The 72089-nt window shown below is 41.5% G+C and overlaps 1 protein-coding gene across 1 annotated transcript; it reads left to right on the plus strand.

Annotated features, from left to right (window-relative positions):
* The first annotated feature begins 1400 nt into the window (after positions 1-1400).
* Positions 1401-53492, plus strand: SNX16 (sorting nexin 16). Its single transcript, XM_089660982.1, has 8 exons — positions 1401-1537; positions 12811-13249; positions 23789-23875; positions 25182-25330; positions 33135-33204; positions 33474-33610; positions 39075-39191; positions 46963-53492. Exons 2-8 carry the CDS (start codon positions 12896-12898, stop codon positions 47066-47068), a joined length of 1020 nt encoding a protein of 339 aa, XP_089517108.1. The 5' UTR covers positions 1401-1537; positions 12811-12895; the 3' UTR covers positions 47069-53492.
* Positions 53493-72089: the final 18597 nt, after the last annotated feature.

Consider the following 72089-nt stretch of genomic DNA (forward strand, 5'->3'; position numbering starts at 1 on the left):
ATGTAAAACGCAATGCAGAAATGGATCAAACGCAAACTGCATAGGTGTGAACCTAGCCTTATTGGGATTTTTTTTTATACCAAAGTCATGAAGCAGAATACATTTTAAACCTAAATTTATGGAGAAATTTGATTTGTAAAATTTTCATATTGACTATGTTTTATAGCAGAGAGTAAAAAATATTGTTTAGGGTTTTTTTTTTCAAAATGTCAGTATTTTTTCATTTATATAATATAAAATTTAAAAAAATACAGTGTTGATCAAATACCACCAAAAGAAAGCTCTATTTGTGTGAAAAAAAATTATCAGTTAAAGTGTTACTAAACCCCGGACTCTGCATTCGCTATATCCGGTCTCCCACAGTACACAGAACATGGAAGTGCAATTATTTTAGAAAATATACACCGCTAAATACCTTTTCTCATCAGCAGTAAACAGCAGTCTTGTGACTTCAGCAGAGCACTGGTTAAAGCTTGTAGGAGGAGTTTTCTTTCTGCTCTAGGACACGGGTGTCAAACTGGTGGCCCTCCAGCTGTTGCCAAACTACAATTCCCATGAGGCATTGCAAGATTGACAGTTACAAGCATGACTCCCAAAGGCAGAGGTATGATGGAACTTGTAGTTTTGCAACAGTTTGAGGGTTGCAAGTTTAACACCCCTGTTCTAGGAGGATGCAGAACCCCTGACCTCTGTCTGGACAGTGCTGATTGGCCCTGTGCTGATCACATGCACTCTCCTAAAAAAACCTGAAAACCTCTCTAGCAATACACACCAAACTGAGCATGTGTATGTGACTACGGATTCAGTCTGTATCAGGTGGTAATTTCAACAAGAGGAGCAGAGAATTCAGGATCAAACAGCCTTTTTACACAATGCAGAGGATTAACCCCTTAGGCTCCACAGTGAGTATAACAAGCATGCTTTACTGCATATACAGACTGATTTTACTGTTGTGGGTTTAGTAACACTCAGGGGCGGACTTATCATTTGAGCACTCGGCACTGCTCGAGGGCCCGGAATCAGTAGGGGGCCCCATGAAATGCCCCTGGTACCTTTTATAGTCTTTTTTGAGTGTGGGCGAGGACACAGGGGCCCCATGATCCCCTATTGCCCTGGGGCCCCATGAGTTGTCAGTCCGCCCCTGGTAACACTTTAAAGTAGCGTAGTGCTGTCCAGCGAAAAAAAAAGGCCTAGTCACGAGGGGGTAAAATCTTCCAGAGGGCAAGTGATTAAACTATGCAGAGGTTTTTACATTTGCGACATCAGAAGAAGCTCTCCTTTTGTAGCAAGAGTCATTCTACACGTGATTCCTTGTTTGGAGTGTTCTATGAGAGCGGGAACGAGGCTTGGTAACACTTCCTGGTTCCAGAGTGAGGCTTGGCTCCGCTCCCAGATGGAGGCTTGGTTGTGATCCGGATGGAGGTTTGGTTGTGGAGGAATAGATCGTGCAGTAGGCTGAGTGTGATCTGGGAGGGCGATGAAGCTGAATGTTTTCCTTCCTATCATTGAGGAGCGGAGGGAGCTGAGACCAGGACAGGTACGGTGCTGCCTATACAGAGCCATGCCCCATGTGTTCCCTGCACTGGGGGAGGGGGGACCTCCTATGATTACATAGTATGCAGTGTAGTTGTGGGGGCATCATCCCTGACTTCACAGCACCTGGGGAATCTCACTTTACAGTGTACTTCCACTTTGCTGCCAGATTGGGATAACGCCTCCCTTATGTGTTTCCTTGCAGAACTCGCTGCTTAACTTCTTTACTTGCCAGAAACTCCTGCCTTCCAGGTAATGCTGGCGTATAATTACAGACTGCTTTCCTAGTTTTGGGTAGTGTGGGGATGGATTTGAACCCATGTCAGGTTTGTATTGCTGTCTGGGTCCCCATTACAGAGATTCTCCGTCTCTATCATGTCTACCGTTTTCACCGAAAGTGGAAAAAACATCCCACATTTTGAGTTGTCACCAGAACAGGAATAGAGGAGAAATCTTCCAATGGGGACAACCAGGGATTCCCTCTCACTTCCTGTTTTGACTGTGGGACAGGAAGTGAAATGAAATGCCACAGGTGGCAAAAATACCCAGGGGTTATAAAATTCAGCGATCTGCGGTCATGTGATCGCTGAGTTCTTACACTTAGAGCTGGTGGGGGACAGATGCAACAGCAGACCAATGCTGCATCCACTAAGTATAATTTGGGGAAAGAAAAACCCCAAACTGATCTTTTAAATAAAAAAAACTGCTGAGGGTTTAATGCTGCTTTGCAGGGAAAACTGTCATCTATCCACTAGTCCTTAAAGTCCACTTTAAGGTGAATGAGCAACTTAAAGTGCATTTCTACTTTTCAGACAAATTACTCACACACACTATATTTGTGTTATGTCCTCATTCACACAGAATACCTAATATTTATTTACAAAATATATTTCTTGCTGTTTAGATCATTTTATGAAGTAGGGGTACACATAGGACTCCATAGGCAGGTTCCAATTGTTCAGGATAGCTTCCAAGGTGCAGTTAGAGGAACAGATTTAGGGACTTTTTTTCTTAAAGCGCAATAACATACAATGTGTCACTCAAGCATGATCTTTAACCCTTTGTTAGGACAGATCTAACAGATCTTTACACAAACTATTGAGATCTGCCAGCACAGTACAGAGGTAAAGCCGATTGTCACAATAAAGGTGATGTTATGCCGCCCGGTCTCTTACCAATGAACATACATTTTTGTAAAGTACTTTATTTGTTCTGCAAATCAACACTTCCCCCTTTCTTGCCTAGGTGAGAAGTCCCCCTTCAGGCTCTCTTGGCCCCTCCTTTCTGTCGGGTGCCCCCCCCCCCCAGCTGACTGGCTATGAGTGGCAGCAGCCAATGGCTCCCACTTGCTGTCTCAGCCAATATGGAAGTAGAGACCCGAGACAGCCCAGGCTGTCATGCCCATCACTGGATCTTGATGAGGCTCAGGTAAGTATTGAGGGGGGCTGGGGGCATGGCTGCACACAGAAGATTTTTTACCCTGCATAGAATGCATGAAGGTAAAAAACCTTTACAACCGCTTTAACAGTGGACAGTGAAACTCTTAGTGTGAAGAAGGGAGCGATTGTAGGTGGGATGAGCTGGGGAGTGCCTTGTCATCCTCAGACTACAGGGCTGTGTGTTTCTATTGATGCACACAATGTAGGAAGCCACAACTTCAGTGCCTGCATTCAAGGGTGGCACCATAGTTTGCTGCAAGATAAAGGAGCCACCCTGAAAAAGGAAACCTGGTGCAATGATCATGGCAGCAGCTTAAAGGATAGGTTCACCTTTGGGAACATGTTACATATTCCACCCATTTTTAGGGTGGGATATGTAACATGATCCCACCGCTGCAGCTGCTGCCCGATTCCACCCCTTTCCCCCTTGTGACAGCAGTATGGGGAGAAGTTCCCTGTACAGGGCTGTCAGTTTTTGAAAACAGCTTGGCCATTCTGAGCTCTGCCCACACACAGGGTTCTATGAATAAATGAACAACAAGTCCCGACATCCTTTGTGGCTGTTGGTTTGTAGTTCTCAATGAAATACCACAGTGTTGTTGAGCGCTTTGGTAGTTCATGTCAGACTTTATCTGCTTGTCTGTACAGGATATATGAGCAAGCAGATACACTGACATTCTGCAGGAGTCCTGCATGGTACAATCTGCTGATTGCTGGTGTAATGCTTTCCAGGCTCAAAAAAAAAAAAACATTTGCATTTATAATTTAAATAAAAAATGAACTTATCCTTTAAAGCATTAATTCACCTTTACAGAAAAAAATGAAATAGTGAACTAACACTGAATTCCCCACCCCCTCTTCTTTGTGCAGCCCTTCTGGGATGGATAAGATTGATTCTGATTGGTCAGGGCTGGCACAGAGCATGTGTTTCAATGGAAGCATGCAGCTTTGGCCAGGGGTGCTCATGCATAGATGTCTCCTTTAGGGGCGCTAGCTAAAGGAGACACTCGCATGCAGGAGAGTTGAGGGGGCAGCAGCTCTGGGACCAGCCAGGAAAACAAAAATACGAACTTTCTATGAAGCAGACTATAAACAATTGGTACGCTTAGACTTTTGTTTCATTTTAACCACTTGCCTACCAGGGCACATTATAAATATAAACAGCAGGGTAAACAAGTGGTTAAATCAAGCTCACAGCTGTAAGTTTGATAGCGGCTTTAAGAGCTGGCGCAGAGTTTTCTGATAAAAGTGACGCGAACAGCTCTCACTTTGATGGCGCTAACAAGATGCTTGCTAGCCCCCTTGTCAGAGCAATAAAGTTTAAAAAAATACATAAAAAAATGTAAAAACAAATTATATGAAAATGAAAAAAAAAATCAGCCTCTTGCATATCTCATTAAAAAGCACAATGTACGCACATGCATGTAACATCTATTGCGTCACACATGCGAGGTATCGTCACAAATGTCAGAGTGAGAGCTATAATTCTAGGGTCACATGTAAAGGCTTTTAAAGAGTCGCCTATGAAGAATTTGGTGTTCTGTAGGTTTCTGTGATTTCACGGGTGTGTACAATTTTAGGGCTTAACATTTGTAGTATCTATTTACAACCCCCATCTTTTTACTGTCCAGTAGACAAGTGGTTAAAGGGTCTATCTTTGGGGGCTGGTTCACACCAGATGCAGTCCAGGGAGTTATTAACCACTTGAGCTCTGGAAGATTTTACCCCTTCCATGACCATGGCATTTTTTGCTATTCAGCACTATGCTATTTTAACTGGCAATTGTGCGATCATGCAACGCTGTATACAAATGAAATTTTTATAATTTTCTTTTTCACACAAATAGTTTTCTTTTGGTGGTTTTTAATCACAACTGGGTTTTTTAATTTTTTTTACAATATAAATGAAAAAAACCCCACAATTTTGGAAAATATTTTCTACCTTCTGTTATAAAACATATCCAATAAAATCTAATTTCATCATAAAACTAAGATTGTACGCCCCTTGAGGGTTAGCGACTGCTGTGAATGTACAATATATATGTAAAGCGCTGCGTAAATTGACAGCACTATATAAGTACCTGAAATAAATAAAAATAATAAAATTAGGCCAAAATGTATTCTACTACTTGTCTTTGGGGAAAAATCCCAATAAGTGTATATTAATTGTTTTTTGTGAAAGTTATAGTGTCTACAAACTATATATAACTGAAAATCGACCAGTCCTGATATACTAACGGGCTATCTCATTTCTTGAGGCCCTAAAACGCAAGGACAGTACAAATACACCCCAAATAACCCCTTGTTTGGAAAGTAGACAGTCGGAGACATTTAGTAATAGGTGAGTTTTATTGAAGTTATTTTTTGTCACAATTTTTTTTTTTTTTAAATGAAGAAATCAAATACATTATTTTTTCACTTTTTTTGTTTAATACAAAATGCCACCAGTGCAGTACAGCATACCACCATGTGACTGATGTGGCAGTAATCAGGGATACTGACTTGTGACGTGTTTAACAAAAAAAAAAAAGTAAATTTTCTTACTCAATCTTTTAACTATATATATATATATATATATATATATATATATATATATAAAATCTTTTTTTTTTTCCATGTACAGTGAAGATCATTGTAACAGCAAAGTATTCAACTGTAATGTCTGGGTTATATTCCTGACAATCTGATCTGTGATTGGCTACTGTGATTGGTGAAGGGTGCTGTGATTGGTCCAGGTACCATGTGACAGCTGTAAGACAATGACAGCCTAGGAAACACAGCTGTTATGAATGAATTCATAACAGCTTTGTAGACCTTAAGCACAGGGCTCCCAAGTACCGGGGGGTTATGGGAGGCTCACAACGCATCCCTGAACTGGAGCGGGCAAAATCACGTACATGTACATCAGTATGTGTACTGCAGCTGGTTGGCAAGTGGTTAATCTGCAGCACAAAGGCATGCACAGTGTTTTCCATGAATTCGAATGGCCTGTTTCACATCAGTGCAGATAACAGAAGTAGAACATGCTGCATTTGTTCTGTATGGAATGCATTAAAAATGCACTGGAATGCACTTGTCCTAAACTGAGATAAAGATAAAAAAAGGAGAAAAAAAACATGTTTGCAGAAACACATCCAGAACACAGAGATTGTATGAACCGGTCTTCAACATTTTCACCAAAAATTTGCACATTTTTCACATAAGATTTATTTAGAAAAATGTGTGGATCTTGGGCAAAAGTTGTGTGAACGATGAGTGAAAGTACATGTAAAAAGACCCAAAAATGATTTGTTATATGGTACTGTGTTGTACTATATAACACTAAAGAACCCTGAATATTTGATTCAATCAAGACGGAGGCATGTCAGCCAGGCAACTAGCATTTTTCAGGAGTGAATAATGACAGCATTCTTCGTTTATCTCAGATGTTAGTTTAACTAAAGCACATCATTACTTTGAGTTCATTTTTAAATTAAAAAGTCCCTTTTCTTGCCTTGGTCTCTGGTGGTTTATGGTTAGGACACTGTCTGCATGGAGTTTGTATGTTCTCCCTGTACTTGAGTGGGTTTCCTCCTGGTACTCTAGTTTTTTTTCTCTCACATATGCTGGTAGATTAATTAGCTGCTGTCTGAGTTGGTCCTTAGTAGGACCTAAGGTTGTATGTATGAGAGTTGGGGACTTTAGGTTGTAAGTTCCTTGGGGCAGTGAGTGATGTGAAAGTACAGTATGTAGTATTTACTGCGTAAATTGTAGGAATGATATAAATACCTGTAATAAGAGACTACAATGTTGTCCAGCAGACCCTTCCCAAAGGACCTACAATGAGATAACAGGATTGAGGATGCCCATATGTAATATGCCATTACATGAAGACATCTGATTTTGAAAGGGAGTGGACTCTTCTTGGTAGTTAGGAACTGTCTTGACAGAACTTAGCAGCAGCTTTTCACAATGGTTATGTATTCATCGGTGTTATGATTTATGGAGCAAGTTAATTGTTGACTTGTCTCTTAGATCAGTTTTGGTTATCTTTTCTTTGTTTAGTCATGTGTGAGAAGTTCAGCCTAAGCTCTTTTGGCTGTTTTTCTCCTGTGGATTGCAGGAGAGCAGTTCCTTCTGCACTTCTGTTACCCATTTTCAGCTGACAACGGGCTGACATCACTCAGACGGTCCAGGCTGGGGAAAGATCCCAACTTTGAAGTCGGGATCCACCCCAGAGTCCAGAGTAGCACCTGACTCAGCTTCTCAGAGATCTGCTGACTCAATCGCTCCCTCCAGTGAGCGCGGGGGGGGGAGCAGACAGCTGTGACTGACAGTGCAATCAGACAGATGCTGCATCCACCTAGGTAAGTAGAATTTATTGCTCTGGCAGGCTCCAGCATTCTTCTTTGCTCCAGCTTGGGGCAAGTTCTTTGCTGTCCTCCTTTACAGTATATGGCTGTTGACCCTGCATTGCACTTGATGTATGTCGTGTGACTGCCAGCAGGAAAACCATATAGAAGAGGCTTCGGGGGGACTGGTTGCACAGGTCTGGGGGGCCTACCAGCACAATGAATAAGGTAATACACTGTATTCCTCACCCCCCTAGGGTTAAAAGACATTTACCCCTTGCAGTGTGTGTGTGTGTGGGGGGGTCAGCGTCAGCAGCACTGTAAATGTAGTTTTTTTCCCCTTGGAGCTGGGCTTCAAATATGTTCCCCGCTCGCTCTGCACAGAGAACTGACCAATCAAACACCATGATTACTCGGTTCTGCTCTCCACTCTGGGTAGAGAGCTGAGACTATCAGTCACCGCTGTCTGCTTTGCCCCTCCAGCACTCACTGGAGTGCTGGGCTATGGAGGGGATCAGAGCGGTTGGCTCAGGCTTTCTGTGGATTACAAAGAGGTTGAGCCAGCCGTCGGTCAAGGGATCTGGGTGGATCCCAACCATATGGTCGGGATCTTTTCAGAGCCTGGACAAGCTCTATGACATCAGCCGACAGCAGGCTTCAGCCCGCTGTCAGCTGAAAACGATTCACATGAGTGCAGAACTAACTTTAAATTTAAAGTATAACTAAATGTATTTTGTTTTCCTTTAGTTGTGGATAGAGTGGAGAAGGATTAGGACACCTGTCATGTTTTTTGTTGCTGTCTGTCCCCATTTGGGAGATTCATCTTCTCCTTTTTGTCATGTTTACCATTATCACTGAAAATGATAGTGAAGGAAAACCCCAAATATTGGGTCGCCTCCAAAATAGTAATAGAGGGGAAAGCTTTTAATGGGGACACTCGTTCTGGTGACAACCAGGGGATCCCTCACTTTGGAGGGATTTCCTCCCACTTCTGTTTTGGCTTTGGGACAGGAAGTGAAGGGAAATCTCCCCAATGAAACACAGATGGCAAAAAATTGACGGGTTATAACCCTCCCCAACTCTATCCAAAATAGGGGAACAAAGTTTTGCCTTTATTTCTACTTTAAAGCCCAACTCCAGACTTGATAACCTTATCAGATTTACAACAGCAGAACTTTTCTTTGCCTCTGAAGCAATGCCCCATCATGTCTTGTGAATTAGTTTGTTTACATGCCAAGATTAATGCGGCTCCCACTGTACTTAATGTAAGTGCGGCAGATCCATAAACCTCAGTGCTGTGGTCGTGTCTCCACTCTCCTCTCTACCGGACCATTAAAAAAAAAAAAAAAAAAAAAAATCATAGTGCAAGGCTTTATTTTGTGAATGGTCAGTAGGAGCGGGGGCAGAGACATGACCACAGAGCTGGGGTCTACGAGACCTGCAGCTCTTACAGGAAGTACAGCGGGAGCCATACTAATCCCAGCATGTAAACAAACTGTTCATAAGCAATACCCTGTCATGCAGGTTTGCTTCTATGTCAAAGGAATGTTTTGGTGCTGTGAAGTAATCATGCCTGGAGTTGGACTTCTTTTCTGAGATGCTCAGTATACAATCTAGCTTTGTGTTTAGTTTTGGATAGTCCCTAATTATACGTTGGTAGCCGGAGCAGTGTGTTTGTTGGCATACAGCATGACAGGTCACAGGTTCTTATAATGGATAGAAAGAAAGGGTAAATATGCTGGGAATATTAAAGTTAGCTGCAGATCAAATGATATTATTAATCCCTGTGTATTACGAGAGCAAACTGATAGGTGACATCTAGAATTCACAGTACAATGGACCAAGCACGTTTTTTCTTTATTTCTAGTAATCTAGGTGGAATTTATGGGTGGGATCATTCTCTTCATAATGGAGTATCGCCTGTCAGAAAGTATTAAAAAACAAATTGTTTGTTTATGAACACCTAGGTGACACGCTATAGTATTTCCCTTCACTCCTCCCCTGACTACTGCTTAAAAGGTTATAGAAGGAGGTATTGGGCCAGCATAGACTGTAAGGAGACATATCCAGTGGAGGAGAGGGCTGTGAGGTGCAAGGGAGAGGGCTGTGCTTGGTAGTTGACTCTTCCTAAAGTAGTCAAATCTTCTCTTAAGTTTAACTACTTTCTAGCCAGTGTATTTACAGTATATAATAGGGGTATGCCAATATATTGGCCGCCAAAAATTATCAGCTGAAAATAGGGTTAAGAAGCACAGAAAAGAAAAAGATCGAGTGGTCCATCGAGTCTGCCCATTTTTGTGAGTGTTTTTTTTTTTGGGGGGGGTTGTTTGGTATTTTTTTGTTAACGTTTTTGTCTGAATATAGATCTATGCTTGTCCCATGCATGTTTGGAGCTATTTACTGTTAACTGTCTCACTACCTCTGCTGGAAGTTGACTCCAAGCATCAACTACTCTTTCAGTAAAATAGTACTTTCTGAGATTAGTTTGAACTTTCCTCCAGTTAGTTTAAGGTCATATCCCCACGTTCTTGATTTTGGTTTCATGTTGAAAATATTGCCCTCCTGAACCTTATAAAGGTTTCAATCATGTCTCCCCTTTCCCTTCTGTCCTCCAGACTGTATATGTTAAGTTCCTAAAGTCACTCTTGATATGTTTGATCCCCCAGACCTTCCACCATTTTTGTTATCTGTCTCTGGACTTGTTCTATCTTATCAATATCTTCTTGTAAGTGAGGTCTCCAGAACTGGACACAGTATTCTAAATGAGGTCTAACTAAAGATCTATATAGGGGAAGCAGGACCTCCTTCCTGCTGGTGACCCCGCTAGTGATGCGTCCTAGAATTCTATTTGCTTTCCCCATTGCTGGCAACACTGCTCATTTTTCAGTCTTCTGAAATAAGTACCCCCAAGTCCTTTTCCTCTGTAGTGGTGGCCAACACTGTACCCCCAATGTTGTACTCTCTCAGGGGATTATTTTTCACTACGTGCATTATTTTACATTTAGAAATATTGAACTGCAGTTTCCACTGTTTTGACCAATCTTCCAGCAATGCCAAATCATATTCCATGTTTCAGACAACTCCAGCGTTATCAACCCTATTGCACACCTTTGTGTCATCCGCAAAAAGACAAACTCTACCCGATAAACCTTTAGTTATATCACTTACATATAGATTAAATAGAACAGGACCTAGTACAGAGCCTTGGGGTACACCACTAGTGACTGGTCTCTGTTCTGAGTGAACCCCATTTACAACCACACTCTGGTATCTATCCTTTAGCCAGCTGCATATCCACTGAACCACCCAAGGGCTAAGTCCTAGCTTGTACAACTTTTGTAGTAGACCATTAATGTGGAATTGTATCAAATGCCTTGCTGAAATCAAGATATGCTATGTCCACAGCACCACCCTGGTCCAAACACATTGTAAGAGAATGAAAAAATAATTTAAAGAGAAGTTTGGGTTTATTTTCTATTTTCTTTTACTGTGAGCAGAGCTAGCTATCAGTCACTGCTGTCTGCTCTGACCTAAAGGCCCCTGCCCCTGCGCACGCTCATTGAAGTGCTGGGCTGTGGTGGGGGAGGCAGCAGCTGGCTCAGGCTCTCAGCAGAAAACAGGTCACAGGAGTGCAGAACGAACTGTACTCCTGTAACCTCAAGAGAGGTACAGCCAGGGGAGCTCCTTTAACCACTTGCTGACCGCAGATAGCTGAATGATGGCTTCACTGCGGCCGGCCTATCCTGGGAGGGCATCATATGACATCCTCCCAGAACATGCTTTCCTGCATGCCCCCGGGGGCGCTCACCCAGCTATCTCCGCGATCGCTGTGTCCTACGGACACAGCTGATCACATGATGTGGTGAAAGGCCAGTCACAGTGGCCTTTTACCACGTTATCAGCCGTGTCCAATGACACACTTATCACCGGGAAATGCAATTGCCGGTTATCAGCTGCACTTCAGTGCCCTGATGATCGGTGTCGATCCCTCCTCTGACAACTGCTGGTTCTCGGCATTACGTTCCTCATGCTGTGACCGCGATCGGTGCCCAGCATTGCTGCCCATCAGTGTCACCCACCAGTGCTGCCAGTCAGTGCCCAGCAATGCTGCCTTATCAGTGCTACCTATCAGTGCCAAGTCATCTGTGCCCATCAGTGCTGTCTATCAGTGCAGCCTCATCAACGCACATCAGTGAAGGAGAAAAATTAACCGTTTGCAAAATTTTATATAAGAAACAAAGAACTTTTTTTTTTCCAAATTTTGTGCTCTTTTTTTTGTTTATAGCGCAAAAGATAAAACACCCAGCGGTGAGTAAATACCACCAAAAGAAAGCTCTATTTGTGTGAAAAAAATTCATATGGGACAATGTTGCATGACCGCGCAATTGTCATTCAAAGTGCGACAGTGCTTAAAGCTGAAAATTGGCCTGGTCGGGAAGGGGGTATAAGTGCCCGGTAGGCACGTGGCTAAGGAAAGGAAAATGGTAAGCATTTAAAATACTTGATTTTTCTGTGCTTTCACCTGCAACTTTGTGTTGGTGACAGGATCTCTTTAAGGTTTACCTAATTTATTATCGTTCCTAAACCCCTTCCCACAGAGGATTTGCAGATATGCGGCCTCACTGAAGTGGGTCTTTATCCATGGGCCTACATATCTGCGTACCTGTCTTTGTGCTCCCAGCACAGAGAGCTTGTTCTCACCAAGAGCCCTGGCACTCGAACTAACGATTGGGACCCGAGACTCCCAGTTCCTGGTCACCTGATCGCTGTGATAGCTTCTGATTAGCTATCATAGTGATCAGTCACTGTGCAGCCTGCCCGTGTTTTCTCTCTCTTCTGAATTAAGAGAAAGATAAATTGTATCTTTCCGTACTGCAGGAGAGAGTAAATAAGCAAAAGTTTGTAAAAGAAAAGAAAAATAAATATCTAGATCATGGTTTGATCTAGGTTTGTGTTAGGGTCAAGGTAGTGGTCAAAGGTCAAGTCAGTATATTTTGGGTAATTTTGTTTTTTTTTTTGTTTTTTTTAAGCATTTTTAAAAACAATTGTGTCAGTATGTTTTAGGAAGAAGAAAAAAAAAAAGCAAAATGTGCACTTTTGTTTCTGGGCCATACTACGGGTACAAACAACATACACATATGTGGTATCCCTGTGATCCCCAGGAGCAGGAGAACTTCTTTTGCATTGTTTCTTGATGGTTAATCTTTAGGCCAGTTTTCTTTTGATAATAAAAAAAAAAATCGGGAGATATCCATTACCATTTACCAGCAAAAGAAAACCAAATATGTCCTGAAAAAACAAGGTATAATCTACCTGGACACACAAAGTAGTGGTGGTATGTACAGCTTTACTAACTCCTGTCAAAGTTGCAAAATTGTGTTCAGGTATTTACATTTGTTTTACCCTCCGTCACTAAGAGGTTAATAAAAAATCTTGAATCAAAGAAGTAGTAGTTTTGCATACTTTCACAACCCATTTCAGTCTTTTCTGTATCGTTTTTTCTCCCAGATTCTGCATTTTTGTGCGGCCAGAATGCTTTGTTAGATGGGTGGTGTCATTTGGCACAGTCATACAGCTGAAAAGTGCAACAAGCATGGCAACTCCTTTTGTACCTGTACCTATGCCAATAGGAAATTCTTCTGCAGGCAGCATTACAACTAGAAGCCAAAGGAGCTCCTCGCTTGGAAGCAGCTCAGCTAGTTCAAACTCGTCAAAGGAGCCACATGAAGATCCCAGAGGGCGCAAGAAACTCAGTGCACCCGATCAAGTGAGCTGCACTTCATCTGTATGCGGCAGCCCTCTCATCAGGACTAAGTTTGACTCATCAGTAGAGTACAGTTCCCGACCAGTGGAACATGAACACATACAAAACTCGGATTTGGAGGAAAGGCCTTCAACTCCAACCATTTTAGGATATGAAGTAATGGAAGAACGAGCCAAGTTTACGGTGAGTTTTGTCGGTTCACAGTTGCAAATTAATTTTTGACTCCAAGAACCCAGAGTAGTGTTTTCACTGCTGAAAGTGGAAAAGACAGACACAAATACACACATCCTGATCTTCAAAGTACAAATACACATTTAAAGCACCCAACCTCTCTTCCTAGTTTTCTCAATACCTGAATCTGAGACCTCCTTCCAGTAAATCTGTACTTACCTCTTACATTAGCTACGGCTTCAGACAATGTTTGCAGCCCATCTGGTAAAAATGCTGCCCACCTGTACTCTGTCACTCTTATGGTCTTTAAATCGCCTTAAAGTGTTACTAAACCCATGACCCTGCATTCACTATAACTGGTCTCCACAGTGCACAGAACATGGAAATGCAATTGGTTTAGTAAATATAAACTGATAAATACCTTTTCTCATCTGCAGTATATAGCAATCTTGTGACTTCTATCAGTGTCTGGCCGAACACTGGTTAAAGCTTGAAGGAGGAGTTGTCCTTCTCCTCTGACTGTCCTACAGTGCCTTGAAAAAGTACTCACACCCCTTGAAATTTTCCAAATTTTGTAATGTTACAACCACAAACGTAAATGTATTTTATTGAGACTTTGTGTGATAGACCAACACAAAGTAGCAAATAATTGTGAAGTGGAAGGAAAATGATAAATGGTTTTCAACATTTTTAACAAATATCTTAAAAGTGTGCATTTGTATTCAGCCCCCTTTACTCTGATACCCCTAACTAAAATCTAGTGGAACCAATTGCCTTCAGAAGTCACCTAATTAGTAAATAGAGTCTACCTGTGTGTAGTTTAATCTCAGTATAAATACAGCTGTTCTGTGAAGCCCTCAGAGGTTTGTTAGAGAACATTAGTGAACAAACAGCATCCTGAAGGCCAAGGAACACACCAGACAGGGACAAGGTTGTGGAGAAGTTTAACGCAGGGTTAGATTATAAAAAAATATCCCAAGCTTTGTACATCTCATGGAGCACTGTTTCCAATTGCGGATGATGGATTGAAGAGTATGGCACAACTGCAAACCTACCAAGGCATGGCCAATCACCTAAACTGACAGCCCGGGCAAGGAGAGTATTAATCAGAGAAGTAGCCAAGAGGCCAATGGTAACTCTGGAGGAGCTGCAGAAATCCACAGCTCAAGAGGAAGAATCTGTCCACAGGACAACTATTAGTTGTGCACTCCACAAATCTGGCCTTTATGGAAGAATGGCAAGAAGCCATTGTTGAAAGAAAGCCATAAGAAGTCCTGTTTGCAAGAAGCCATGTGGGCGACACAGCAAACATGTGGAAGAAGGTGTTCTGCTCAGATGAGACCAAAATTTAACTTTTTGGCCTAAAAGTAAAATACTGTGTGGTGCACATCACCCTGAACACACCATCCCCGCTGTGAAACATGGTGCTGCCAGCATCATGTGGGGATGCTTTTCTTCAGCAGGGACAGGGAAGCTGGTCAGAGTTGATGGGAAGATGGATGGAGCCAAATACAGGGCAATCTTAGAAGAAAACCTGTTACAGTCTGCAAAAGACTTGAGACTGGGGTGGAGGTTCACCTTCCAGCAGGACAACGACCCTAAACATACAGCCAGAGCTACAATGGAATGATTTAGATCAAAGCATATTCCTGTGTTAGAATGGCCCAGTCAAAGTCCGGACCTAAATCCAATTGAGAATCTGTGGCAAGACTTGAAAATTGCTGTTCACAGACGCTCTCCATCCAATCTGACAGAGCTTGAGCTATTTTGCAAAGAAGAATGGGCAAAAATTTCACTCTCTAGATGTGCAAAGCTGGTAGAGACATTCCCAAAAAGACTTGCAGCTGTAATTGCAGCGAAAGGTGGTTCTACAAAGTATTGACTCAGGGAGGCTGGATCCAAATGCACGCCACACTTTTCAGATATTTATTTGTAAAAAATTTTGAAAACCATTTATCATTTTCCTTCCACTTCACAATTATGTGCCACTTTGTGTTGGTCTATCACATAAAATACATTTGTTTTTGGTTGTAACATGTAAAAATGTGGAACATTTCAAGGGGTATGAATACTTTTTTCAAGGCACTGTATGAGGCTGCCTCACTCCTGACCCTCTGGCCCTGTACTGATCACATGCACCCTCCCAAAAAAAAAAAAATAAAACCTTCTAGCAATACATACCAAACTGAGCATGTGCACAGTGTCTCCTAGAGCTCTGTACTATCAGTAGATGGATTTGGGACAGTAAAAGGGGAGGATCAGACAAGACAGGATCAGCCTTTTTACACAATGCAGAGGATTAACCCCTTTAGGTTCCACAATGAGTATAACAAGCTTGCTTTATACTGCATATACAGACTGATTTTACTGTTGTGGGTCTGGTAACACTTTAACTGGAAAAGTACCAAGCCAATACTAATCCATTAAAAAGACACCCACGTGTGTTAAATACATCTCTACTTTATCTTTGGATGTATTCAATCAAAATTTGGCCAGTTCAGCAGGGACACTGGGCACCTTGGTTGTACACAAGTCAATCTATCAACCTATTTTTTATTGATCTATTTTTCCCAAACAATTAGTGCCTCCAGCTCTAGCTGGCAGAACACAATAACACTGCAGGAGGGAGTCCTCCATCAACACTGACTGTGTAGATGGGGGAATTGAGCAATTTTCTTTCCTTCCACCCATTGTGTAAAGGAATGTGCATAATCTATGGCCTGCCTTAGTCCAGTTTTCTCATATTTCCTGTATTTTGTTTTTGGCGGGGGGGGCGTGCAGTAGCTTAACGTGGAGCTCCACCCAAAAGGGGAAGTTCCACTTTAAGCCTTTGTCCCACGTTCCCCATTAAGGAATGGCACCTTTGGGGAGCGGATACCTGAATTTGACAGGTACCCGCTCCCACTTCTGCTGCGATCGCCTGTAGCCTCTGCCCAATTTTTAATCACGTCCCTGTACAGAATTTATGCCTTTTTTAAAGTGCACTTTTATAAAGGGTTTTGAACAGATAAAATACTTTTTTTTTTTTTTTTTTTTTTTTTAACTTTTTTCTGACCTCTGGAACGGATTAATTGGTTTTCAATGCATTCCTATGGGAAACCGCATTACAGTTTATGAATTTTTCGCAGTACAAAAAGTCCCGCAGAACGCATTAAATTCATACATTCACATCAGTCCCTAACCCTCAAGGGGCGTACAGTCTAAGGTCACTAACTCACATTCATTCATACACATACTAGGGACAAGTTAGACAGGAGCCAATTAACCTACCATCATGTCGTTGGAGTGTGGGAGGATACCGGAATACCCGGAGGAAACCCACACAGACACAGGGAGAACATGCAAACTTCAGGCAAGTGGTGCCGTGGCTGGGATTCCAACCAACAACCCTAGTACTGCCTGGTGGAAGTGCTAACCATTTAGCCACATTGAATCTTCCTGTCAGTATATCTGGTTGCTCGTACATCCTTTAAATGGCAAGCAGACATACTGACAGATCTTCAGGAGACCTGCATGGCACCAGCGTTTTGCTGATCGCTGGTGCAACGCTCTACAGGGTCCTGCAGACAAAAATGATAAATGCACATTTTTTTTACCTGCAAACAAATGTGCACTTATTATTTTTGTGCATAAGGTGAACTTATCTTCTAGACTTCATGCACACTAGGTTTTTTTTTTTTTTTTTTTTTTTTTCAAACTCCTAGAAGCTGCTATTAGTATTTTTCTTTCTGCTCCTAGAAGCTAAATAGCGTTCTCCTATGTGTTCATGCACACTACTTTAGGCTATTAGCATTTTTTGAGCTTCAGCGTCTAGGAGCAGAAAACAAAACCTTTTTGTTTTTTGGAGCGTTGTTCCAGCAGAAAAAAAACACTAAATGCTCCAAAATGCTCCTAACTGTATTTACAGTACATGTTGAAGAAAAAAACTAGAAAAAAGCTAATAAAACACTAATGCTCCTAGACTATACTAAGAACCGCTATTACCAGTGTTTTCTATCCAGCGATTTTGAGCTTAAAAAAAACGCTTGTGTGCATGGAGCCTAAAGGGAGAGTTTGATTAAATGCTGCAGTTAGCAATAACAATGGAAATGTTGACACTTAGGGGTTTATTTACTAAAGCTGGAGAGTCCAAAATCAGACTCCCTTCTGCCTAGAAACCAATCAGCTTCTAACATCAGCTTGTTCAATGAAGCTTTGGCAATGAAACCTGGAAGCTGATTGGTTTCTATGCAGAAGGGAGTCTGATTTTGGACTCTCCAGCTTTAGTAAATAAACCCCATATTGTCTTTTATCTCCTTACATTGTCATTCTCTGAAATCTGTAGTCGTGGCACATTTCCTGCACACGAGATTGAGTTTAATCTATACACTGTTCATCCTGATATTTTCTAAAAATATGTTATGACTAACAATTGTCTTCAAAGAATGCCGGTCATTAGAAAGCCAATCTAATAGCATAATCTCATCTAATGCAGCTAGTAGCGTATGCTTTTATTGTCTTTGTATTTAGAGAGCGAAATCTTCATAACAAGTACTAAGGGTTATCAGATATCTATCTTCCCTTCAGTAATGTTGCCGTATTGATTAGAGGCTGTGCAATCATTAGCTAGATCCATACAAATGTCTGGCTATTAGGGACTTTGCCGTATACTTCTGTATATACTTGCTCTTTTCATTTTGTTTAAATTAGAGATCATTTTTATTCAGATGTTTATTTGTATTGATTTTTTTATTGCATTTTCTGTTTCTTCTAAGGACTTCCTAATGAGTCTTGTCTGATTCTGTGTTTTGGGAACACATATTTTAGGCTGCTCAGACTTTAAAACTTGCCAAGTTAATGGTGCAAAATCTCTACCTTGTTCATTTATATTCTTTCTGAGGAACAGAAAGAGTCAGCTAATTCGCTAGTAGGCCTCAAAGGAGTGATGCCCTACACCAACATCCCATGAAGCAAATAAGTAGAATATGACTTGACAACGTTCTGAAAATGCTGTTTGTCTGTTCATCATGCTGATCCTTTGGCTTCAGTTCTTTGTGAATCTCAGCCTGGAACAATCATGCAGCAAGTATAGTCAGATTTCTGATCTGCATGTTTGTTCCTCCTGGTTGGGAAATTATTCAGAAAGTCTGATGATTAGCCACAACAGACGGTGCCAACAATGGCAGGCTAAAGTGATGGTAAAGGATAACATTTTATTTTTTAAAAATAATAAACATGTTCTACTTACCAATGGTTTTGAAAAGAGCAGCACTGATCTTTCCCTTTTCATGGCTCCTCCCCCCAACCAAGTGCCCCCATAACAATCCGTTTGCTTTGGGAGCGCTCGTGTAGGCTCTTTCCCAAGCTGCACTCTGTGTGTCCTTTGACAGTGTGACTCGGCTCAGCCCTGCCCCCGCTCTCTCTTCACTGGCAGTGATTGACAGCAACAGGAGCCAATGGCCAAGGAAGAGAGACTCTGGTCTTGTGCACAGCACTGGATCGCGATTTGGCACAGGTAAGTATAAGGGTGTGCTGGGAAAGCTGCGTGCAGAAGGTTGTTTACTTTAATGCAGACAAAATGTTAAAGTATAACTAAAGGCAAACTTTTTTTTTTAGTTTTGGTTAGAGTGGAGATGGATTAGAACCCCTGTCAGGTAATATTGCTGTGCCCCTGTTAAGGAGATTTACATTTGTCCTGTGTACCATTCTCATTGGAAATGAAATTTAAAAGAAAATTACAAATTTTAGATTGTACCCAGAACAGTAGTAGAGGGGAAATTTTCCATTGGGGACGCTGGTGCTGACCGAAGTTATAACCCTCCATTACTCTATCCAGAGTGAAAAAAAAAGTTGTGCTTATAGTTCTACTTCAAAGTAAATAACATTCATCCTTTAGAATAGGTGCCAGGCTGCCATGGCGACTAGAAATTGCATCCTGATGCCTGTTTTGTTTTCAGCAGCAGGGATGTTATATCACCCAACACCTGGGACATGCAGTTCCTGGCGAAGGGCAGGTAGTTTCTTTGTGACATTTAGCCCTACTACCGCTCAAATGCTTTCACACACCCCGGTAAAGTGCCCAAATATCCCCCCCATTCCAAAGTATCCAGGGGTTCGCTTGCTTATCTGCGGGCCCGGCAGCTACATAGCTGGTGCTGCTGGATATCTTGTTCCTGACTTGGAAGCAACATGTATGACATATTTTCCGGGTCCCTGTTGTCAGTGTCCCGGCCATCAAGGTAATGCAGTGCAGTCTGTACTCCCCACACTTTTTGTCCCCTATGTGATGGAAAATAAATGTAAGTAAAAAAAAAAATGTTTTTCATTAATAAAATATTTAAGTTCTACCCAAGCACAAAAAATCCCCCCACCCCCACATATACTCATGTACAAACGCATGCGTCGGAGCGCTTACACATGAAAACATCCATTTCGATACATGTTACATCAGGGCTTAAAAAATACCAACCCACCCACTGCCGGCGCCAGGCTCAAGCATTCCCCACCAATGGACGCCCCGGATATGCAGCGCTGGGCAGCAGACCCAGTTCCAACATCCAAAAAAAAAATGTCAGCTCTGATGGTGTTTTCCCTTTCCTCCCCACACACCAGCATCCTGTGCATTCTCCGCCCCCTTCCCCAGCAGACCCACTGCCGCTCTGCGGACAGACTCGCCCTACCCCCGTCCATCCCCCGGCACCAATCCATGAGCACCCCTCCCCGCCAGTCTGCTGAGTGGCACCAGAGACAAGCAAGAAGGTGAGAAGAGTCCAGCTAGAAGCATGCCACACACCAAAAACTCCAGCCCCAACAACCTCAAGTGGCAAATCCCCACACAAAGGGACATGCATCCCCAAAACCACCCAGTGAGAAAGCCGTCCCACCCAGTAGCACCACAAACAAATGAGACTGCCCGACCCCCAAATTAATCAAATTTATAAAAAAAAATGGCTTCTAACCCTTTAGCTGGCTCCTAAGTTCAAACAAATTTGTGAAGCCTTGCTTTTAATGCAACCCTGTTAAATAAAATTCCAATCAGCTCTACCTGCAAAAAAAAAGAGTGAATACTTACCTATCCAGAAACCTATATGGGCTGCCAGAATACTGATCCATTCAAGAGAAATCTTCTTTTCAAATCCCTTGGAAACCCAAAACTTGGGAGTGTCAAGGGACTTGGTTCTCTGCAGTGCTCAATGGTTACTCCCTCATTCTCCAAATCACTACTTTAACATGAAGCTCAATAGGAGAAACCACTGAGCACTAAAGGGATTCAAGAAGATAGACATACACTACTGTAACATGAAGCTCAATAGGAGAAACCACTGAGCACTAAAGGGATTCAAGAAGATAGACATACACTACTGTAACATGAAGCTCAATAGGAGAAACCACTGAGCACTACAGGGATTCAAGAAGGTAGACATACACTGAAAGGGTTGGGTTTCCCAACAGACTTCAGCTAGGACATCTATTGAAAGAAACGGTTGAACATGTTAAGTGTTATCTAGAGATAACTGTATTGTAGCAGTCAATTCCCCGCTACCGTTTCTAATCTAGACATCTGGGTATCCCTTTTGCTTTCCTTTTTGTAATAAAGTACAGCTTTTCCCATATGCAGGCTCCTTGCTGCATGTTGCTTTCACAAACCCTGATATATAGGAATGTCAGAACTACAGATATGGACACATTTATTTCCCTTACAGCTCATTGAAACAATTCTTCTTTCCTCTTGGAAAGTGATGAAATGAGAGCAGTTGTCAAAGGCCTGCATGCCTATGGTGTGTCATTGAGTAAAGCAGAGAAAGTGTGAAGCCTTAAAGGCTTATGCAGATATGTGACAACCCTTTTGAAAAGCTATTTGCAGGGACTGCAAAGGGCTGCCTCATGTCTTCCTCTGAGCATGACCCACCCAAGTTAAAGTATAACTAAAGAAAAAAAGCTTAGTTATGGACAGAGCGGAGAAGGAATAGAACACCTGCAAGGCTTTTAATACCATCTCTATTTCTCTTGTTCCCAAATTTTGGGTTGTTCCCAGAACAATAATAGAGGGGTAATCTTCCAATGAGGATGCCAGTTCTGGTGACAACCAGGAATTCCCTCAGTTTGGAGGGATTTCCTGTTTTGGCTAATGGATACGACATTATGGATAATCTCCCCAATGGCTCTCAGATAGCAGGAAAAAAAGCCTGACAGGTTATAACCCTCCCTTACGCTATCCAAACTGATAAAAAAAGTTTGGCCTTTAGTTCTACTTTAATGGAGCCACAAGGCAACCACGTGCAATGCATGTGGTTGTGGCACAGCGGTTTGGCTTTTGAAGGCTAAAACAAGTACCGAGGAGGAGACATATCACCTCCCAGCCCCCTGTCAACCACTCTGAAAAGTGATCAGAGGTGGATATTTTTTCAGAGGGTGGTTGACAGGCAGCTGGGAAATGTGTCTTTCTCACTACCTGTTTTAACACTCCGAAATGCCAAACAACCTTATCGCAACCACATGTATTGTCCGCAATTCAACACAATACTGCCTGCTGAGTATGACAGGGGTTTACATTTTTACCATGAAGCATGTCTTTGTGCAGGTGGGTGGTAAAACCATTGTTCGACCACCTGTTCTAATTGCACATCTTAAAGAGCCTTAAAAGCTGTGTTGCAAAATGTTAGGATAATATTATTTTGTCCATAGCATTTTAAGATTTTCTTATTTAAATGATTCTGTTGAATCAAAAGCAAAATCTGATTTTTATTAAATATGCAATGAAATATGGTGGATATCAATTATTTTTCGCAGTTTCGCGTTAGTTCAAGTGCGACCTTTGCAACCGTGGTAGTTCCACCACTGGTGTCAGTAATTTTTTATTTTTGTTATTTTTTAATATTTTTATTTTTTCCCATTTTTTGTTTTTACAAATTTATTTTTTATTATTTTTTAGAAGCCGCATTGGGGGGCTTTGGTGAAATATCAGGGGTCTAAAGAGACCTCTGATGTTTCACGTTTGAGACAAAGAAATGAAGGACACAGCCCTCAGTCTCCTCCTGTACAGCCTCAGCTGCACAGAATGAATGGACAGGAATAGCTCTATATTGAACTTCTTATTCATTCATAAACTGGAGCATAGTAAACACAGTTTACTATGCCTCAGTTATGAATAAACAGAGTCAGTGATTGGTGCCAATCATACCTTTACTGATCCACTCCCTGCCCTCCATCCTGACAGATCTCCCGCAGCAGCTGAGAGAGGGGAGGGGGGGAAGCCGGCAGCTTTGCAGGGCATGAGGGGGGACCGGGGGAGTACACAGAAGCCCAATCACAGCAGGAGGTTGATAGAATTGTAGAGGAACCTTCAGCGGCTGCAGAAGAAAAATGGAAGGGATTGGTTCATCTGGCACCTCTCCTATCCAGGTGTGCAGGGGGCTGCATGGGCAATTGTGACCCCAGTACATATGCCCCTGGGTCCACGACTGTAATGCTTCCTAAAGCCTCTACTCCGATTCAAACCTACCTTGGATAAGGTATCATCACATAGACCCATTATGTATTTTTTTCTTCAGATCCATTGAAAAAAATACTATTTGTTGACAATAGTTACTTTTTTTTAAAATATGACTTTATTTTAGTTAGCATGGGAGAACAGATGTGTTTTGATCCTTGACATTTTCTACCATGAAGACATAATAGAGATCCAAATCTGTATTATTGGGCAGCATCAACATTACAGATCTGGATAAATAAGGCCCATTGTTGTCACATGACTTAAAATTTCCTGTAACCTCTTTGGGTGAATTCATATGGCTGTCAATGGTAGGGGTTACATTAGTATATTGGAAAATGTATGCGTTTCACATGACTACTTTTAACTCCTACAAAGAAGCAGGGACTTTATGGGGTTGCATTTCATTAGATGTTCAGACTCCAGCTCCACATGAATAGTTTGCAGTATCCGCCATATAAATAGATAAACTATTGTTACTTCTTTTGTTTTCCAATGTATAAGTTACCCTTTTGAGAAGGTTTGTTTGCTTTAAGTTAATGATTGTAAATGTAGAGTTCATAGAAAGCACAAGACTGCACAATGGACAGGGTGTCTTTTGTTCGCTTGTGAGTCACCTGTCCAGTAAACGCATTCTTTTACCTGGCCATATACTGTATATTTAGAGGATTGTGTGCTTGCTTTCCAGAACTGGACAAGACCATTTTCTTCAGGTTGGGGATGTTAACTAGTGCTTTGTAAACATCTGATGCTATAAAAGGATAGGTAATATAGTGGTTTTAGGCATAGCACATGAATTCACTAGCCTATGTGGCCAATCTAGAGCTCCTGTAAAGAGTATGGCAGTGGTACTGGTATATATTGTCAGAAGAATATTTATTACTTGGACTAATGTATCAGGCAGCGCAGTGGATGTGTTTGGGAATGTCTTTCCTAAAGCTTAACTAAATATTTATTATAAGCTGAGCGAGGAAGGGGTTAACCCTGCTCAGAATTAGCCTTTGACCTTTTGCTATCACTACGTTTGGTACCAACCAAGTAATGCTATACCAGGTAACTGATATGTAATTGATTATTGACAGGTTTACAAAATTTTGGCTAGAAGAAGTCCAGATGAGAGTTGGGTTGTATTCCGAAGATACACAGATTTTTCAAGACTTAATGACAAGGTAAGGAGTAAAGAGCTTACTATTTGCCAAGCTGTGCATTTGCAATGCTTAGGGGCACATACAGTTGTAGAAAAACTGCAGCAAAATAATGCAGTTTAAAGGCGAAGCAAATAAAAAAAAAAAAAAAAAAACACAAAAACAAAACATCTATACTCACTTCTATGCTGCAGCATCAGTCCCCCACCAGCACTAAGACCAAGAACTGAGCAATCACATGACTTGGTCCGCTTAGAGTGGAAAGAAGTGACCATTACTGCTTACCGAATGGCCAGGCAGGAGAGAGGGTGGGCACAGCTGGCTTTGGCTGTTACCTGTGCTGAATGTCGGAGCCAGCTGTCAATCGGGCAGCTAGTTAGATCCCGACAATATGGTAAGGATCCTTCAGAAGCTGGAGTGGCTCTATGACATCAGCTGACTTTAGCCTGTTATTGGCTAATTCTTAGTCACAGGAGTGCAAAATAAGTGCACTCCTGTGACCCAGAAGAGAAGTATGATCAAAAAAGCTTTGACCATACTTCTCTTTTAAAATTTATAGTGTATAATTGTTCCCATGGTATTTTATAAAATTCAGAAGAAAGCCAAAGAAGGGTCAGCCATATACACCCCAATATTTTGTAAGCAATAACAAATTACTTGAAGCTTATTAATGTTGGCCTTCAGGTTCAATTCTATGCAGGCAAATCTTCAGATACAACTTTCTCCCTGACTGCTCTGTTGGAAACAATTACCAAGCCTGTTCAAATCTTCCTGCCTGACAGATGCAGTTCTGCAGAGATTGGGCATATTAAAGCCACCCCTGGATTATGGCTGGACACATTTAGTGTGCACCCAGTCACGATTACCACAGTTAATGTGCAAACAGTCACCAGTAGCTGCAGCCACCAACAGCCTGTCATTGCAGTGTATGTCCTTGGTGGCTGCAGCTATATGCACACAGCTGTCAATCCCAGCTTCAGGAATCGGTAGATTCTTGCCACTTGGATTTACAGCGTGACTAAACGCCTGTGTGAATTGAGCTTTCATGCAAGAAGTGTGGGAAATATTTGAATGGAGTGCATTTACATGTAAGTAGTTACTTTGTTCTAACTTTGAAGTCTTATCAAATGTCTTTACATTGGTTTGACTATACTTAACTTTTACTAAACTGTTGTAATGCAAGGGTTGCAAACATCACTGAACTGTTTATTTTTGTTTTTTAATCATTTAGTTGCCTGCTTGACTTGTTTTCCCTGCTTTCATTCTATTCACGTTGTTTAGAGTCTTAATTCATTTGTGAAAACTAAATGTGTGTTTTAATCACTTCCAGCTTAAGGAAATGTTTCCCGGTTTCCGACTCGCTCTTCCACCAAAACGATGGTTTAAGGACAATTATGATTTAGATTTTCTAGAGGATCGACAGCTGGGTCTGCAGGCCTTTCTCCAAAACTTGGTGGCGCACAAGGATATTGCAAACTGGTATGACTGGCTATTACGTCTGCTTGATTTGTCTTTCACCATCTTGGGATCTGTGAATCTTTCTGATCTCTTGTTTTGAGTGATATTTCGTCCCACTTGTCGCAGTGTAAATTACAGTTCAGTGAAACTGGTAATTAGCTTTATAAATATTGCTTTGTGTTAGAGGGATTTGGAAAAAATGTGGCTGGTTGTTGGTTGCAGATTAAAAAACAGTTCTTCTTTTTGTTTCAGTTCCTCTTAAAAAAAAAAGTTAATGGAATTTGTGTATTACGCACAGCATATTCATGGAATTCATGAACAGTGTAATTTCATGCTTTATTCAATGACCACAATTTACAAAAAGTATCTGATGGAATTATTTTACAGTCTAATTGGGAATGTCTGTAAGACCAGTTATCTTAAAGGAAACCTGATTTAGGAGAAAATTGGTGGCTTCCATTGCTGACATGTTTCTAAACACGTTAATTGCCTGGTCGCTGGCTGAGTTCATGTATGCAGCTAATTGTGACATTAAATCTCCTATCTGTATGTTCATGCCAGTTCAGTGATCAAGACAGCCAGGGAGTTAGCATTTTCAGACATGTTGGCCTCCTTTTTTCTCTCTATTAAATTAATAGAAAGTAAAGTTAAAGTTGTGAGAGAAATGATGATAGAAGTATGGAGGGCACCATTGCTGACCTCCTCCTGAAAATGCTAACTGCCTGGCTGCTTCTGGCATCTGTATTTTTGAGTCATTAATCCAGAGCAATAATTAAACTACAAAAAAGTTATTTGACTAAACAAAAGTTCAGCAATGGAAGTCTCCTTTTTTTTTTTCTCAGTACAGGTTTTTCCATTCAGCCTCTTTCTAGAGTACCCAGGAAGACCCAAAGTCTACAGCCCTTGACTTTAAAAACACTGTCTTTGGCTAGGCAGTTAAACTGGTTCTAAAGTCACAAGGTTTTTTACCTTAATGCATTATCTGCATTAAAAAAACAAACATTTTTACTAGCTGTTTACTTCCCCCCAAATACTTACCTAAAGCCTGTATCGATCAAGCGCTGTGCCCGTCTGCAGCAGCGCTGGTCTTTCTCTCTGAGCAGATTCATAGCAGCAGGAGCAGGTAAATATAACATCTTTTTTTGCTTTAGGTTAAAAAAGGAGGCTTTACAATCCCTTTATAACTTTGGCTGTCCCTTCACTATCAGTCCAAATCTGTGATGGGTGACCAATGATTGGGTTCAGGAGCCAGATTTCTAGGTGAAGTCAGTATCTGCATAATAGGACATCTCGGCATTCTAGAAAGAAGCAGAGACGTCGGTTACATTGAAATGGCATTTAACACCAATTCTTTTTTAATGTTGAGTAGTTTGGGGAAGAACATTTACCACAACCACGATGCTGACTTTTATATTCCTCTAAAACCTAAAACCACATACCACTGACTACCAAAGCAGACCTTCACTCAAAAGTAAGAAGATTATTCAACCTCTCCAAACGTTTTTGAGGGTTTTTAAATTATTCTTGACAAGTATCATTCCCATTTCCTCAATTCTTCTCTAGGGAAGAATGACATATACTTAGGTACACCCCCTGTCCACAGGCTCCTGGGAAATGCCACACATCCTGGGAGGCTGCAGGACCAGTCCTGCAGCACCGTGTGATCTCACACACTCACAGCCGAGAGTTGGTTGTGATTCCTCAGGAAGTCAGTCGACTTCCATATCCAAAATGACAGTACCAGGGACCTGCCGGAGTAAGACGTAGTGGCTGCAGGAAGACGCTGCTGGACCCCAGGCACTGGTGAGTAATTTTTAACTGATTTTTTTATTTATTTTAAGTCAGCAGCTCCAGTATTTGTAGCTGTTGACTTTTATTATTGTTACTATTTTTTTAAAGACTGAAATTCCTCTTTTAAATAAGCCAATTTTGTAAAAAAAAAAAAAGTCTGGCTACATTAAAATGGTTATAAGTATTGAATCCTGATTTCTATGTTCTGGCGTTGTTACTTCATGTCATCCAGATTCAAGAAGCACTGCAAGTAGAGCAAGTATTGAATAGCTTACTGTTTTTGTTTTTTTTTTCAAAGCTGTCCCAGCAGAAGACTCCCATGCCCGCCTAGAGGCTGCATTTAAAGACAGCTATAGATGAGAACAGCAGTCTCTGTACAGTGGTTACTCTGGATGTTCAATTAGCAAATGTCACACTACAGTACCTGCTGTCTACAGTGCTGTAGTGATGGGATGAGGGAGCTTGTCAGTCACTGTATTGGGACCACTGATCTCTCCCATAGTGCAGCAGTCTTCCTCTGCAGTCCCTGGACAGGGATCGTAAAATGGTAAGCTATTTACCACATAATGCTTTGATGCAGCCTGGTTTTATACTTTAAAACTGCAATTGGGCTTTAAGTAAGTGATGCTTGTGATGGACGTTGCAATAAACCGTGGCCACTTTCACCAGCTTCTGACAAATTACTGGTCAAACTCCCATAAAGAAAGGGGGATAATTTAATGTAAAGTCAGTAAAATGTGTAAGGGCCCACATTAAGCTTGGCCCTTTTCCTTCCTACCTTCTGATCCCTCCTTTTGGTCATTGGGCTGCTCATTGTCCTAGAAGACCAATAGGTTCAATTTTGAGGGGGGCATGACTAAACTCAGCCTTTGCAGAAAAAGTCTGGATGTGCAAATACTGTACCATTCCTTGGATTTGAAAAGATCATTTTGCATGAATTAAACCCACTACAGTAACTTAATAGCATTCTCAAGTTTTTATTTAACCAAACTAAATCAGAAGAATGAAGTGTCCTAGTTTAATTTCTATGTTGGAGCATGAAGCCCATGGTCAGATTTTACATGTGTTACAGTTAACATGCCCAATGCTTATGCTATAAGTCTTGTGCCATAGCGGTTTTATCTAGTTCATGTTTATAAAAAAAAAAAGAAACTTGTATTAAAGCAGAACATAACTCTCTCAATCTGTTGGCATTTTTAAATACATGGGAAGGTAAGTTATATTTACTTTTATTAACTTTTTTTTTACATTTCTTCAGTTGCTTCCTGGTTTCCAACCTAGGCCAAAATATCATACATCCCAGGAGCCGTTATGGCATTTTTCCTTGGAGGATGGGTTTTGTCAGCTAAGTGCATCCTCCTGCCTGCATGCCTGAGCTAAGGGCAGATGGATTCCAGGACGTAAATGCTACATGAATCATTTGCCCTTACTCTAGTTGGTCATGGTTAGAAATGCTAGGGTGGGGGGTTTTTCAAGGTGATTTCTCAATAAAATAAAGCATGGAGTCATAGTGTAGTTGGATAAGTGAGTTTGCTTTGAATATTAAAAATGGATAAATAGTGTTTTCAGTTTATGGTGCTCAAATACTGCTAGGTTCCTCTTTAAGGGAATATCTTTTTTAAAAATTATATATATTTTTTTTAAAGACTGAGATTCCTCTTCAATAAGTGTTTTATGTTAAAGCCTGATTGTAGGTGGGCTGGCAGTTGTCTTTTGCGGAAGAATTGCAGAATGCACAAATGAAAAGTGCAGCATCCCCATTGAAGGTTTTTCTGTGAACAGGTTGTCTTGACCTTCGACCTACTACTCATATTTATTACATCCTTTCTGGCCTATCTGTTATCGGTTTAAAGCTTTTATAGTTGTCAAACGAATTTTAATCTAGATGAAAATAATAACCATTATGACCACAATGCAATGTAATATTCCTTCTATTGTTTGAAGCCAAATAGTAATTTTATACGGTTCATTATTATACTCTGTAAATAAGACATTAAAATCATTGACATCTTCTCACCCTCTAAAAATCTTGGTAGATGAAAACTATAAAGTGGACGTGTAAGAATGAAGTCCCAGATTAGATGAAAACCATTCAGTGTGAAATAGACCTTTTTATGATCTTTTTAATAGGTTGGTGTAAGCAAAACATCTTCAGAATGTTCTACAGGCCTGTGGTGTGTGCATGTAAAACATTTAAACTGAAACACTAAAGCTGGCCATACATGGATCAAGTTTTAGCCAATTCCCACTGAAATGTCCAAAATTCGTTAAGTGGGCGACCTTGTGTGTACCACCCGGCTCTACATAAGTCAATTTTTTTCAATGTGGAAGGAGTCAGGAGGAAAATTCTCATGTGGAAAAATATGGGCTGAGTGGCAACTGCAGCCAGTCAGATACAGTCACTGTTCAGGTATTCTGGCAGCCCTAGGTGCCCAATGTCAAAATACAATAGCTGGTGCTGCAAATCCGTCCGTCTGTGTTGTTTGGTATGGATAGTAGAATTGAGTAATACATATAAATGGTTTTCAGGTGCTCATAATTTTAGATGTAGACCATTTATTATTCAATACATACTGTATCCAAAATTTATCAGATTGTGGGCCGAATGTCATATAAAACCTAGGTCTGACCGTTTGATGCATCACGCTGTGAGAGTGACAAAATGGAATCTGCAGTGGGTGTGTTTAAATATAACTCTCCTTCATTAAAATGGATAAACAAAAGGGGTTCCCAGAATTCCAGATACCTGCTAAATGAGAGTGTGTATCTTTAAAATATGGACTATATTCTGTAGCGCAATAATGTGGTACTATGATGACAGCTCTTTGAATATCAGGGTCCTTTTTTATATTTTAAAATCTTGTGTGTTTTTTTTTTTTAATCTTGACTTGATAATGGCCACTTTATAAGCCAAAACACTTATGTTTTTGTCTAATGCATTATAAAGGCAAGTGTTTTTTTCCCCCACTTTTTATTATAATACAGCATATTTTATGTTTGTACACAAAGTGTATATCAGGTTTTTTTTTTTTTATTTTATTTGTTGTTTGAATTGTTAGGCCTCATGCACACTGGGTGTTTTGTTATCTGTCCTAGACACCTTTCCTCCTGGCAGCAGTGTTTTGGCAGAAAAACGCTTGCCACTTGCAAGCAATTCGGCGTTAATCATTTTATTGGCCATAATATTTTTTTCTGGTCATAGAAATGATTTAACTCTCAAGTGCTAAATGCAGCTAGGTTTAACATGCGTTTACAGGCGCCAAGCATTTTTTTCTGCAAAAACACTGCTGCTCCTGGACATGCTGGCGGTGAGTTTCTAAACGCCTATGTGTGCATGAACACATAGGCTATAATGCAAGGGTGTTTGGAAGTAGAAAAAAAAAACACACCAGGTGCCGCTAGGATCAGAGAAAAAAAACTTCCACTGTGCAAGAGGACTTATATTAAAAATAAGCTGCAATACAATAGAGCAAAAAATACATAATACTTGGTAAACCGCAAGGATAGCAGTAAACACTGATTTGAAGTTCTGGCAACCCCTCTGTTCAAATGATTTTAGGGCCTGTTCACCCCAGAGTGGGGTGCAGGAAACCCGTGTTCTGTGTGCATTTTCTGCATGGAGTTCAAAACACACTGGGATGTCGGTTTATTCCTAACGACACCCAAAATGCATATTGCAAACGCTGTGCATTTGCCTGTACTGTGTTGCAGTTGTGATCCAGTTGCAGTGCATTTTTAAAAGTAGAGCATGCAGTGCTTTTTGTGCGATCCAGTGCAATTTCATCCCAATCAAATGAATGGGTTGAAAACTGCACTGCACTGAATCGTGCAGGAATGCAAACTGCGTTCCCGTATGATTCAGGTGTGAACTGGCTCAGAAATGTGTGAGAGAATGGGGAAAAATGAAGGAAAATACATGTATTATTTTGTTTGAAACCATAAAATAAATAAACTTGATAGCAGCATATTTCCCATATAGGACACAACTATGCTCACAGAAAAGATGTTCACATTAGCAGCAATGGCCTGTCCCCTAAGAGGGTGGAAAGAGGTCACTTGGAAATGTCTTTGCTGGGAACAGTGTCACACAGTGGCTCTTGTAGTATAATAGGTCTTTACAGCGGGGAAGCACATGAATAATTGCTCTCTCCTTTTCAGACTGTTGTGACTACGTGGGCTAGCATCTCTCCCCATAACAAGGAACAGTGTAGTTTGATTTTGGCAAGGATGACAGTTTGAGTTAAGTGCTGCATAAAATATGATTCTGTGGGAATTCTTCCCACGTCACTCTCCCTGAAAAAGGCCTGTACACTATCCCCTGATGGTAACACATCCTGTACATTATATTGTGCTGATCCTTATTTGCTGACCTTGGGCTAACTTGACAACCTGTACTGCCTTATGTCCAGGGAGCCACGGCAGTACCTTCTGCAATTTATTGTTTCAACTGTTTTGCTTTATATTGAGTTCAGTTGTCTTCAGTGATAGCTTCAGAGAAGGGACTACCAGTAGTGTTTTAGTGGAAGCAGGTGGAAATTCTCAGAATTTACAAATAAAAAACACTTCTTTATTCAAAGCAAGGATCACTGGGGTTGATTTTACTAAAGGAGTAGAGGCTGTTCAACTAGCAATGTTTATGCTGACTTTGCATAGTGAGGACTCATTTACACCATCTATGCAGATTGGTGCATATGGCATCTAGAAAACAATTGTTTGTGCCCATTTCACACCATAATGCTGCAGTGAGGTGTGGTGCCGTGCACTGCATACAAATGCAGCCTGTCTGCATTCTATCACTATGGAACTCACTGCAGTGCATAAATATGAAGACATTATGGAATTTATTTACTAAAGCTGGAGAGTGCAAAATCAGGCTCACTCCAATCGGTTTCTAACCTCAGCTTGTTGAATTACGCTTTGGCAATAATACCTGGAAGCTGTTTGGTTTCTATGCAGAAGTGAGCCTGATTTTTCACTCTCCAGCTTTAGTAAATAAACCCCTAATTGTCATTTGTGACACTTCGATTAAAAAAATAAAATAAAAGGAAGTTAACAGTGTGATTCATTGTAATAACTCATTTCACAACCCCTACACAATACACACCAGCGTGCACCTGTGAGCTGATGTTAACCAACTCCAAAGACATGCTGGAAGGTTAATTGGATCCTGTCTAAATTGGCCCTAGTATGTGTATGTATAAATGTAAGTTAGGGACTTTTTAGTCTTTATAACAAATTGAGCCCAGTTCTATCCATGGGCAGTCAACAATAGACTTCAATGCTGTGAACTTTAGAAAATAGTTAGCTTGTCTTTATTCTACTAAAATCTATTTATTGCTATGGGTTAGTGGACTTTGTACACCATCGTTGATCCTGAAGGAGTAAAAACATTGCTAACTGGAGATTCAGGATAACTGCACCTAATTAAAGCTCAATTCCAGACAAAAACTGATTTTTACTATACAGAAGAGTTAGAACATGTCAGGTTTTTTTGTTTTTTGCTTTTTATGTCCCTACTGGGGAGATCTAATTTCAGTTCCTGTCCTGCTGACAGTGTGTCATCCGGACATGATGGGATATCTCCTAGATAGGGGCAGAGGAGATGGCAAGAAATATATTTTTATTTTGTAGAGTGGATAGGGGTTAGAACACCTATCAGGTTTTTATTTTGAAGTTAGAGACTTGGTTAGGGCCTGTATTGAATTGTTTCCAAAACATTCAAAATTATATAATCAGAATGATGAGATGTTTTTATTTCTTTTTCTGTTCCTGGTGACACCTCCACCTTCTTATTTCTTGTCCTGGTGTCACGGCATGGGCACAGACAGCAATTCAAATGAAAAGGTTCTGACGCTCTCATTCTGTCCTAAACTTTAAAAAAAAAAAAAAAGTTTGGGATAAGATTCGATAAGGTTAGACTTAAAATGCCTAATAACGTTTTTGGGTGGAATTACTTTAACATTTCATATTATTTTTTGTTGTGTACAATATGAAAGTATAGTAAGAAGATGTTTTTTTTTTTCTTTTTTTTCAGTGCCCCGGTGAGGCTGTTTCTCTGCTTAGATGACCCTCCTGGTCCTTTTGATAGTCTAGAAGAGAGCAGGGTGAGTACTCCTGTTTTTAATTAATTTTTATATTGGCTTCTTTATTATCTTCCTATTTTATTGCAGGCTTAGGAAGCTGTGGCTCCACAGCTTGGCTTATATGAGATGAAGAAGCATGCTGGGATCTGTAGTTCCAGAGCAGCTAATAAGCCACAGGCTGACTAATCCGATGCCTTCTTTTCTGCCGTATAATGCCGCCTTCTATGCCTTATGCCTTAATGTTAGCAGTTTTTTTTTACACATTTGACTGAACATTGCTGTGCGCTTAGGCTTTCTGCGAGACGTTAGAAGAAACAAATTACAGACTTCAAAGGGATCTTGCCGAGAAGCAGAAAGAGCTGGAAACCATGAAGAAGCTGTTAAATGAGAAACAGCTGCATATACAGACCCTGGAAAGCCAGATTCAGTGAGTATTTCCCATTAAACTGCGAAGTCTGAGGACATTTCCTGGCCACCATTTCACTACTCTGCGGGCTCTTTACTTATAAATTATTGGAGTTATTTTCAAATTCTGGAAGGAATTGCCTCATTATTGTCTTTTGGTTCTGTGTAAGCCTCGGCAATACTGGTGTTTACAGCTTCTGTAGGTCACCAGATGGTCATACACCTAGGATAGGAATCACTTTAATGTGGTCTGAATGTGGCCCTAAATAGAAGCAACATTTGTGTTACTGTTAGCCACAGTTGTGCTTGGAACAGATGTACTGCAAACATTTTAGGAGTGAAACCTAAATCTGTCACATTCTTTGCTGCATATGAGCTAAAGATGTTGAGCATCACTGCCCTGGAATTAGTACATAGTCCAAAAGAGAAAAAAACTAATGGCAACTTCCTACTAAATACAGGGCAGTTTGTGACTCCACTCTTAAAATTGGTCTCCCCAGCCTCGGGTGCAGGCTGTCTGGCTCAATCAAGACCCACTCACCCTGGATACAAAGAAAATTACAAGAGTTGCTCTTTGCGATACAATTCCACTGTAAATGTTATTGTGTGACATTTGTAGGCACAACCCACCTGGGCCCCCCACTGGTGCCCAATCTGCAGTATGGGGTCCTCATGCCAACCTTTCATACATGCTGTACAGCCCTTGGATCTTGGCAATCACTTCTGGGAGTTGGATCACTGCCTTGTTAAAGGGCTGTGTTGCTAGAGAGCACAAGCAGTCTCAAATAGCATATTCCCAGTCTTTGTCTCCTACAGAACTTCCCCAGTCCTTGTCTCCTACAGAACTTCCCCAGTCCTTGTCTCCTACAGAACTTCCCCAGTCCTTGTCTCCTACAGAACTTCCCCAGTCCTTGTCTCCTACAGAACTTCCCCAGTCCTTGTCTCCTACAGAACTTCCCCAGTCCTTGTCTCCTACAGAACCTTCCCAGTCTTTAACCACTCTGGTAGCACATCCTTTCTGAGCATCTGCTGAAGGATGTCCATGCCCTCTGATTGTCTTCTGTAGCATTACATATCCTGAATATTATGTGTAACCCCATGATGATATCTGGGGCCACAACTGAGGCATCCCTATACCTTATGAGAGTTGAACACCACTCCTTTACAGGGAGGAACCTGGACATGCTGTGCATGGACATGTAGCAAAATAAAGTTCACAGCGATATCATGTCGGAGTGCAGCTGCCATGAGTTCTTTTCCTTATACATAGGGTTTTAATTTGGGATAAATTATTTTAAATTTTTAAATCATGTGAGCCTTGTATTGTTTTAAGACAAACTCCAGCCCCCCTCCCCCCCCCCTTTTTTTTTTTTTTTGGCTTTGCCCTTCCTCTGGCACTGCTATTTTCATTGTGATGACCCATGTGCAAATGTGCCAAAGGGATCTTTGATTCCTGGAAGAGCCTGTAGGCACATCTGGGCACATGCAGGAGATTCCCCATGCATGTGCAAATACAGCAAAGGTTTGGATCTTCCAGAACAGCTGTCTTTGTGCAGGTTTGCTGTAGAGCTCAGTTAAGAGCTGCAGCACATTTGCGCACACACACACGAACACAGAATACAGGAGGAGGAAGTACAGGGGGGACACAAACTTCTTTCTCTCTCCTAGGCGAGAAATGCAAAAATACAGATTTGTGTTATTTTTTTTTATTTAAAAGATTTTTGTGCTGCAATCAATATCCAAATCTGAGAGTGGGAAGTGGCAGAAGGCAGGGCAAAATTAAAGTTAGTTTAGGGCAGTGGTCTCTAAACATTTCATTCAAAGGGCCAATTTACTGTACCTCTGACTTTAGGAGAGCCGGATTGTGGGCAGTAGGGGTAGAAAATGTCCCAGGCCCAGCATCAGTGAAAATAAACACGGCCTCAGGGTTGATGGTCAGTAAAAGGAAGAGTATTGCCCCATCATTGGTATTAATGGAAGGAATAGTAACTCAACATTGGTATCAGTGAAAGGAATGGTGCACCATTTTTGGTGTCAGTGGAAGGAATAATACCTTTTATCATTGGAAGAAATAGTGCCCCATTATTTGTATCAGTGGATGAAATAGTGCACCATTGTTGGTGTCAGTGGGAGGAATAGTGCCCCAAAGGCCGGTTAAAGGCTGGCAAAGGGCCACTGCCGGGCCACAGTTTGGAGACCTCTGATTTAGGGTAAAAGTTTGGTTGAATGAAAACATGGTCACAGTGTTAGTTACACTGAGCAGCATGTCTGCTCACCTTGCTTTAACCATAGCATAAGTAGTTTGCCAGGCTAACTTATCAAAGATATGGTAGGGGTCCTAAATGTAGGTTGCCCAGTAGAGTAGGGAGCTGTGCTAGTTAACGTTGCTTCATTTCCTGAACGGTACCTCCACCTCACTTGGTAGCTTGGAATCCACAGGTTCCTCCTAAACCCTTACAGACCTGTGGAAGTCCATGTCATGGCAGGGTGTGGAGATATCATCCTCTTTTTCATTACACATAGATGTCTCTGTGTAGCTTTTAGCTTTTGGAAAAGATAAACATTGGTTGACTTCCAATATTGTTGCCAGAGCATGGGTAAGTATAGCTACAGGAAAAGGCCACCAACAATTCCTGGACTGAGCACAAGAGAGGATATTCATGCTTATATCCACTTTATTTATTAAACCAATCAAAAGGCCTGTATGTTATCTACAATGACCAATTGGCTTCCAGCATGCATGTCCTAGCGCAGTTTGAAAATAAAAAACATAAGCAGAATGGAAACCTCTTCTTCTTTTTTTTTTTTTTTTTTGAGATGTTAATAAATTGGATACATTGGGCCTCAATAACTAAAATGTCCCAGAAAAAAACTGCTTCAGGCATTCCGACATCCATTATTGACAACCAATCAATTTTTCCCATTGCAATATGGGGAAATGAATCTGGCTGCAATAGGGCAAAACAGCCTAATACAACTGTTTGATTCGCTTGATCTGATAAACAGTGTTTACCTTAGTGAATGATGTCCCCAATATATTTTGAACAAAGGATAAAAAAAAGTCTGCAAAAAAAAAGCCTTTACTACTAAAAAAACCAAACTGATATATTGGGCCTTTTCACATTTCAAAAAAAATTAATGGATGAAGAATGAACAGCAAAACATTCCTAAGGGTAAACGGATGATCATCTATTTACATCTGCATCCATTCAGGTCCAATATTTTTTTCAAACTGAACAAGTCTTTATTTTTGTTCCATTTAATAAAATCGAAGACGAACTAAATAGATGTAAACGGACAACAGTCTGTTTTTTTGCATCAATTTGTGCATTAGTTGTTAGGATCCAGCATATGCCGGCATCCGAACATCCTTGACTCCTCCCTGCTGTCAGCATTGTGAATTTTAGGCAGGACCTGGAGCTAAATTTTTTTAAATGAATTAACTGAACTTAAAACTGCATTGATGTTCAATTCCTATGCAGTTCCGAGCGCCGGGCAAGAAGTTTTTCTGTACATTTAGCTCTATTGCAGCCAAGCAGCATGGTTTAGAGCTAACTGTTGACTCTCCTGTAAAAGCAATTTGGGCGGCTAACTAGTTGCTGGATTGTTTTTACAAGCAGCGGGAGGGGAAGCCTTGCATAGCTTTAATGGGCTTTCCAGGGGTGAACTGACCATTGGGGATCCGTTTGTCCCAATCCTTCACCTCACCAAACACCACTAGTGGGCTCTGAGAGCTGACAGCTGTGATTGGCTTTAGAATGGAGGATAGCGGCTCCTCTCAGCCAATGACAGGCAACAATCTGACGTCACGCAGAGAAGGTCTTGCCTAGCTGTGCAGGGTTCCTGGCAGCGGCTGGATACTGTGCATATCCTGTGTAAAGTGCCGGGGGACGGAGGTAGGCTGGGCTTGTAGTATCCTGGTCTGTGTGGATGTAATTCACTGACAGAGCAGCATTTGTAATAAGTGTGCACCAGGTGGCTGCAATGACTGCTCTACACAATGCTTTTCTCCTATTCTTCTGTGCCCTCATTGCCCAGGCAGCAGCTAAGAGAGTGACCGCAAGCTTGGCTGCCAAGTAACCAAACAGCAAGCTATTTGGGGGGGGGTTGGGGCAGGTTTATGATGTGTGCCCAGCCATCCTCCTCCACCTGTTATTTTCTGTTATTTTGAGGACTCAGTGCCAGCTGTCCTCCGCCTATCCCTGTGCAAGCTCGGTGCCCAGCCATCCTCCTCCGCCTATCACTGTGCAGGCTCAGTGCCCAGCCGTCCTTCTCCGCCTATCACTGTGCAGGCTCATTGCCCAGCCGTCCTTCTCCGCCTATCACTGTGCAGGCTCTTTGCCCAGCCGTCCTCCTCCGCCTATCACTGTGCAAGCTCAGTGCCCAGCCGTCCTTCTCCGCCTATCACTGTGCAGGCTCATTGCCCAGCCATCCTCCTCCGCCTATCACTGTGCGAATAAAAAAAAATTTGCAACACCCACCAATTTATGCTCTAGGGCCTCTGCTTAAAAAAAAAATCTATAATGTTTGTGGGTTCTAAGAAATTTTCTAGCAAAAAATATTGATTGTTACTTGTAAACAAAAAGTACCAGAAAAGGCTTGGTCTTCAAGTAGTTAACATAGTGGACATCGGAGCTTGATTTGGCTGCTCCACATGCACTTGTACTGAGCATCCATGTCATTCCTTAAAGCACCTCGGCCTAATAAAAAACATCAACCTTTCTTGCTATCAATAAAGACATTATTTAAATACAGTTTTGGTTAAAATTATTTTTTTTTCCATCAGGTCAACTAGATTGTCATGAGGGACAAGTAGATTGGGACCCCAATTTAGTCCCTCGGACAAGTAGCTTTTAAAACATTTTCCACACCACCTGAATTGCAAGCTGAATCCTTTTGTCTTTGAAAAAACATGGCTGAACCAATGATGCCCACGTGAAAGGGGCCTTATAGTTTAGCATCAATTTGTTCCATTGCCAGTTAGGATACAATCTATGCAGTTAATAAATATATAACTGAATTACATTTATGTCATTTATAACGCATTTTTACAGTTATTTAAAAAAAGTGTAAGTAACTGAATCTGATTTGGTATCAGTCTCCTGCACTGCAGCACTCCTGTACAGCACCTCTCAGACTAGGAAGGGGAGTGGCAAGCACTGGGAGCCACATGCAACTGTACTGACAAGAAGTTTATGGATAGCAGGGGGGTGATCAGACAGATGAGGTCAACAGTCTGTTGCTGTTCTTTTATTGTCCAATTACATGCTGGGGGTGGGAGATGACACCACTGCATTCCTGTCACTGAAGAAGTGGTGTCATTCTCCCGATTGTGCTCTGTAAAGACTCAAAACGTGATTCTCAGAAATACAAATCATGTGGCAAGTAAACAGTTCCCATATATGTGCTTCATCTGTGTATTTATCTGTTTCCCTGGATTCCAGTTGTAACATCCTTATTCAAAAATCAAAACTGATTCTTTGTAGGGAAACGAGTATGGGACACAGTAAGGCACGCAGACCTTCCAGAGAGGAGAGTGAATGCAGTGGTGAGGTGGAGTCCTCCGCCATTGAAGCTGATCAAGTTGCCTCTATAGAGAATGGGTAAGTTATACCTGTGTTGGGGTTTTCCCTTGTAAAAATGGAGTAGAATGGTCTGAAGTCTAGACAATGGCTGGAAAAGAATGAGAATGCCTGCAGCAGATGTGTACCTACTGTTACATTTGGCTTATGAGGAACTGTATAAACAGATGTGCAACACTGACTACATGGGATTTGTTTGTTTTTTAATGAGCAAAATTGAGAGAGAATGGTCACAGAGCAGACTGTGATAATAGTACAGGTACTAGAGGATGGGTTACCAAGACCATGCTGCATAAGATAGGTAAGAATCCAAGACAACTCACAAAAGCATCACTTATAGGAGCAGATTACCAGTACACAGAAGGGCAGTTAAAATACACCTATACTTCAACACTGCCATAAAGCTTTGTTAAAGTGCAATTAAAGAAAGGATACTTGCCTTCCAAATGCTCCCACACCAGTGCTGGCATTTTCTCTTGTGTGCTGGGTTTTGGGCCTTTTTCATTGGCCAGCGCAGGATGGTGTCATCCCGGCACACAAGATTGACGTGGGTTGGCTACATTTTAGCGCACAGGATCGGCCTGGCCACTGTAATGGCCCTTTAACTTAGGTCATCCATCAGTCTTGCAAATAAGGAATGAGGAACAAATGAGAGAACAGAGCGCCTTGCCAGAGAAGACTGTGATGTAATCCAATGCAACATGCTCTGCTGGTCACGGCACTGCCTTTGTTTCATGAATGAGAATGAAAAGGTGCATGCACTATTAATGTAAGCAACACACAGTTACTGCAGTATTCATAGAAAAGGGGCACTGTGCGGGATTTAGGCCTATGCACTTTATGTAAAAAATTGTGAACTTGCTGATGGATGAAAGTAAAAAAAACGTTGCGTTAAATTCCGCTTTAAAAGAGCTTTAACCAACATTCGGATAGGTACACATTAAAGTGTTACAAAAGTCTACATTTATTTTTTCAATTAAATTAACAAACATGTTATACTCACTTGCTCTGTGCAGTGGTATTGCACAGACCGGCCCTGATCCTCCTCTTCTTGGGTCTCCTGCCAGCAATTTCGGCTCCTCTTTTGTTTGTGTGTCCCCCATAGCTGTTTGCTATGGGGACATACGTTACATGCACGCTTCCGACCTGTGTGTTTTTGGAGCCGTGCTCCATAGACATACACAGTGAGACTAAGCCCCCTCACCCATTTCCCCTTCACTACATTTGATTGACAACAGCAAGAGCCATACGCTCTTGCTGCTGTTCAAGCCCCTCTGCACAATGCTGATCTCTTCTCCCCTCTTTCTCTTTACAGCACAGGGAGACTGAAAACATTTTTCACCTTAATGATAGCATTGCCTTTAAAGTAAAAAACATGTTTAGGTTTAGTGTCACTTTATGGCAAACCTGTCATTAAAATGTACACATACAGTGGGGCAAAAAAGTATTTAGTCAGCCACCAATTGTGCAAGTTCTCCCACTTAAAAATATGAGGTCTACCTATGATGCCAATTACAGGCCTCTCTCAACTATGAGAGACAAAATGAGAAAAAAAATTCAGACAATCACATTGGCTGATTTGGAAAGAATTTATTTGCAAATTATGGTGGAAAATAATTATTTGGTCAATATCAAAAGTTCATCTCAATACTTTGTTATATATCCTTTGTTGGCAATGACAGAGGTCAAATGTTTCCTGTAAGTCTTCACAAGGTTGGCATACACTGTTGCTGGTATGTTGGCCCATTCCAACATGCAGATCACCTCTAGAGCAGTGATATTTTGGGGCTGTCGCTGGGCAACACGGACTTTCAACTCCCTCCAAAGGTTTTCTATGGGGTTGAGATCTGGAGACTGGCTAGGCCACTCCAGGAACTTGAAATGCTTCTTACGAAGCCACTCCTTCGTTGCCCAGGCGGTTTCTTTGGGATCATTGTCATGTTGGAAGACCCAGCCACGTTTCATCTTCAATGCCCTTGCTGATGGAAGGAGGTTTGCACTCAAAATCTCATGATACATGGCCCCATTCATTCTGTCCTGTACATGGATCAGTCGTCCTGGTCCCTTTGCAGAGAAACAGCCCCAAAGCATGATATTGCCACCCCCATGCTTCACAGTAGCTATGGTGTTCTTTGGATGCAACACAGCATTCTTTCTCCTCCAAACACGACGAGTTGTGTTTCTACCAAATAGTTCTATTTTGGTTTCATCTGACCATGACATTCTCAAAATCCTTTTCTGGATCATCCAAATGCTCTCTAGCAAACTTCAGACGGGCCCAGACATGTACTGGCTTAAGCAGGGGGACACGTCTGGCACTGCAGGATCTGAGTCCCTGGCGGCTTAGTGTGTTACTGATGGTAGCCTTTGTTACGTTGGTCCCAGCTCTCTGCAGGTAATTCACTAGGTCCCCCCGTGTGGTCCTGGGATTTTTGCTCACCGTTCTTGTGATCATTTTGACCCCACGGGGTGAGATCTTGCGTGGAGCCCCAGATCGAGGGAGATTATCAGTGGTCTTGTATGTCTTCCATTTTCTAATTATTGCTCCCACAGTTGATTTGTTCACACCAAGCTGCTTGCCTATTGCAGTTTTAGTCTTCCCAGCCTGGTGCAGATCAACAATTTTATTTCTGGTGTCCTTCGACAGCTCTTTGGTCTTCACCATAGTGGAGTTTGGAGTGTGACTGTTTGAGGTTGTGGACAGGTGTCTTTTATACTAACAAGTTCAAACAGGTGCCATTGATACAGGTAATGAGTGCAGGACAGAGGAGCCTCTTAAAGAAGAAGGTACAGGTCTGTGAGAGCCAGAAATCTTGCTTGTTTGTAGGTGACCAAATACTTATTTTCCACCATAATTTGCAAATAAATTCTTTCCAAATCAGCCAATGTGATTGTCTGGATTTTTTTTCTCATTTTGTCTCTCATAGTTGAGGTCTACCTATGATGCCATTTACAGGCCTCTCTCATCTTTTTAAGTGGGAGAACTTGCACAATTGGTGGCTGACTAAATACTTTTTTGCCCCATGGTAAATAGGCAACATGTAGTCCCTAATCATATTATATTAAGTAAAATAGGACCACTTACTTGCATTGAGACTGCAAAAAGTCTATTTTTAGACTTGCATTTATATACAGTGCAGGAAATAAGTATTTGATCCCCTGCTGATTTTGAATGTTTGCCCACTCAAGAAAAGATCAGTCTAAAAATCGAATGGTAGGTGTATTGAAATACTGAGAGACAGAATAGCAACACAAAATTCAAACGAAATGCATGTCTAACAAATTATGCACTGATTTACATGTTCATGAGGGAAATAAGTATTTGATCCCCTTCACAAAACATGACTTGGTACTTGGTGGCAAATCCCTTGTTGGCAGTCACAGAGGTCAGACGTTTCCTGTAGTTGGCCACCAGGATTTCACACATCTCCAGGAGGGATTTTGGCCAACTTCTCTTGGCAGATCCTCTCCAAGTCATTAAAGTTTGGTGGCTGACGTTTGGCAACTCGAACTTTCAGCTCCCTCAACAGATTTTCAATCGAATTAAGGTCTGCAGATTGGCTAGGTCACTCCAGGACCTTAATGTGCTTCTTCTTGAGCCACTGCTTTGTTTCCTTGGCCGTGTGTTTTGGGTCATTGTCATGCTGGAACACCTATCCACGACCCATTTTCAGTGCCCTGGCTGAGGGAAGAAGGTTTTCACCCAAGATTTGATGGTACATTGCCCCGTCCATCGTCCCTTTGATGCTGTGCAGTTGTCCTGTCCCCCAGAGCAGAATGTTTCCACCACCGTGTTGGACAGTTGGGATGGTGTTCTTGGGGTCATAGGCAGCATTCCTCCTCCTCCTACAAACACGGCGTGGAGTTGATGCCAAAGAGCTCGATTTTGGTGTCATCAAACTACAACACTTTCAACCAGTCCTCCTCTGCATCATTCAGATGTTCAGTGGCAAACTTCAGATGGGCCTGGACATGTTCTTTCTTGAGCAGAGGGACCTTGCGGGCACTGCAGGATTTCAATCCTTGTCGGTGCAGTGTGTTACCAGTTGTTTTCTTGGTGACTGTGGTCCCAGCTGCCTGGAGACCATTGACAAGATCCTCACGTGTAGTTCTGGGATGATTCCTCACTGTTCTCATGATCATTGACACTCCACGACGTGAGATCTTGCATGGTGCACCAGACCTAGGGACTGACAGTTGTTTTGTATTTCTTCCATTTGCGAACGATTGCACCAACTGTTGTCACCTTCTCAGCAAGCTGCTTGGAGATAGTTTTCTAGCCCAGTCCAGCCTTGTGTAGGTCTGCATTCTTGTCCCCGACATCCTTGGACAGCTCTTTGGTCTTTGCCATGATGGAGAGTTTGGAATCTGATTGTTTAAATACTCCTGTGGACAGGTGTCTTTTATACAGGTAATAAAATTAAATTAGCAGCACTCACTTTAAGAGTCTGCTTCTAATCTCTGCTTGTTACCTGTATGAAAGACACCTGGTAGTCAGAAATTCTGCTGAATGATAGGGGATCAAATACGTATTTCCCTCATGAACATGCAATAATCAGTGCATAATTTGTTAGACATGCATTTCTTTTCACTTTTTTGTTGCTATTCTGTCTCCCAGTGTTACAATACACCTACCATTCGATTTTTAGACTGATCATTTCTTTGTGAGTGGGCAAACAATCAAAATCAGCAGAGGATCAAATACTTATTTCCTTCACTGTAGGAGGATCTGCAAGACCTATCTGCACAACGGCAGAGCCTGCATATTTATTGAGTAAATATGGCTGCCTCTGTATGCATATATAATCACAAACTATACATGGAAACAAGGTTATTGTGCATTAACCGACATCTATATGATTACTTACTTTACTCCTGCATCAAACGTTGCTGTGTGGCTTGGCCTAGCACCGTTTTTGCAAGGAAAGCACACCAATGGGGTCTTAGGCCTAGTGCGCATGTGCACCACAGCTCTATTATTCCTGTGGACAATGGTTTGTACTCCACCGAATAGCTGGGGGCTGCCCTGAGTATGGACCAGCCATTAGAATGTGTGAAGGACTCAGGGGCAGGCTACACTAAATGGGGTGAGCGATCTGTTGTAAAGGACCAAAAGTAAATTTGTTCTTTAAGCTGAGCTCTTACACGTGAGAATTAAAATGCAACTGGTGATAAAAAATTTTGGGTACAAGGCAAAATATTTGTAATGGCTCTGACTTTGATCAGTAGAGTGACCTTCTAGTCATTAAAGCAGAACTTTCATTATATAAAGAGTTTAATCTCTTCTCTGCCGCATTTGTATAAATGTGACATTTACATTGCCTTATTATGCTTCTTTTGATGAAGTTCTCTTGAAGTTCACAACTAAAATCCATTCTGGCAGCCGGTTAAAGGTACCATTTGCATGTAATATTTCTGCTTAATGGATAACAAAGTGCAGTTCTTACCTGTGGCATTAGTGATATAGTTGAAGGGTACCTTGCTGCACAGCTGATTTTGTGACATTAGAGATTACAATATTCTTCCTTTTTTCTCTACTAAAAGTGAGCTGAATTTTAATACTTCAATAACGGACACTTTCACCTCCTTCCTGCCCAGGCCAATTTTCTGCTTTCAGCGCTATCATGCTGTGAATGACAATTGCTCAGTCTTTCAACACTGTACCTAAATTATTTTTTTTTCACACAAATAGAGCTTTCTTTTGGTGGTATTTAATCACCACTGTATTTTGAATTATTTGCTAAACAAACGAAACAAGACTGAAAAAAAACGGTGTTTTTCATTGTTTCTGTTCTAAAATTTAGCAAATAAATAATCTTTCTTCAGAAGTTTAGGTCAATATGTATTCTGCTACATTTCTTTGGTAAAAAAAACCCAAAGCAGTGAATATTGTCTGTAGGAAAGTTATAGAGTCCACAAACTATGGTGTATATATATCTGAAAATCAAACCTGATGTACTTGACAGCCTCATTTGTTGAGGCACAAAAATGCCAGGGCAGTACAAATACCCTCCAAATGACCCCTTTTTGTAAAGTAGAAAGTCCAAGGACTTAATACTATCCAAGGCCAAGAACTCATACGCATGTTTAGTCCCTCACATCTTTCACCAGCAAAATGCCACTGGGTTATCTTTGACTGGGGGTCTCTAATACACCAAAGGCAAGTGAGGGAGAATCAGGTGGGCAGGAAACTTCAGAGTCCCACAACTGCATCGAATGTAGCAGAGTCGGGTCTGAGAGAATGGGCCTGTATTGTGGCGGGGTCCATAGAAGGTTGAAAACTGGAAAGGGGGAGCAGTCCATGATGGCTATATGAACCCAGGTAGGAATTTCGGTGTTAGTATAAACAGACACAAGAGGGGCAATTTGGGTGGCAATGTAGTAAGATTTAAGATTAAGGACAGCTAAGACCTTTCTAAGCTAAGCACACCCTCCTGACCGCATGCCTGAGATAAGGGCAGATGGATTATAGGAAGTAATTGCTACATAAATCATCTGACCTTACTCAAGATGGCCACAGCCAGAAATGCTCGAGGGATGTAGCTGCTGACTTTTAAAAAAACAGCCACTCACCTGTCCCACGATCCCGCTTTGCCCCCGCCGCAGCCTGTCCCACCGGCCTTCCTGTATTCCAGGCGCTGGCATCTTCAGTGTGGGCACCTGGCTGTGCCAGCTTGTGGCTTCACAGCCGGGTGCCCACTGCGCATGCGCTTCCTGAATGGCCCCATCGTCTTCTGGGATCTGTCGCGTGTCCCACAAGACTTCGGGGAGGGAGGGTAGGAGGACAACGTCCGCTTCCTATCGCCTAAGCAATCGCAGCAGAAGTGGGAGCGGGTACCTGTCAAATTCGAGTACCTGTTCCCTTCCCCCACTCCCAAAAGGTGCCAATCCTGAATGGGGAGCGGGGGACCAATCTTTAAAGCAGAACTTCCCCTTTTGGGTGGAACTCCGCTTTAACTGCAGCATAAATAGGTCACTGATCTGGCAGAGCTGTGTAAATCTGAGGACTGGATTAAAAAAAACTGCATATAATAATTTTTTTTTTTTAAATTAAGAATTTGCAAGTAGTTCGTCTTGGTGCTCCCAATCCAGAATTTATAATGTCCTTTTCATTAAAGTGCTGTGTGCTCAGGTAAATCAAACAAAGTGGTGCTCATAATGTGCTCATCAATCGGTCACCCCTGTTGTGACCACACTCATCAGATCAGGTTGACTCCTTGCTCTAAGCAAAAGAGTCAGACAGCACTTTAATCTGGTGAGGAGCTTCTCCTTCTCCCTCACTCCCTGTTGCTCTCCCTTCTCTCCTTCCAGCTTTCAGTACAAGAGCATAGCAATGGATGAACTGGTGCCTCAAATAAAAATCAGAGGGGAAGAGGGAGCCCTCATAGTGTAGTATTGACTTTATTAAAAGATAGGTTGTAGATTTACACTTACAATGTAAATAAAATCATTCCGTCTTATATGTAAACTTGCTGGGCAGTAAAATTGCGGTCCTGGAATGTCGCTATCCACGTGTGTTCCACGGATCGAATGTGACGTCACTGGGAACCAGAAGCTCCATCCAAGTTCTGGTTTCCACTGGCCTGGTCCTATGATGACCACTTTCAGAACACAAAGAATAAAAGCTACTAAAAATACAGTTTTTTTTAAAAGTTTAGCTATCCTTTGTTACAAAATAGCTACAGAGCAATTATATTTACAATGTTAGATCAATTTTATTGATAAAAGTAGACAGTCTGCATGTACTTTGTTTACAACTCACCCTGATGTTTGTTATTTTTCTTATTTACAGCTCTTACAGAGACAGCCATGATAACTGCTGGAATGAGTCTTCGCATGGAGAGCCTCCACCAGAGATTGAAGTTGCTGAGGTGGCAGATCCAGATGAAGACATGTAATGTGCCTGTATACACTGGACAGGTTGTGCTCATCTTCATGTGTTTATGTGCCATCCAGTGAAGTCGTAGAGCCTTTAACTCACTAATGCAGGATGTTTACATGCACAGATAACACTAAGACAAGAAAGTGCCGTCTTTGCTGCTATGTGGCCAGCCCATTGAAGTTTTCTATACAATCCGAGGACATAAGGGGGCTTGCACCTTAGAACTGAATAAACAAAGCCCATCTTTTGATTCTTGTACATTAATGATACATTTCTGTCTAGCTGTGCCTGTGTGAGAATGGCATTGTTTGAAGCACTTTTGTAGAAGTCCACATTAATCTCATCAGTGCCACACGGGCCTCTTCTGCTTTGCCAAGTCTGCTTCCTGCTTTCTTTCTTTTTCCACACAAAGAATCACTTGTTTCCTGCTGTGGATGTTGCCAATCGTGTTATTTTAATCAGCAGCGGCTCAGAGAGAGATTTTCTAGTAACTGAGCAACAACATATGAGTACAGGTTGTCCTATTATTAGAGCAGTGTGACTCGTGTAACTCTGCTGTGTAGGCAGCACACCTGACCTCCAGCAACTCCCTTGGAGATTCAGTGTCAGTTTCAATGAAGACCTGAAACCTTTGTGTACTTTGGTGCTTCAGAAAGCACCTCAATCTAAGGGATGGTTAAGTGGTTACTCTTCAGTTTGATAGAGAACCTGTCATGAACGGAGATGGAATTCAATAATACTGCCTGTCAATTTATGTATAAAATATGAACTGCTCTTACCCAGCATTGTTGGTCTTCTAATTGCTTGTGTTATGGTCCTCTGCAGTGCAAAATCATGTGTCCCATGTCTCAGAGAAGAGCTATAGCTGTGTTTCAGGTGACACCTTTCCTCACACTGACCATTGAGGTGAGATCACAACATATTGGATATAAACAATATTTAGAGATAACTGCACTTTCAGCTCAGATCATGACTGCAAGGCCCGCATGCCCTCCCCCTTCTGCCCCTCAAGGCTTGCAGCCTCCTTCAGTTTCTACTGTGCTGCTGTTACTCCCACACGCCACTAGAGGGAGACCTTGGGAAGAGGGTTCTGTAATAAACTGGATTTGTATCCCGCCTATGAAGAACTTAATTATCCTACGAGTATATCTCCGTTCATGGCAGGTCTTCAAACACAATCCTAATTTCCAGATGGTTTTATAGATATATACATTTATACATATATATATGTTCCAATATTTTAACTATGAATTTAGAAGTACCAAATTCCAAAGTATTTATATATTGAGAAGAAATGGATGCTTGTGTACGTTATGCAGTGTAAAGGAAAGCATTTTTTTTTTTTTTTTTTTTGCTAAGCTTGCATCTTTGATGTGGAAGCAAATAACTCATCTAACAGTAGTTAGTCACATTCAACTGGACTTGTTCAGTAATGTCGAAGACGTTTCATAGCTTTCAGCATTACAGAACAAGTCCAGTTGAATGTGACTAACTACTGGATATGCCGTGACCTGGATCAATAAGAACCTTCACAGACGAGCACGTAACTTGTTTTGCATTCTGCACCATGGTTAGCTGGTCTTCTTATGTGCTCTGTATTATATTTTTTTGTTTCCTTGATAAGTTTTATGTTTTAATATTGAGAAGATATACAATGTGGTAGCCAAAGCAAAATTATTGTAATGTAAATGGTATATCAGAGGCAGCCATTTTGTATCTTAAGTTATATTTGGCCAGAGAATGCACAAGGAGCTAGTGACATCACTGTACCCTGAAATACAGACAATTGAGCACACGGGGTGAAACATTTTAAAGTAGCATTGATTGTTTCAGACACATATACGTGATTTTTCCACCAGATTGCACTTTGTCTTCAATTCTTAAGGGGTAATATGTTCAGGCTCAGGGAGTTAGTAATGAGGCATGCAGGAAACTGATGGATAAGCTTTTCTTACTGCCATGTTCCTGATCGAGTCTTCTAATGGTTCTTTGTTGAGTATTTCCCTTTCTTGGTCATACAGCAAGTGCTGTGGCCCAATAAACTCCTATGGAGAAACTAGTGTTTCACTGACAAGTGGTTAAAAAAAGAGGCTGCTATAAGGTCCAAAGAAGGAAGATCATGGCATTGGACCTTTCACAGACAGAAACCGTAAACTGAGAACATAAAGATCAGACCAAAATTAAAGTCATTGACCAATTATCAGATTTCTTTTTTCATTTTATTAGAGAATAAAAAAGGACAGCTGGTCTCTATGGGCATATCATCCACTTTTCTGCTCTGTTTCATTTCTCAAGTTTTTTTTAAGATGGTTCCCTTGTTGTAAAGCCTGCCCCTCCCCAGTTCATGTTCTTTCTGCATATTGGTGGGTAGTAGCTTAAAGCAGAACTCCCGGAATTCAGCTACTTTGTAAACTGTGCTGGGTTAGTAGGGGTTAAGTCCAACAAGGTGCACACCACCTTGTAGACTGATATTATTTACAGTTTGCATTTTCTCTTAGTGTTCAGAGTATAACTATCGCTATGTTTCCAGCACTCCGACGCTGGACCCTCTGGTCTTGACTCTTGAGGCTTAAAAGTTGCATGTAGCTTCTTTGCCCACCCGTCCCCTCCTCCTGCCCAATCACAGAAGCCATTGTATTCTGTGAACTCATTCACAGAATACAAAGGCTTCTGTGAATGAACAGCAGAGGGGAGGGGACTGGCATAGATGTTAAGTGTGAGAACACAGCACATCTCAGAGCCCCATGAGTGTAGTGATAACTGCGCTCCAGAGCTCTGTAAAACTGTCATGTGATGTAAATTTAAGAGGTAAGTCCAGGAGATGGCATGCACCTTGTTGGGCCTGACTCATAGTATGCCAGCATATTTAACAAAGTGGCTGAATTCCCAGTGTTCAGCTTTAAAGAGAACAGTGCCTCTTTGTTTTTAAGCCATTTCTAAAGAGACACGTCTTTGTTCATGTTGTTATTTCTCACATGCAGTAAATGAGTCCCATTTCTAGATCTACAACATTGTATTCTATTAGTTGAAGAAAGTCAGTTTAAAGCTTACAGATAATATCACATGCATTTCTAGTGTGGAAGTCATTTTATATATTACCACTTCTTTTGTATATTTATTACAAATAGGTTGTATTGGCACACTTGTGTTTGTAAACAATACAGTATAAGGGCCAGTTCATATCAAAACTTGATACTGGAAACCCATTTTCCATGTGCATTTCCTGCACCGTGTTCAAAATGCCCTGCACTTGAGATCTGCAGCAGGTGTCATAACGACACCCCAAATGCAAAGTGTGTTTGCCTGCACTGGATTGCATGGTACAGTAGCATCATGTGATCCAGTTGCTGTGTGTTTTATAAAGTAGTGCCTTCGCTACTTTTGGTGTGGTCTGACATGATTTACGTGGATCTCATTTGAATCACACTGGAATTCACGCCTCTTTCCTATGATTGCGAACCAGCCCTTAAACTAGGACCTGTTAGTGATGCCTCAAGATCTAAGTTTGTCTCATGACCATTAGCTTAGTCCGCATTCACATGGCCTTATCAATATTATGCAGGATCTTGCTGGCCGCTAGATCCTCAATAAAAAGTTGTCCGTACACTGTTAGATTTGTGCTACCAGTATACATGGGCCTTATTGGCTGCTGCTGCAGGCGCAGAATGACCTCCGCCTATTCTGAAGAAGTGGGCTCCTTTTGAGCATGCACCACCACATAAATGACTCATTCAGAGGAGCTGTAAACATCAATAGTGTGTAATGACTGACAGCGCTGCTGGCTACACATTGTTCATATTTACATATTGGTTCTGAGCAGTGGCAGTGGTCAGTAGAGTCCAGGTACACTGTACTCTATAGAATACTAGCACAAGGGTTTACATGCATAACTACAGTCCAAATACAGATCATAAACACAGATTTTTCTATTTTTTTATGCTGCCTTATGGGACATATTTACTGCTGCATGCTGTGTTTTTATTGCCTGGAGTCCTTATTATCTGATATGTGACAAATTAATCTTAAAATGTTACTAAACCCACAACAGTAAAATCAGTCTGTATATGCAGTAAAGCATGCTTGTTATACTCACTGTGGACCCTAAGGGGTTAATCCTCTGCTTTGTGTAAAAAGGCTGTTTGATCCTGCCTTCTCTTTTACCTCCCTTTCTTCCACAGACCCCAATCCATCTGCTGATAGTACAGAGACATACGAGACACTCTGCAAATGCTCAGTTTGGTGTGTGTTACTAGAGGGGAGGGTGTATGTAATCAGCACACGGCCAATCAACATTGTCAAAACAGAGGGTCAGGGGTCATGCAGCCTCATAGGATAGTCAGAGGAGAATGTAAACTCCTCCTACAAGATTAACCAGTGCTCAGCTGGGCACTGATAGAAGTCACAAGACTGCTATATAATTGCATTTCCCTGTTCTGTGTACTGTGGAAGACCAGATATAGTGAATGCAGGATCCTGGGTTTAGTAACAATTCAAGGTCTAATAAACAGTGGACGTCATAAAAACGCCAGTAGCATTAGCTGTAGAATGCTGTGTTTAAAAACGCAATCTTTGTCACATCTCTTAGCATTTTTGCATTAGCATTTTTTTTAGCAAAACTATACTCCCACAAAAGCCTAATAGCCATGTTTTGCAGCGTTAAAGCATTATTACAGCTGAAAAACTCCTCTTCAAACACAGCAGTTCTGGGCTTTTTTTCCAGCCTGAAAACGTCCCTGCCAAAAAACTGATAAAATCCTATGTGTGCATGAATACATAGGATAACATGCTGGGGAGTTTAATGGTTGTAGAAAAAACTGCCTGATGCGCAAAACAGCAGCTGTAAAAATGCCCAGTGTGCACGAGGCCTTAGGCTTTCTACAGATATATGCATTGCAGTAACACAGACATTTCACCATGCATTGCCGTAATGTATGGCAGTGCATTGTGGTGCCATTCATTTTTTCTTGCAATAGCAGCTCATGAATGGGCTACCCTAACACAATGTACTTTAACATGAATGCAGCAATGGGCCACAAAGGTCTGAGGGAGGCCTTAAATGTGGGATATAAAAAAACTCCTCTTGTTTATATTCATTTGCGTAGAGTAGTTTTCAGTAGTAGTCATTCAGTAATACCACTGCTTGTTAGTCACTTGACAGGCTCTGGAATGTTTGTCTTGCGAAATGACTATTGCCAAAATGCTTATGATAATATCTACACCTAAAAGAAAACATGTACAGGAGTAACATGCAGGCAGTCATTGCTGACTTCTACTTCTTTAAAGTTTGAGTTGTCTTCTATGCAGATCCAATGCCTCTGACTTGGAATAAGTATTACCCATGTAAAAGACTCAAGAAAAGAGAACAGATGGCCAGGTAACTAGCATTTTCAAAATATAGTCAGAATTAGCAGCCTACATGTTTTTCAGTACTTGGATACTTTCTGTGCTCGACTGCAGCCATATTCTTTTTATCTTTTGGGTAGAATGGAAAAGGGTTAACATTTTTCAGATGGTGATCCCTGTCTAGGACAATCCATATACAAAGAACTTGGAGCGCCACTCAAAGCACTACAAAACTTCCCCCTGCATTCCAAAGCTTAAATCAGGTGCCGACTTTCAAACAATCTCTTCCAGCGTTCCGATTTGCGGCGTTTCCACCTTCTGTTTACCAAGTAAGGTGATGATCTCTTTTACCAAAAAATAGAGGTCGGTGCTGTCCCCGGGACAACTGCACGTATGAACAGGTATACGAGCAATATCGGAAGTTTCTGTCCCTCCTCCCTCTGCTAGAAAAGAAATGTTTTTTGGTGTCTTTGCCTGTTGGTGTCTTCCTATTGCTTCTTTTAGGAAATGTCTGCCAAAGGACGGACAGTAGTTCAACGCTGACAGAGGCTCTAACCCTTCCACACTCTTTTCCAAATGAAATACAATTTGGCTGGAGTTTAGCTTTAAGGGCTTAGCTGCACCGTAACTTCTTCCAGTCTCCTAGTAGATTGGAAAGAATCTCGTTTTAATAGTTGCTTCATTTGGAACATGATGTAAACTGTAGGTGACACATCTGATGACTGGAGTGATCTCTTGTTATTAAGCTATTCACAATCCCATGTATAGTTGAGCTTTTGGAATTTAACAGGAAAAGTCATTTGTATGGATATTCTTGTTTGCAGTTTTGAATTTTCTTTTTAGGGAAGAGTGCCTTTTTAAGACATTTATAGCAATATATGTCTACACTTCATTGGTTATAATTTTTTAATGGTAAAGTGATGCATTGTTTGAAATGCGCTGTTTTATACTGTATATTCATTAAAATGTGTATAGTAATGTTGCAGAGAGCACTAGTTAATCCAGTGTGGTTTCTGAACATCACATTATTTTGGCACATACAGTTTCATGTTTCTTCAAGTTTCTGTAAATCATAAATGCATTTGTGTACAATATAACAGTATATGATGTGTGTTTTATGCTTGATTCATATGTTAAGCAACTCACCTGCCACCATTCATAAGGATTATAAATCTTTTCTATAAGAGTGTATAAGAGTTACTGATACTAGTCAAAGCAGAGACCCTTTTAACCCCTTCGCTGCAAGGCCCTGAGCTCCACTTTTAAACTCAGCTGGCTGGACCATTTTTGCAATTTCTCCATTGCATTTTATTTTTCACTACAGCTTTCAGAGTTTATAAAAGCCCACCCAAACCATATATTTTCTGAAAGCAAATGACCAGTAGAATAAAAATACCAGTAGAATAAAAATAAACTGATTTTTTTTGGACCCCTTGATATTTGCGCAAATGTTTATCAAAACAATATTTTCACGAAAAATATACTAAAATCAGTATGATCAGATAAAAACACAGCACATTTTAAAAAAATTCCTGCTAGATTCCTACTAAATATAAAAGTTTAACCTGTATCGAGGTAATAAATAACAAATATTTGCAAATTTTATAGTTCAACCTTTTTAGTGAAAATTGAATGTACGCAAAACGCATATTTCTGTAAAAAATCTGGAGGGTTTCATTTTTCACTTACAGCTTTCAGAGTTTGTAAAAGATCCCCCCCCCCCCTTTCCCCAAACCATATATTTTCTGAAATCACATGACTAGTAGAATAGAAAGAAGGCGCTACTGATTTTTTAGGCCCCACAGGAGTTGTGCAATGGAAATGATCAAATTGCTGTTTTATCTAAAAAAAAAACTTTAAAATCCTTATTAGCATACATAAACACAACATAACTTATAAAATTCCTACTAAGGCCTCATACACATGGGGGTGTATTAAAACGTATGCCCATGGAGGGCCGTGTTTACCCACACAGGTGCTCTGTGCATCCCTGTGCAGGGAGTCCCATTCATGTCAATTGGGATACAGTGGCTGGAAGGACAGATCTGACGTCCATGCAGGTCTGGTGCATGGCCCCAAATGCAGACAGTGTGAGTTTAGGGACATGTACCCACACGGATGTCAAGTTGGGAGCCGTGGCTCTGTCCATGCAGCCACTGCATCCCAATTTACATGAGTGGGACTGCCTGCACTGGAATGCATTGAACACCTGTGCATCCCCCTGCAGCCGCTGTGTCTTAATTGACCATGATGGGACAGCCTGCATGAGACAGAAGCCGTGTAAATTGCTGTGCAGCTAAACAGCCTCATTGTAGTATGCCCCGTGTGAATGAGGTCCTAGGCCCTTGTTTAAACTTGAGGGGGGCAGCAAAAAAATGCTATTGAGCTGCGTTCTGGCATTCCTTATTTGGGTGTTATCAGAGGATGTATCATAGTAAAATACATATCAGATGTTGACACATTTATTACCTGCATTGTGCGTAACCGTAAGATTCAAGTTACATTGCCTTCAATGTTACAACTTTCATACATAATATGAATTGTCCTCAAACAACTTTCATGGAGCAATCTAATTCCTCTGATAGGTAACCTGAAGTAAAGAAGGCAGTCAAATACCAGAACAGTATATGAAATTCAAATTTATAGGATTTGTTAATAATAGTCAATTTGTATGTTGACATTTGGTCCCAAGAACTTTGAGGGTTTGTTAGGGGAAAAAGAGCCAAAAAGAGAAGACACTGCAGAGGAAAGAAGCAAAAGCTGAAGGTGAACAAAAAAATCCTGGAGCCTTTCAGCTTGCTATTTTTATAAGAGAAACTAGACATGGAGAAATATACAGGCTTCTTTGTGAAATGTGTTCAGCATGTGAAGTCAGAACAATATGTAAAATGTGCACCAACTAAAAGAGTGATTCTCCTACAACAAAAACTGCCAAATCCTTGTTTTCATGAATAGATGTAGACAACAATCTGAAGCATGTACTTTGTAAAACTAATATAGTGTACTTTATCCATGAATGATAAAACCCATGTACTAATCAATATGAGTATCTACAACAGAAAAGGAAAGAAAAAGTGCTAAACTAATATTTTGAGAACATCCACTGTGAAAATATAATCTAAAGAATAAACTCTGCTTTACAGCTCTCCCATAAATAGACCATAGAAGGTTAAATAAAGTGCCTTAGTAAAAGATGCTGTTGTCAGGGGTAACAAGAGAGGTGACAAATAGGAAAGACATTGAGATATTCAGCTTGGAGTCAGAGAAACCGCTAAGGTCCCTTTCACACGAAAGGTCCGATAAGGTCTGCCTGTCAGTTTTTCGGGAGGACCTGATCGGACCCCCCATTCACCCCTATGGACCAGCAGATGTTAACAGACTTGTGTCTTTTTACACCTACCTACCTCCAGTCTGATCTGGTCAACTAAAAAAACAGAAGGGGATCCGTTACCCTCTGTCAAAGTGGATCAAATTGGAGGGCAGTCAGGTGTAAACGGACAGTGGAGTTCATTTACTCCCAGCTGCCCATAGAGCTGAATGGACTCTGTCCATATCCACTCTGCATAAAATGAACAGACACGGCCCTGTCACTCACCCGCTCTGATCAGCAGACATATTCCCTGCTGATGAAAGCAAAGTCCACCCCGTGTGAAAGGGACTTAGAGGCCATGGAGGAACTACAGTAATATCAGTGAAGCGTGCTGCATCCAGTCAAGGATGATTTCCCCTACAAAAATGGCAATGATTCCATTTCTATACTGTATGTTTTTAAATGGTTTAACAATTTGGAGATATTTATATGTTTAATGCTATTAATCTTTGCCAAAACACATACAATGATATTAATGTAATGGACAGTTTCTTTCTGTAGGGCTTGTCACCATACATTTTTTTTGTACTTCCATAGATTTTATAGAGCTCTCCAGTGTACATTGGCATGATATTAGGCATAGCAATTACCCCAGCCTAAACGTCTTGCTACTGATAGATTTACCCACATTAAGCTAGAGCTACACAGGAGGTTTCTGTAACCCCAACCTGCTAGTAGTGATTAATAGCTAGGATTAGCAATTGATTGCTAAACAGGTGGAACAAATGACTCCCAATGGAGTAAGTTTCAGAAGTAGTAGTGTTCACAACAATGTGCAGTTATTCACTACAAGATGCTAATGCCTGCTATTTATGTAGCTTGCAAAGATTTTTACAGGGTGGAGAAGGGTAAAGTGATTGTTAACCTCAGACAAAGCATATCCCTCTATAGCAAGGTTTCTCAACCAGGGTTCTGTGGGGTTCCAGAGGTTGCTAGAGGTTCCATCACGCAATGAGAAATTTCTGCCTCTCAGATAAGTTCTCACTGACACCGTTGATCCTTTTAGCTACCTGTAAGATGGGAATTCTTCCCAATGACCACAAGTGTAAGGAGCATTCTTTCTACTGACTATCACACTAATGTCTCATGAGTTGTAGATGCAGAAATTTTTAGAAGTTGTTCCCTGACAAAGAAAAGTTGTTTCAAGAGCTCTTCTATGTAGGTTGAGAAAGTCTTCTCTATAGTGTGTACTATAAAAGCACTAAGTGTCATTTTTGTCTGTTGCTTCATTCCTCTGCTATCAGCATGAATCACTTCTGACTGGGGAGGGAGCTCCAGTACACAGTCTGTGATTGACAGCCTCAGCCCTGTTTCTGTGAGCGTGAGCTGTGTCAAGGTGGGTGTGTTCCTTCCCTCCAATCAGCTCTTGGAGTTCTCCTTACTGAGCTCTTCAGTGTGTAATTTCAGCTCTCTGCCCCCTGTTTTCTGACAGCTCAGACACGCTTTATAAATTCTAGACTTTTAATGGATGTAGAGAAGAGAAGACTGCTGACAAATGGGTACAACTTATGTAAGAAGATTTGTTTTTTCTCTGTGTATCACCTAAGCCCAGTCACTCCACTGGGTGTATGTAAGGGTTTCCAACAACTTTAAGCTGGCCATACATAGTTCAGTTTTTTCATTCAGCCAGCGGGGCTGAACGAACAAAACTGAACCAGTTCCCCCATTCACACATTTGAGGTAGATGGGGGGAGGGATCCTCCCTGCTGCACTATTGTACTCTGATAGTGGGGAGACTATCCTATTATCAAAATACACAGATCAGCGCTGCAGCTGCTGATCAAGCAGCTTTTATCTAATGGCGGTTCAACAGAAGTCAATCTATCAGTCAACTTCTGTTCAACTGCATGCCACATATGGATTGAAATTCAGCTGGTCCCTGCTGAACAAGCCAAATTTTGATCCATCTATGGCCACCTTTAGGTTTTGCATTGCTGTATCCCCATTGGAAAGATTTCCTTCCCACTTTCTGTGCTAACACTGGAGGCACAAGGTGTATTACCTCAGACATACAGTAAATATAATTGTTTTATAGTAGTCTGTGTTACTTCCCTGAGTAGGGTTTGTGGGTGGATTTTTAGATTTGCATGTTCCTGAAGTTAGAATAGATGTGAGCTGCACTCTTCATGACTGCTAGTATGGGTAAGCTTAGGGCTATTTCAGCAGAATGCACTTGTAAAAGCTTGTCTTCTGGCCACCTACTGTAGCTAAGAAAAACTGGGAGGGCCAGAAAGGTAGAGAAAAGTGATAAACAATATTAAGGAGTAGGGAGTAATTAGTAAAATATGTAAATTATAAGGTGACAATGTGTAGAGGTCAACGTTGCCTTTAACATATTTGTGCAAGAGTAACAGTGAATTGTAGCTCTTAGCAGTAAACCACACGCCTTACCTGCAGTTCTGTCTATTTTTGGGTACACTATTCCTTTTTTTCTTTGTGTAATCTGATGTAAAAAATACAGATTTATTTATATTGCATATTGCCATAACGTTAGATTGGAATGTTTAGAGGAAGAAAAATGTCCAGCTGCAGTAAAAGGGTTTATTATACGAGCTTGTCTTAATTAAATTGTGTTTCACATTCGGCTTATACATTTAAAATGTTCAATTATGGCCATTTTATATGGGCTTGTTTTGTTTTTTTTTATCCTTGAAATATGTATACATTTTGGTACAATTAGCTTTTTGTTTTTTTTTTTTATTTAATTTAAATTGACTATAGAAGAGCAAGGTGTGCCTATTGGGAGACACTGACAGACATAAAAAAAAAATCTGTCAGAGGTAAGAATAATCCTTTTCTACTCTGTCCACAAAAAAAAAAAATACATTTTTGGCTTTAACCTCATTTTAGCCTTATTTTACATATGCTGCAGGAAAGGTTTGTCTGAACTGAATAATGCAGAAGATAAAAACCAGCATATAAAGTAGCAGTTTTGGTGTGTGCAAGCAAAAAACAATGCTTCTTTTTATTTCTAAATAGTATCTTCTAGTTGTAAGGAACTGCTGCCTATCTGCCCCTCCTACATAGCTTTATGCTACCCTGCAATCAGATTTATGTTGATCTTTACCTTCATTCTTTTTAATTGTATATAACCCCAATATAAGAATTTTGTACTTTTAAAAACCTTTTCTTGGACAAAGGTTTTCAGGTGAGAACACTAGCAAACAAAGCTGTTAGGATAGCCCATAAAACCTCTCTCACTTCCAGCAATGCTCAATTTTATAGCAAGCAAATAGGAGGATTCAGCAGGACAGACAAGAGGGCGGCCTGTGTTTGAAACTGTGCTCTGTGCTGTCAGACAAGAATTTTTCAGGTAGGTAAAAAAAAATCCTTATTTTTTTTTCATCGTAAAGTACAACACACCATTATTCAATAATTGGGATGTCCCCAAGCAATACAGCTAAGGGGTGGGCAAAACCGCAAACAATGCCAACAGGCCCCAAAAAGGGAATCAGATTCCTAAACTCAAAGAGCGGATTGAACCACCTTATGGCTGAAGCTAGCGTCAGCAGTGGCCACCTGGTAACACTTAAAAAGTGAGTGAACAGAGGACCAGGTGGTGGCTTTGCAAATCTGAGAAATATATGCCTGGTGCTAAAATACCTGAGAGGTACCTACTAAAAGAATCAAAAAGCCTTAAAAGGAAATTGATCCCATTTTTCAAGGCATAAACATTCATGATAACCTGCCTAATCTACCCAGAAATGATAGAACAAGACGCCCTGTGAGAGCCCACAGGCAGGGCAAAAAGAGAATCCAAATTTCAGATAGAAGCAGTGGCTGGGAACTAAATTCACATTGTGCTCACCACACGAGTGTAGAGAAGACTCCTTGGGATGCCTTGGAGCTGGGCAAGCAGAAGAAAGGACAATGTCCCAATTAAGTTAAAAAGTTGAAGCAACCTGCAGGAGAAAGGAGCCCAAGGCCTCAAAACCACCTTGTCCCTATGAAGAGCAAGGAAAAGTTCTTTCCAGATTAGGCTGCCAGTTCAGAGACCAGTATCTCTGACATAACAGCCACAAAACAAAAACACCTTACAAATATCCTAAATGGGCTCAAATGGAGGCTTCGATAGAGCTGACAGGACCTGATTAAGATCCCATGGTGAGACTAGATGATAAATGTCAGCCACTTTACCAGCAAATGAGCCACCAGAGGTCTGTGAAAGAGAATAGCAAAGGCTGAAAACTTGATCCATCAGGGTGCTACTCCAGCCCAGACCAGAGAAAGGACAGGACATGTTCTATCGAGTATTGATTATGGTGAAACTGTTGTGCTCTGCACCATGCAAAGTAAACCTTCCAAGGCAATTCGGCCTTCTGATAGGTTGATCTTGCTTTAATCAGCGTCCCATCAGGACTGTGGCTTCAACAGCCAAGGTTTTAACACCAACAACAGTGAATCAGGATGGTAGACTGGCCTTTGGGAGAGCAGGTTGGGTCAATCAGGAAGTGCCCACAGAATGGCTTTCAGGAACTGGAAAATGTCCAAGTACCGAGTCCTGAGCCAGTTTTGGGGCTACCAAGATCTCCAGTATGCCCTCCAGTCTTGATCTTTCAAAGCATCCAAGAAAGAATCTGTAATGGAAGGAAAGTGTATATTAGCAGGACATGATCTTGTGAGGTCACAAGTGTAACTACTTCAAAGTCCTGTAGATCACCTAATCCTGGCCACCTTTTTGTTGAAACAGGATACCAACAGATCTGCATCTGGCATCCCCCAGATGTCCTGTATAATTTTGTGGTGAAGAGATCTGGCATCCAGTCACTGACTGAGGAAGTCTGGCTGCTGTTTGTCTACAGCCAAAAAGGCTGAAACATGCCTTTTGGCCCAACTCACAATTAGTTCCACTTCTTGAAGTGCTACACAGCTTCTGTTGCTGCCCTGAGGATTGATATGAATCACATTTGTGAAATTGTCTGTCTGAACTCTTGTCGGTTTTCACTGAAGCTGGTCAATCCACTGCATCCACTTAGCTCAAGAATGTTGATGGAAAGTCTGAACTCCCACAAGAACCCCCCTCCCTTGGACCGTTTCTGTCCCTAGGAATCCCAACAGGCTAGCATCTATTCTGACAATTGTCCAGGTTAACGGGAGAAAAGACTCCAGATTCCAGTGCAGGGCTGGTCAGGGATAGCCTGGTCTTGGGAGACCAGCGCATGGGGTGGCACAGAGACTGAGGGAGTTGCCACACTGAGTTGCAGAGGCCTCAAGTAAGGCTGGGTAAATAATGCCTCAAAGGATGCCACCATGAAGCCCAGTACTCTCATTAAAAATCAAACCAAAGGAAGCTTCTTAGAGTGAAGAGTCCACACATGAGTATGGAGGGTCAACACCTGGTCCCAGTGAAGAAACACCAAGACTAATTACAGGTACTCAAGGCAGTGGGTCAGATCCAACACAAACTTCACAACCATTTATAGTTTTACAGCAGCCCTGCAATCCAGCATTCCTGCCCTAAGGAAATCACTCTGCCTACCCTTATGCACACAAAGTAGAGTCCTGGGACAACTCCCAGGTATGGGGTGGGGGAGGGGCTGCGTGCGAAGGTAGGTTGGGGACATCCTACATATCCACTACACTAGAGTACTTCATCCAGTTTTGCTAATGCCATGCTTAACCATAGGTAAAAGATTTGCCCCTTCTCTTCCTGCTGCTGTGGATTGCACAACAGCTTTGAAAGAGACAGCCGATTCATAAGTGCAACTTGTCAGTAAAAAAAAGTTATAATAATAGATCTTCAAGCCACAGACAGTTTCTTATATCTTTAAAGGGCTCTATGGGTGAGATCTCTGCACACGAGTTCCTTGTGACCATTATGATGGGTTTCCACCCTCCATGTTAGTTTCTTATATTAAAGAAAATGTCCTAGAATATGCAAAAGTGGGCAGCAGAGGCATAGCTTGAAGCATGTGAGCTACGATGCAAAAGTTGACCTGCCCCCCCCCCCCCACTACCTTCCATCATGGGACAAGATGCTCCCACCATACACTAAGATATGATAGCTGTATGGTGGCTGTCTCTCTCTTCTCTCCTGCTGCCATCTGCACATGCACACAAATGGAGGGCAGGAAGGTCACACTCTAAGCTATCGAGCGAAAGCAATAGGTTTGTATGTAAAAGAGAAAACTCAGCAGGCCCTCTGACTTCCAGATCCAAATGCAAGACTACTGCTTTCACCCAGCAGCTCATAGTGTGGTCTGCCTGCCCCCTCCTTGTGTGCACATGCAGGGGCGGAAGGGGAGTACTGGGCTGGGTATAGAGCTGATCAATGAGTGCCAGTGCAGATATCACACTTTTTTTTTTTGTAAATACCTTTCTTTTATATGTTATTTAACAGCACCCAGTTACCTCTCTCATGGCCAGGCTGCAGTGATATGGAGGTGCAGGATATTAGGGAAATGTAATACTCCCCTTCCTGGTAATGACAAATGCCTTCCTGCCTCCTCTTGGTATTCACAGATGACCCCTCCTTCAAGAGCCCCCCTACTTCAGCTAATCATAGATGACCCCCTCCTCCTGTAAAGACAGATGACTTCCCTTCCTGGTAATGACACATGTCCCCCCAGCAGGTAATGACAGATCAACCCCTCCTCCCACCAGGTAATGACAGATGACCCTTCCCCTGCCACCAGGTAATGACAAATGACCCTTCCCTCCCCCCACCAGGTAATGACTGATAACCACCTCCTCCTCCCACCAAGTAATGACAGATGACCCCCCCCCAACCACTACCAGGTAATGACAGATGATCCCCCCAACCACTACCAAGTAATGACAAATGACCCCCCTCTGCCCCACCAGGTAATGACAGATGACTGCTCCCCCACCAGGTAATGGCAGATGAACCCTTCTCCCCCCACCAGGTAATAACATGACCAATCCTACCAAGTAATGACAGGTGACCCCCACCCACCAGGTAATGACAGATGACCCCCCTCTCCCCCACCAGGTAATAACATGAACACTCCCACCAACTAATGACAGAAGACCCCCCCCCCCTCTCTCTCACCAGGCAATGACAGATGACCCTCTTCCCCACCAGGTAATGACCCCCACCTTCAGGTGCCCTCCTCGTATTGTCACACGGCCCCCCAGAGGATTACTGATCCCCCCCCATCATGGTAATGTCACATTACCCCCCCCCTTTATGCTAACAATGACAGGTTCCCCATCCAGCTCAGCATCTGCTCATCCTGCTCAAACTGTCACAGTAAAATCTGCAACCGCTGGAGCCTGCAGACCCTCAGGGGCCGCTCAGGAGGTGGTACCGGATTTTGTGAAATTTTTGTGTGAGTGTGAGCAGGAGTTGTGGGGAGGTGTGTGTCTGTTCTATGCACGGATCTGACCGGTATATTTTTACCTCCCCATTGACCGCAGTGCCAGCTCCTGGACAGTGCTCTCTTCCTCCTCCCTCACTCAGCCCGGTGACAGCTTGGTGTCTATCCTCACCTACTTGCCAGCACTAACACTTCCCCATTAGGCAGGGCTGGCCTCACACCGTCCTTCCTCCGCTACTCTCTGGCTCAGGACTTGAAAATAGAGCCCAAAATGTCCCAATTGCTCCAGATTACGCTTTGCCCATGATAGTGACAGGAAGACAGCATGGGTCCCCCTGGAGCATGAGCGGGGTCACAGTTGTCACCCCTGATGCTATGCCCATGGTGGGCAGGTACAACCACAACTCTCTGGTGGAAAAGAACAGATTTGGGAATGATGGCAGGGACATTTCATTATTGAAATAACCAAGATTCAGCATTTGTGTCTCATTTTGGGGATTTCACTTTCTGTCCCATCAGAAAGCAACAAGAAATATCCTACAGCAAAGAAAATCATCTCAAACAACTGCTAATGGGCAAGTGTCCTCGTTGGGAGATTTTACCGTCTGTTCCCATTCCAGTGACTATTAACAACTTTAGATTTTCTGTACTTTTCAAGCCTATTTACAGTGTCAACGAAACACAATGGATCAAAAAATGCATTAAATCCTATTGGGCAGCAGAGCACAGGGCACATGCATTGTACTCTGCATTACAGTATGTTGTGGTGCTGTTTGCAATGAATCACATCAAACTGCGCATAGAGTAGGTGCATTGTGGTACTAGACATTGTACCAACACACAAATGTTTGTATGGCTATAAACCCCATGACAATGGTCTTTAGGATAAACACAGAAGGTAAATGTTCCTAGCAGGGACACAGGTGGTATTACAAAAACTACATTATACAGATCTAATTTTTCTTTTTTTCCCCTCAGTGCATTTCAGTTCTGATGAATGAGGAGTGCCTAAACATGTTGGCTGTATTAACTTAATATTAAATAATGAAAAATCAGCTTGGACGCTACCATCATTGGTGTGGATTCTACCCAGGGCTCCCAGTCTGGGGTGCCTTGTTTGATGAGAGTAGCCTAACCAGAGCCAGTGAGCTATAAAAATTGAATTCACATTTGATTACATTGGACTTTAATATTGTAAAGAGCTAGCATCACACCGCCACACTTTCTGCGCAATACAAATCTGGTTTGGCTTTAGATTATTATTATACAGTATTTATATAGCGCTAAAAGGTTTGCTCAGCGCTGTACATTATAGTGGGGGACAGAACATGAGATAATACAGTAACAAAACAAAACACGAGGGATTCTAGGGCCCTGCTCTTTCGAGCTTACAATCTAGGAGGGAGGGGATAGTGGTACAGGAGGAAGTGGCTGTGGGGGAGTGGAGGAGATCGGCTGTTAGGTGAGGGTGGGGTAGGCTTCCCTGAAGAGATGGGTTTTCAGGGTGCGCCTGAAGGTGAGGAGGGTAGGTGACAGTCTGATGGATTGGGGTAGTGAGTTCCAGAGGATGGGGGAAGTCCTGCAGTCGGGCATGGGAGGTGGAGACCAGGGAGCTAGAAAGTATGAGGTTTTGTGAGGAGCGAAGATTACGGGTAGGGTGGTATTTGGGTATCAGGTCGGTGAGGTAGTTTGGGGCAGCATTATGAATGGCTTTGTATGTCTGTGTTAGTAGTTTGAATTTAATGCGTTGGGCAATCGGAAGCCAGTGGAAGGAATGACAGAGGGGGGTGGCAGAAGCAGAGCGGTTGGTAAGGTGGATGAGTCTGGTCGCTGAGTTCAGGATAGACTGAAGCGGGGATAGTCTGCGATGAGTTAAGCCGGTGAGAAGGGAGTTGCAGTAATCCAGACGTGAGATAATAAGGGAGTGAACGAGTTGTTTAGTAGTGTCTGGGGTTAGGAAGAAACATACTGTATTTTGGAGATGTTGCGGAGGTAAAGCCTGCATGAGTTTGCCAACGATTGGACATGGGGTTGGAAGGACAGGTTTGAGTCTAGAGTGACACCTAGGACTTTGGCTTGCGGGGTGGGGCTGATGGTGGCGTTGTTGGTCGTGATGGAGAGGGTGGGGGCACGGGCTGGGGGGAAAATCAGGAGAAAATCTAGATACTCTTTAAAGAGGGTGTGCAAAGCTTTAATCAATATACTGTACATATACAAGTCTTTGGCCAATGTGCTTATCTGAGAATATTTGGGCAAACCACACTGCTTTCTATAAGGCCCTTTCAGAGTTTTTCAATCTGATTTTTTTTTTTCAGTTTTTCCAAACAAAATTGTAATAAAGCCTATCTAAATATTTCAGAGTTTAAATATTGGGAGCTCGAGCTCTGAACTGCTGGTGCAATCAATTAATCATATTTCTTTCTTTCCTGTTTTAAATACACCATCTATGTACAGTATTTCCTGTATTCACATCACTAACTGTGATAATACTTGGGATACATTTCTATCAAACCGTTGGGAGTCTAGATAGCTTAATCCCTAGTGACAGAATAAAAGGTAGTTCATCATTTGGGAGGAACATTGCACAAAGAAGCTGCTTAACAGCTCACATCAAAATTACTTGATTTTATTACCATCTGTGAAACTGTTTTATGTTGTTAGCCAAGGGCATTACAGGTTCCTGTGCATGAAAAAAACAGAATACAATTGGAATTCCCCTGGTTAAATTAATGTTCTCTGGAGAGATGTGGATTAAAAGAGGCAGCAAAGAGCATAAAAACTCATTAAAAAGTTTTGATGTCAAACCTACAAACTTTTCTGAACTTTCTTTTTAATTCTGAGTGACATACTAATAATGGGATCTTAGGTCTGTTCACTCTATTAAAATTCTGCTCCAAAATAGGTAACACATTTAAAGTGAACCTGCTCTTCACCCATGCAGAATACAGAAACAGGTTTGCTAAAGTGGATGCCATCCTGCTGCCTATACCCCCCTCCAATGCCCAGTTCAGCCAATGAAGAAGAAAAAATCCTATGTGAGCTATGTCACTAAGGCTAAGACTCTCATTCCACTCTGTGACAATATTAGGCCTGGTAATTGGACACTCAAGCACAAATCACTGCATCATGGGAGAGTCACATGTTTCCCCATACCCAGAAATACCAGAGTACATTGTAGAGAGTGAATGGGCAACGGACAAGCAAACAGTAAATATAACCATTGGGTATAGAGGAGGACAGGTAGGCTATGTCACTTGAACCACTTAAAAGTGAACCTGCAGCTTTTGAATATACCAGCCCCCCTTCTTCAAAGCTACTGTTGTATCTTCGATCCCTCCATCTTTATCAGTGAGATTTAGAAATTTGTGTAAATATCTCAGACCTCTGTTAAGTAATGTTAAAGTGCCTGCCTCCTCTTGTACATTTTGAGAGCTTCTGCTTGTTGGAAGGATGAGGATATACACACTTTTTGGAAAGGATCATCCAGACATTCTTAGTGCGGGGGTCCTTGCAGACTTATGTCCACCTCCATACTCACCTGGGTGGACGTGTTGGACCTCCAACTGGGATTGTTTTTAACAAGATATTTCTGGCTGATAAGTATTAGGGGTTGTCAATGCTATAACCCTATTCCAGCCCCTGAAGAGAATCGTCTTAAAATGCATCAGAAAGTTCCCACCTAATCCCACTGTTTTACTTCTTTTGGTGAAACAAGTAGGAGAGGACTTGTATACAGAGTTGATGCCTTAAACTGACCCATAAGTTGTCAGTAGACGTGTATGTTTCAATAAGAATTTATTTTCAGACTACAATTTTATTTACGAAGATTCTAATGTATATGAATCTCCAAATGGACATAGTAATGAATGTCACTGAATCTGAAAAAAGTTGTAACGAAATTAACGAATGCCTTTGTTTCACTCGGATGACATCACATGAGGCAATAGTAGTCCAGGCCCATGGGAAAATGAATTCAACTTTCAAATTTGTTCAATAATTCAGATTCAAGTACATTTGTGATTTAAATTTAATTTGTAATTGTCACAGTCAGTATGTTCCACAGTTTAATGCAATTCTTATGTTTGAAAAATTCATGGCTGCCAAATTTTGCATTATATTTATGCAATTGCATCCAAAAATATCAAATCGTTTCAATATATGAATAACAAATCCACTCAAAATTTTGAACTTGAAAACTAGTAAAAATCAATCTTCCGAAAAAAAACAGCAACTTTTTTCAAATCCACCCGAACCAACGAATATAAGAAACCAATGCTGAAGATACAAAATTATTTTCGAAAACGAATCGGTTCAACATAACAAATATGATAAAATTCTTCAAAGAAGAAATGCATCCAAAACAAAATGAAAATTTTTGGCATGCACACTTCTATTTATCAACCATGATGTTTTATATTATTTCATTTTCAGAATTAATAAAATACAAATTGTGTGGGTTTTTAATGAAAATATGGTTTCATTGTAATGTTATATGCCCAATGCAATTTCAGTTTGTTCTATAGTATTAAAATGCCTGCCTGCCTGCCTGCCAGCCAATCAGTTGACTGGCATGGATGTTGATGTCATTGTTACCTCTCCTATTAACATAGGTGTCATAGCAGAGAGTTGAGTCTATAAAGGAGGAGAGAGACTGGAGAAGGCATAAGGCTGCATTCTCCACATGTAGCACTTTTGTCTGGCCATTGGGAGAACCCATGGCCAGAGGCACAGGTGACCAACTGCCTAGAACTAGCATGCCTGGAGTAGAGGTAAAGGGGGTGGCACATTGGGCTGCAATGATTACAGCTACTTTGTATTGCATTGTAATGATTGCCTAAGTGTTGACCCCATATCTCCAGGCTTGCATGTCCCATAAATATTGCCAAGCTTTACTGCTACAGTGCATTTTTGCGTGCATGACCAAGGTGTTAATGTTTTGTTTTTTGTTTTATTTTTGTTTTTTGGGGGGGGACCTTATCACAATTTAACTCCCTAAAAATGTCTGTCTTTGGCAAACCACACCTGTAAAAACACTGCCATTTTGTAGTTCCTTCTCCTTTAATAACTACAGGGAAATATACGTTTGTGTGTTGTAAAAAAAAAAAAAAAAACCAGAAGCTCCCAAACTTTGATTTTATAGCACTGTGCTGTGCTGTGCTTTTGCTTAATTATGAAGCATAAAGGAACCAAAGACACACATGTATATCTAGAAACCATAAAAAGCCTATTGATTTCCTTTAACAATTACTGTAGTTTCAGACCTGCCGTGGCTTTCTTCCTGGAATCCTGATATTAATTTTTTTACTTCGCAACAAGCATATTGAAAAGTTCTCTCCATTTTCTAATGGTAAATCGAATGACTCATCGGATTGAAGAGATTTGATACCATCATCTCCTTAAGGGTTACAAACCCAAGTCTATTAAAATACAGGTCATCATGGTCAAAGATTCATAGGCCGTACTCTCTCTGAGCACTCTGCACCTTTCATCACACACGATGGAGAGTGAGGAGGAGGTTGCAAAGCACAGAAATTTGCACAACTGATTACTATGGCCTACAAGAAATGTTCACTTTGGTACAATTTTTACACATTGCCTTGCCGTGTTCTGCACCATACACATATGCACAATGTTAAACTCCAATACCTGGAAATATTTTAAAGTCTTGTAAACCCAGTAACACCATTGCAGTGTTATATTGCAAAACACTGAGGAAACTGTTGGCGCTATATAAATCCTGTATAATAATAATAACTTACACTAACATCAGTACAAATTTTTAAGAGACCATTTTACATGCAGAACAGGCGTTGCTGATGGTTGTCTATGCATTCATGTGAGGACATTGACATCTAAGCTATTCTTTCTTCTAGCTGTCTAAACTCTCACTTGGTTTTGTAGAAACATAGCTATGCTGCCATCTACAGGTCATTTTGGGCAATACAAGGTAATTATAGCATGTTGGGGTGACATAGCCAGAAGAGTTTGCTTGGTAAAATTCCCATACATCATCCAATACTGTCATAGAACACATTATTTCTGCAGTAATTTTTTATTAATTAAAGTTTTTTTATTATTTAATAATTATTAATATTTAAAAGGTAATACTGTCCTGGCAAGTGTAGTACACATTTACCTTGACCTTAAACAGCATTGTTAGAAACTCTCAGTATGAGCCACTCCTAACTTTTTTCACTTGCTATCTTGATTTTTTAAGTCTAAAAAAAAATCAAGGCGATGTTATGCTCTAACTTTCAATTGTAAAGTGGAAAATGCATATAGCCCCCATAGATGACCAGAAAGTGTCTTCTGTTTGAAACTCTTTTATCAGCTAGTTGAAATGATCAGGTTGGTCTCAGGAGCCCTTTAAAGGAGAGTGAGCTAAACATGGGTATTTTGTACTGTGATAAGCACCTGTAGTATGCTAATAGTATAGACAATGCAAGTAGAAAATGCCCCGATGTCAATGGAAGTAAACCATGCCCCATTATTGGTATTAATGGGAGTAATAGTGCCCTATTGTTGGTATTAGCAGAAGTAGTAGTGCCCCTCGTTGGCGTCAGTGGGAGGATTTGTATTCCCTCATTGGCTTCAGTAGGAGGAATAGTTCCCCATCATTGGCGTCATGGAAGGAATAGTGCCTTATTGAATAATGAATATAGCGAGCGCTCAGAAAAACCAGCTGCTGGAACACTTCAAGGGATCACTAAACCTCATAACAGAGACATTATATATATATATAGTGCAGCGCTGAAATGTAATAAAATGGTATATATAGAGAGTCTTTCTCATGACAATAAAATCAAATATGTGCAGGTCTTCTCCTCATTAGGTGACTGGAAAATAGCAAGATTGCGCACTCACCGACCGCACATTTAAAATGCGCCTGTGTATGATATAATCCAAAAGACCAGCCAGGTATACAGCTCCAGAGACCACACGGATCCTCCCTCTTCCACACTCTCATCCGCCTTGGGTGTCGCAATATCTCCAGATCCAAAGGTAGATAGACAGAGATCCCCCTTTTTTGGTTCCAGACACCCCAAGAATGGAAGATGTATATCTGCACTCTCCAACAGGAGAGTCAAAGAAAAAGGGGAACGCCAATAGTGTGGTACTATCAAAACTTTATTGGAGCAATAATGCCTGGGTCATATGCACATACATATCCATACACCATAAGCCAATAACGGACAGGTAGGTATGAAAAGGAAAATTGTACTAACCCGGCAATGGCATAAAAACAAAGACCACTAGACCTCCTCTTGGTCTCAGTGGTCTGGAAGTCACACTTGCTACTTGGCTCCTCCTGAGGCCTTTCGTGCAAGAAGCACTTCTTCAGAGGATGGACGCCACTAGTAGTGGCGTCCATCCTCTGAAGAAGTGCTTCTTGCACGAAAGGCCTCAGGAGGAGCCAAGTTAGTACAATTTTCCTTTTCATACCTACCTGTCCGTTATTGGCTTATGGTGTATGGATATGTATGTGCATATGACCCAGGCATTATTGCTCCAATAAAGTTTTGATAGTACCACACTATTGGCGTTCCCCTTTTTCTTTGACTCTCCTGTTGGAGAGTGCAGATATACATCTTCCATTCTTGGGGTGTCTGGAACCAAAAAAGGGGGATCTCTGTCTATCTACCTTTGGATCTGGAGATATTGCGACACCCAAGGCGGATGAGAGTGTGGAAGAGGGAGGATCCGTGTGGTCTCTGGAGCTGTATACCTGGCTGGTCTTTTGGATTATATCATACACAGGCGCATTTTAAATGTGCGGTCGGTGAGTGCGCAATCTTGCTATTTTCCAGTCACCTAATGAGGAGAAGACCTGCACATATTTGATTTTATTGTCATGAGAAAGACTCTCTATATATACCATTTTATTACATTTCAGCGCTGCACTATATATATATATAATAGTGCCTTATTGTTGGTGTCAATGGGAAATAGTGCCCCAACATTGGTGTCAGTGGGAGAAATAGTGCCCCATTATTGGTGTCAATAGAGGAAGGGTGACTCATCGTTGGTGTCAGTGAGAGCAATAGTGCCCCATTGGTGGTGTAGTTGGGAGGAATAGTGCCCTATTGCTGGTATTAGCAGAAGTAGTAGTGCCCCTCATTGGTGTCAGTGGGAGGATTTGTATTCCCTGATTGGCTTCAGTAGGAGGAATAGTTCCCCAGCATTGGTGTCAGTGGAAGGAATAGTGCCTCACTGTTGGTGTCAGCAGGAGGAATAGTGCCCTGTCATTGGTGTCAGTGGAAGAAATAGTGCCCCAACATTGGTGTCAGTGGGAGAAATAGTGCCCCATTATTGGTGTCAGTAGAGGAAGAGTGACCCATCATTGGTGTCAGTGGGAACAATAGTGTCCCATTGGTGGTGTAGTTGGGAGGAATAGTGCCCCATCATTGGTGTCAGTGGAGGAATAGTGCCCCATCATTGGTGTCAGTGGAGGAATAGTTTGCCATCATTGGTGTCAGTGGAGGAATAGTGCCTCATTGTTGGTGTCAGTGCGAGGAATAGTAACCCAAGGGCCAAATAAAAGCAAGCAAAAGGCTGCAGTTTTAAAACCACTTATATAGACTTTTCAATAAATCATTGGATTCTGAAATGATGGGAATAAACTTGAGACAAAGAGACATACCTCAAGTTACAATCCTAGGCACTGGAATTAGAGTACACTTGCTTCATCTCCCAACCAATCCAGCTACAGAAGAGAAGCAAAGCAGGTACCACAATGTGCCAAAAGTAATAAATCTGGCCAAAGCCGGGGCTTCCCCGGCAGACACTTCTGAAGATCTTCAACTTTACTCTGACTTGGGGCTCTTGCTCTACTCAATGTAGCACCTTTCTGTTGGACACTAACAGACCTGCATTAGGGATGCAAAGAGCAAAGTCATGGATTCCAGGAAATGTGTGCATGGGTTCAAGGGTATCCCCATGTGCAAATGAAGCTGTGAGCAAATAAAGTTTTTGCAGGAACCTTGTGTTGTGTTGCTATCAAATTACAAGTGAAGTGCCTTGAAAAAGTATTCATACCCCTTAAA

The sequence above is a fragment of the Staurois parvus genome, unplaced genomic scaffold, assembly GCF_062004578.1.
Source record: "Staurois parvus isolate SC_StPar_1 unplaced genomic scaffold, SC_StPar_1.0 ptg001302l, whole genome shotgun sequence".
In the NCBI taxonomy this organism is placed as follows: domain Eukaryota; kingdom Metazoa; phylum Chordata; class Amphibia; order Anura; family Ranidae; genus Staurois; species Staurois parvus.

Coding starts and splice junctions, on each gene's coding strand:
- SNX16 (XM_089660982.1), top strand. CDS start 12,896: ATGGCAACTCCTTTTGTACCTGTACCTATGCCAATAGGAAATTCTTCT. Junction 13,250..23,788: donor AAGAACGAGCCAAGTTTACG/GTGAGTTTTGTC, acceptor GATTATTGACAG/GTTTACAAAATTTTGGCTAG. Junction 33,611..39,074: donor ACCCTGGAAAGCCAGATTCA/GTGAGTATTTCC, acceptor GATTCTTTGTAG/GGAAACGAGTATGGGACACA.